This window comes from Bombina bombina, chromosome 7 (genome assembly GCF_027579735.1).
Source record: "Bombina bombina isolate aBomBom1 chromosome 7, aBomBom1.pri, whole genome shotgun sequence".
Classification (NCBI taxonomy): Eukaryota; Metazoa; Chordata; class Amphibia; order Anura; family Bombinatoridae; genus Bombina; species Bombina bombina.
In genome coordinates, this window is record NC_069505.1 from 480,535,168 (window position 1) to 480,607,256 (window position 72,089).

General features: G+C 38.6%; 1 long non-coding RNA gene across 1 annotated transcript; it reads right to left on the reverse strand.

The window, feature by feature from the left end:
- Positions 1 to 21,096: 21,096 nt before the first annotated feature.
- Positions 21,097 to 38,950, reverse strand: LOC128636013 (uncharacterized). Its single transcript, XR_008398647.1, has 3 exons — positions 38,907 to 38,950; positions 30,452 to 30,548; positions 21,097 to 21,313 (listed from the first exon to the last, which is right to left on the reverse strand). It is a non-coding gene; the product is annotated as an uncharacterized LOC128636013 (long non-coding RNA).
- Between the last annotated feature and the right edge of the window lie 33,139 nt (positions 38,951 to 72,089).

Consider the following 72,089-nt stretch of genomic DNA (forward strand, 5'->3'; position numbering starts at 1 on the left):
CCCCACTCCTTGAGTCTTCTGAATCCTTTGTCCAAGCCCCCTACCAGCTTGATATTGAGAACTATTGGGAACAATGGAGATCTAATAGATGAGATATGGGGGTATGAAGTCTTTATCTTGTCCCATTCCCTAAAAAAGTGTTTATGTATGTCTAAATGTCCACATTGCGATGGTCTCAGGTCTGTGGGGACCCAACATAGTGCTCTCACGAACGGGACTTGTAGAATATGAGAATCTATAGATACCCAGGCTTTGTGAGCTGTTGAACCGTGTCATTCTAAAATTCTCTGAAGAGTCACTGCACTATAATATTCCTCTATCTTTGGTAACCCTATGCCGCCTGTGACAGTAGACCTGTAAAGAGTGTTTCTATTTACTCTGGGCTTGCACCTACCCCACACGTAGGCATTCATATGTGCCTGTAACCGCGTTAGATACCAGGAAGGAAGGTGAATTGGTAGGGCCTGAAGGATATATAGAATTCTGGGTAATATCGTCATTTTGACGGAGTGTACCCTACCCAACCACGAAAGCGTTTTATTTCCGCAGGTATTGAGGTCTTTTAATATGGTGTGAAGCAGTGATTCATAGTTTTTCTTAAAGAGGGTGGGAGAGTATGGGGAGAGGTGAATACCCAGGTATTTGAGTCTGTCTGCAAGCGTAGTGGACATATCCGTGAAAGGTTGCGGAATTCCATAGCACTAAGTGATATGTTCAAAACTTCTGATTTAGTTTGGTTTACTGAGAAGTTCGAGAATGTGCCGAATCTCCGGATCTCACGTAAAATCTCTGGGATGGTACTTTTAGGGGAGGATACAGAGAAAAGGACATCGTCCGTGTACATAGCTATCTTAAATTCATTGGGGCCTATAATTATGCCTTTTATCTCCTCATTGGCGCGTATGTGTGAAGCTAATACCTCCATTGTCAAGATAAATAAGATAGGGGAGAGAGGACACCCCTGCCGCGTACCGTTTCGAATAGGGAAAGGATCTAAAAGCATGCCATTTACTCTAACTCTGGCGCTCGGGCGTGTGTAGAGGCTACCTACTCTATCTATCATTTTGGTTCCGAATCCGAAAGTCTCTAATGTTTTATTGAGAAAGTGCCAATTTGTTCTATCGAACGCTTTTTCTGCATCCGTCGTCATTATAACCGCTGGGATATTGTGATATTTTGCATATGCTGATAGTGTCAACGCTCTTATTGTATTGTCCCGTGCTTCACGACGTGGAGTAAAGCCTACCTGGTCTAAATGTATAATTTCATTTAATACTGTATTTATACGATTGGCTATAATTTTTCTAAATATCTTAATGTCCGAATTGAGCAGGGAGATAGGTCTGTAGCTGCCCGGTTGTTCTTGTGGTTTGTCCGCTTTTAATATAACCGAAATGTGTGCGGTCAACATGTCAGGTGAAAATTTTAAATTATTATCTATAGCCTGGAACAAAGTCAAGAGGTGGGGGGCCAACAAATGCTTGAAGGACTTGTAATATGCATTCGTAAACCCGTCCGGGCCCGGACTTTTGCCTATTGGAAGTTGGGAAAGTTGGGAAATTACAGTCAGAATTTCTTTTAAAGAGATTGGCAAGTCCAGGGCCTCTCTCTGGGCTGGTGTTAAGGGGTTTAAACTGGCTGCCTGGATGTAATGCTGCATCTCCTCGAGATGAGCCTGAGAGTCTACCTGTTCCAAGTTGTAGAGGTGGGCATAAAAGTCTCTAAAACTGTCCGCAATCTCCTTACTGTCATGCGTGTCTGCCCCACCCGGCTTTTGTAATTTAGCGAACAGAGCGTCCTTTGCAACATTATGTGTTTTTTTGAGGTATGCTGTGTGTTTGATGCATTCTCAACGTATGAACGCCTTATGTGCTTCCCATAAAGTGAGTGGTGATGTGTCTGCGTTCGGGTTAAGCTTAAAGTAGTCAGTTATTGATGTAGTCAAAGAATTATAGGTTGGTGGGTGGCGAAGGAGGTATTCATCTAATCTCCATATAAATGGATTGATTGGGGCTTCTGGCCATCTTAAGGAGATAGAGACTGCCGAATGGTCAGTCCATGTCGTTGGTTGGATGTCTGAGTCTACTATAAGGGATAAACTAGATTGGTCAATGTAGAGTGGTGCACAGCTTTTTGACAGCTTTTTTGATAACTTAGGCGAACGTATTCAGGTCCGCGGCGGCGATGGTAGGCGAGCTTAGGCGGGCGTATTGGACCGGCGAAGGCAGGTAAAGTAGACGGCTTGATAACTACCCCTCAATATATCCCAAAAGCTTTTAGTAGAAGTTGCGCTAGCTGTAAGAAATTGTCATCAAGCTGCAAGACTTCTTACTCTCATGCGGTTATCACTATATTAGGCATCTTCTTATGCACAAAAATGGTTAAGCATGAAACAGCTAACTCTCTTATGGTGCTTAAATTAAAAAAATAAGTGTGCAGTAGCCAAAAGAGTTTACCTATATGTAGGATGAAAAACCCAGCTTAGTTCTCTTTTATGGTTCTACTGTATTGGAGGCCACTGCTTCAGGCCTTAACGGTCCGGTTCTCAGTGCAGGGGTCATAAACGCAGCCAGACTGTATTAACTCAATATATTACTTGTAGAGTAGATAATCTTAAAGCTTGTAGTTCTAGATGCCACAAAACATTTCTAATAATAGGCAGATTATCAATATCTCTGGAGCAGCTTGAGAAACTGCGTCCTTCCATAATCACTGCCTGGACACGTCCCCACTTTCTTTTTAAATAAATATTTTTGTTTTCAGCAGTGTTCTTAATTTTAGTTGATCATTGTGACAAATCAAAAATGTAAAATAAAATGTGAAAATGTGAAAAATAATTATATACACACACTTATACAGTACATACATACAGGTACAAATCCCCAAATTTAGAATTCCAAATCCAGAATTATTCAGAAATCCAGATTTTTTCATTAATATTGTTTTTTTTAAAATAAAATTATGATTTGCCCCAAATAGTAAGTAACAAACTTTTCTGCCTGTGTCTTTGGTTTTTGTGTTCTAAATGCAAATAATAGTCTATTATATTTATTTAAAACCAAAAACTATTCCCTTTCTGATTACAGTACTGTACTATCTTTCTAATGGTACTATGTAAACAAAAGTATTAAAATAATACTAGAAGATACTATTTTATAAGATATTACCAGTGCCACGTGCTAACTCAGTAAGGCAGAAGGAGCTTAGGGCAGTTGATTCCGGGTTAAAAACATGGTGTACAAATGAGGGGTTTGACTATCTAGAGCACTGGGCTGACTTTTCACTTGGGTAGAATTTGTACAGTAAGGATGGATTGCACCTGAATGACATGGGTGCAGGTGTGTTGGAGAGAGGATGGTAGCACGCTCAGAGATAATCTTTTAAACTAGGCAAAGGGGGAGGGTCAGTCCAAACACAATAAATCAGTCAATAAGTCTGTGAATATAACACACCTAACATATCTCACGGAAGGGATGACAGAAGGGTATACATAGGAAATGTCACATTAGAAAGATTGGAGAAAAGCGCACCATAAAGCCACAAACAACAAAGCATGCAAAACAATTTCAATTTAAATTAGCCAAAATTGAAACACTGAACCCATTTTTTTTCTTTAATGATTCAGATAGAGCATGCAATTTTAAGCAACTTTCTACTTTACTCCTATTATCAAATTTTCTTTGTTCTCTAGCTATCTTTATTTGAAAAAGGAGGCATCTAAGCTAAGGAGCCAGTCCAGACACTGGACATGATTTATCCACTAATCAGCAAGCACAACCCAGGTTGTGAACCAAAAATGGGCCGTCTTCTAAACTTACATTCTTGCTTTTCAAATAAAGATAGCAAGAGAATGAAGAAAAGTTGATAATAGGAGTAATTTAGAAAGTTACTTAAAATTGCTGCTCTGTCTGAATTATGAAAGAAAAAATTGGGGTTCAGTGTCCCTTTAAATATTGATTACAAAGGGTTCTAAGTCAAACCCTAAAAGTTTTTTTTTAAGTATATAAATAGTAGATACATCAAAATGTGTGCAGGGTAGCATGATTAACAGTGACAAGTAGAAGGCTGAGGTACTAAACCAATTATTTTCTTCATTATACACAAGAGAGGAACCAATGGAAGATGCATTGAAACAAATTAGAACATACAAGTCCATACCAATTACATGGCTATCTCTAGAACACTAGTTTTACAAACCTGTCCTGAACTAGAGCACAGGTGAAATAACCAGCTAATTAGTAAACAGTTATTTTGGGGGAAAAAAGAAAAAACAAACAAAGTGAAAATAAACTGTGCACATAAAGTCCTTGTATAAATAAAGATAAAGGGGTCAATTTATCAAGCTCTGTACGGAGCTTGATGCCCCGTGTTTCGGGCTCGTCGGAAACAGAAGTTATGAAGCAGCGGTCTAAAGACTGCTGCTCCATAACCTGTCCGGTGCCTGCTCTGAGGCGGCGGACAGAAATCAACCCGATCAAATACGATCGGGTTAATTGACACCCCCTGATAGCGGCCAATTTGCAGGGGGCGGTATTGCACCAGCAATTCTTGCTGTCGGCATTTATCGATGTGCAGCGGACATGATACGCTACATTGTATCATGTCCGCTCGCACTATGATAAATCTACCCCAAATAAACCTTTAAATGCCTCTGATGTAAGTAGGAAACTTCCAAAAATTCTTAAAGGGATACTAAACCCACATTTTTTTCTTTCATGATTCAGATACAGCATGAGATTTTAAGCAACTTTCTAATTTACTCCTATTATCGATTTTTATTCGTTCTCTTGCTATCTTTATTTAAAAAACAGGAATTTAACGCTTAGCAGCCAGCCCATTTTAGGTTCAGCACCATGGATACTGACATTTAGCCACCAATAAGCAAGCATAATCCAGTTTATCAACCGAAAATGGGCCGGCAACTATACATTACTGCTATTTAAATAAAGATAGCAAGAGAACAAATAAAAATTAATAATAGGAGTAAATTAGAAAGTTGCTTAAAATTGCTGCTCTGTATGAATCATGAAAGAAAAATTTGGGTTTAGTGTCCTTTTAAGTAAGTGTATCCAATAGTTGCAACTTGCTTGTAGTTGACCTTCTGAGGATTAAACCCTGGTCTCCAAATTCCAAACCTATAGTCTTACTGATGTGCTACAACAGGACTCAATGTAAGCAGTAGCAGACCTACTCAACAGAGGGCCCTGGTGCAAGATTTTTCACGGGCCCCCCAAAGGTAACTTAGTAAAAAGCAAACGTAATAAAATACATTCTGCTCTCTATAATGATTTTGAGGATAGATAGATGGACCTGTTACTTACGCTAATAAAATACTTCCCTGAATTAGTATTGTACACATTCTGCATTAGTCTATGTATAGGCTGACTGTTATGGGCCCCCTCCAGCTCTTGGGCCAATTTTAGTTCCGCCCCTGAATGTAAGAGGAAATTTGTATCCAATAGTTGCAACTTGCTTATAGTTAACCTCATAGAGAGAAAGACGACCAATTGTGGAACATAGTTTCAAATATAGCCCGAATTATAAACTCTTCTTAAAACACACTCATGTGGCCTTGAGCTACACTAACTCAAAGAATTGCGCTTTCTATATTAATCACTCCGACAAAACAGGAATTGCTGATCAAATATAAATTTATTCCACAATTTAAAAGAATTAAAGTCAGTCAGGACCCTAATAGTTACACTAAAAGCAACATAATACCACAATACAAACAGGGTTCAACAGCTCAATAGCTCAGAGGAACCGGGTGTAAACTGTTGAGAGTTTCTCAGAATGTTGGAGTGGTCATATGATGTCCCTCTCTGGATGGCATATCCTGACCTAAGTTTCACCTTAATGGCTTTTTCAAAAGATGGAATATACAACCAAGGGTTTTACGAAAATTTAGCTCTGTTATAGCCAAACTTCTACTCTTAATTTTTCAACGCTCATTATCCTCAGGCATAGTAACCCAGGACTGGTGTAAAACTGATGTGGGGCCACTTTTTTAAAAAGGGGAGCAGTCAGTAGTGGGGAAGATACTTGAAAGGATTATAAAGGGATTATATTGATGAGTATATTTGTATACACAAGATTATGAGTTCAGCATGTTTTTTTGAGAAACAGATCATATCAATCTAATCTAATTATTTATATAACATTCTAACATTCTATTTTTTAATTTTCGTTTTTTAATTTTTCAATAACATTCAAAAATATTTGTTCGATTAATAGAATGTTTAGCTATGTATTTTATCACATTTAATTTCAAAATTTAATATTTCTAGTCTAGTGTTTTATAAATGTAATATTCGAATTTGAACTTTCATAATAAATCGAATATACACATTCAATTTTTTTTCGAATGTGTATATTCCATCTATTATGAACATTCGAATTTGAAAGTGACATTCGAAAACTATAAATAAGATTTGGTTAAAGAATTTTTAACAATATTCGTTCTTGTTAACATTCGATTATGTAAATCAAATTTCTACAGTAACATTCGTTCTAACATTCGAATATAAACACATTCGCCCATCCCTAGTCTATTCTATTTTTGGGGTTGGTAATAGAGTATAAAAACTTTAGTAAAACACATGGATGTGCACTGGTTTTACAGTAAAAAAAATAAAAAGATGATGGTCAGTCTCATGGCCTGGGTGGGCTATAGCTGGTTTGGACACAGCTATTGTATATTGCAGATGAGCCAAGGCTGCTCTCTGATACGTGACTAACAATATCTCAGCACACTGACTCCGCTTGTGTTATTTACGGTAGGAGGTCAGGCGTTTCTACGGAAGATTATTGCCAATCAGACTAGTGTGGTCACTTTACTTTTACTGAGCTCTCTGTATGATCATATTAAATGTTCACAAATCTGTAAAAAGTACATTAGTGAGGCAATGAAGGAGCTGCTCTAGTGTATTAAATCAGAGCTGGGCGCCTCGGTAACTGGACACTCCGTATCTAGTCTGATGAATGCCCTAATTGATTAGCAGTAACTTAACTTGTAAATCTAGCTCATAGCTGTAGGGAGATAATAACATTTCCAGCGCACCTTGTGTTATTTATGGCTAATGGTAGTGAAATATTCGCCCCTCCTGCAGCCAACCGTGGTGCATGACGCTAGCTGTGTCTCTGGCTTTAAATGGTTTTCAATCACTTCTTTCTCTAGGAACCTTAAATTGAACTGGTAATATTTATGTTTCTTTGATCACAAAGAGTTTTCACAATAAGTTAATTAGATAGGTATCGGTGATAGCCTGAGATCTTGTTTGACAGAGAATTGGACGTATTAAGATAAAGAAAGGTAAACAGATTGGGTATTAAAACTTATAGAGATATGAAATTCACTTTGTAATACCAGCACTCTAATGTTGAAGGACTTCGCATTCGCATTGCTAGGACCTTTGAACTCATGTGAGCGTGCTTGCATAGGCTCCTATGGGAGCTTCGTTCTGATGATGTCACAGATGGCATCCGAACCTCGTGCAGAGAAGGGGTAAGTAGCGCAGCGATGGAAGCAAATTTTTAAACATAAATGAATATATACATGTAAGTTTATGTGTTAATATTTGTATATACACACGTTAAAACATAAATATATATGTAAATAATCATATATTTTTACATTGCGCTCTATGAGAAAACACAATTCCCATAGACCATAATGTAAAGGAACTTTTCAGTGCCGTTTGTTTTTTGTAACACCCCACTCCCACCAGCTTTAAAACCCCAAAGCTGCATAGAGCAGTTTTCTATTAATGCTATTTTTTAAGTATATATTCTTTTATATATATATAAAATTATTATATACAGTATAAGTATAAATATATATATAGGAATATATATTTAAACATACATAGAACATATTCCCCTATGTGAATAACATGGAATGTGAAATATTTACAGTTAATACACAGTTAAACACTTTATTAAATATTTATAGTCAATCAAAATGCTTTTTCAGTTATTTGACTCCAAAGGAACCCAGTGTGTGTGCATGTTTGGTAAATACATATTTCTATTGATATGTGTACCTATACCTGTATATGTATTCCTATAGATATAAAATATATATGTATTTTGCATGAAACATGTCAGATATATATAAGTACATTATAATCTATGTGAAGGACATAGGAATGTAAAATATACATTTTTCACATCGTGTTTCGCGATTTAGATTTAATCCGGCTGTAATCATAGATCAGTACCCCAATATGCTGACCCTACCCACATGCTTTCCTGACCCAGTCAAGATAATGGTTTCCCAAACATTAAAGGAACACAATTTTTTTATTTCACGATTCATACAGCACATATGGTTTTCAAAATACTTTCTAATTTACTTAAATTTTAAAATTTGCTTTCATGGCATTCTTTGTTGAAGAAAATACCTAGGAAGGTATCGTTCGTGTGTCAGGAGAACGATATGGCAGCAGTTTCACAAGGGGGATTTTTGAGCACTAGATGACAGCAGTGTTTGCACAATGTAAAACATTGGTTAAATCATTCTTGTAAAACTGTTGTCATATAGTGCACTCTACTGAGCCTACCTTTTTACTTTTCAACATAGGATACCAGAAGAAAGTAAATTTGATAATAAAGGAAAAGTGAAAAGGGTTTTTTTGTTGTTTTTGTTTTGATACACTATTGGAATTATGAAAGAAAAATGTTTGAGTTTCATATCCCTTTCATTAGCTGCTGGGACCACCTCTGGTCAGGGACTCTTGGTATTGGTTGGAACTTTCTGTTTGTTCTAGCGTGGTCATGAGAATGCTGTCTGAACTTTTCAAAAGTTCAATAGTTCCTGTGGTAGGGAATTTAGTAAATTGATACATAATAGATACAAATATATTGATTCAAATGTTTCTAGCAATACAATTATAAATATATCAATTTGAATTTTTCTAATTCAAATATTGTATCATTTAAAGGGATACTAAACCCATTTTTTTCTTCTTTCATAATTCAGATAGAGCATGCAATTTCTTTCATGTAATTGGCAAGAGTCCATGAGCTAGTGACGTATGGGATATACAATCCTACCAGGAGGGGCAAAGTTTCCCAAACCTCAAAATGCCTATAAATACACCCCTCACCACACCCACAATTCAGTTTTACAAACTTTGCCTCCTATGGAGGTGGTGAAGTAAGTTTGTGCTAAGATTTCTACGTTGATATGCGCTTCTCAGCATTTTGAAGCCCGATTCCTCTCAGAGGACAGTGAATGTCAAAGGGATGTGAAGGGAGTATCACCTATTGAATGCATTGGTTTTCCTCGCGGGAGATCTATTTCATAGGTTCTCTGTTATCGGTCGTAGAGATTCATCTCCTACCTCTCTTTTCAGATCGACGATATACTCTCATATTCCATTTCCTCTACTGATAACCGTTTCAGTACTGGTTTGGCTATCTGCTATATATGGATGGGTGTCTTTTGGTAAGTATGATTTCATTACTTAAGACACTCTCAGCTATGGTTTGGCTCTTTATGCATTAATATAAAGTTCTAAATATATGTATTGTACTTATATTTGTCATGAGTCAGGTTTATGTATATTTCCTTTTGCAGACTATGAGTTTCATATTTGGGAAAAAACATATTTAGGAAAATATTTTTCTTACCTGGGGTATAGTCTTTTTTCAATTGACTGCTTTTTCATTAAATTTTGCTGGCAAAATTAGGCTCGCAAGGGCGTAAAATGCCAAAGTTTATTGCGTCATTCTTGGCGCGATAATTTTTTTGGCGCGAAGGTACGTCCGAAAACGCAAAAAAATGTTTCCGGCATCTTAGTTGACGCCAAATTCCTTGCACAAGGTTGCGTCTACAATGACGCGAGTGTGTCATTTTTGGTTGTTGTTAGCGCCAAAAAAAATTCAGTTTGTGCTGCGCTTCATACTTGTTGCCAAATAATTTCAATATTTAAAACTACATTCCTATATGCCTTTTGTCTTTTTCTATGTCAGAGGGCTATGCTGTTTGCATTTTTTCCCATTCTTGAAGCTGCCATATAAGGAAATTGTTTTTTTTTTGCTTTATATGTTGTTTTTTTCTCTTAAATTTGCAAGATGCCTCAATCTGATCCTGTCTCAGAAACAACTGTTGGAACCCTGCTGCCTGATAACAGTTTGACCAAAGCTAAGTGCATCTGTTGTAAATTTGTGGAGATTATATCTCCAGTTGTGGTATGTAATAGTTGTCATGATAAGCTTTTACATGCAGAGAATGTGTCCATCAGTAATAGTACAATGATTTGTCTGCCATTCCGCCTTCTAATAAACGTAAAAAGGTATTTTAAAACTTCTCATAAAGTTGATGAAATTTTAAATGACTGACAACATACTGAATTATCCTCCTCTGATGAGGATCTATCTGATTTAGAAGACCCTTCCTCAAATATTGACACTGACAAATTTACTTATTTATTTAAAATGGAGTATATTTGTTCCTTGTTAAAAGAGGTGTTGATTACATTGGATATTGAGGAAACTAGTCCTCTTGATATTAAAACTAGTAAACATTTAAATTCTGTTTATAAACCTCCTGTGGTTACTCCTGATGCTATTTCTGATATGATTTCTAAGGAATGGAATAGGCCTGGTACTGATTGCATTCCTTCTTCAAGGTTTAAAAAAGTGTATCCTTTGCCAGTAGTTAGATTGTGTCAGGGTGCCAGGAATCAGACTGAGATGAGAAGTGCAAAAATAATCACACCTTTATTAATAACAAAAAATAATAAAAAGTCCACAAGTCAAATAACAAGCCAGGAGTCAAAACCAGAGCTGGTAGTCAGACGAGCCGAGTCAGGAGCCAAAGTGAATAGTCAAACGAGCCGGAATCAGGAACAAGGAAAACAGCAGAGTCAGGAACAAGCCAGGGATCAGGAACCAGGAAGGACATCAGGCAGCCAGGTAAAACACAAGAACTCTCACAAACAGGTCTGAGACAACGCAAAGGCAAAGCATACTGAATAGAGGCCCTTTAAATAATAAGTGATTAAACCCTTAGATAAAGACACTAGTGAGGAGTTAAATGCTGGGGTCACGACCAGGGAGGTCCTTAATGCCATTAAAGAACTTAAGCTGGGAAAAGCTGCGGGTCCTGATGGGTTTCCGGGTGAATATTACCAACTTTATAAATCAATTTTAATCCCACATGTAGTGACATTTTGTAATGATATTTTACAAGGAAAATAAATCCCCAGAGAAATATTACAAGCCAAAATTGTGGTTATATCTAAACCAGGACGAAACCCAAAACTATGCCAGAGCTACAGGCCTATATCCCTAATCAATCAGGACATTGAGATTTTCACCAAAATTCTAGCGAATAGACTCAAAATACACTTACCAACACTGATCCACCCAGATCAGGTTGGGTTTATCTCAGATAGAGAGGCCCCAGATAACACGAGGTGCATGATCTCCCTGGTTGAATACCTTAGTAAAACAAAAATGCCTTCTCTGGTCCTATCGTTGGACGTGGAGAAGGCGTTCGACAGAATAGATTGGGATTTTATGTTGAAAGTCTTAGCTAGATTGGGCTTTCACGGCCCATTTGTTCAGGCCATTAAAAGCATTTATTCTCATCCTACAGCTAATATCAGGGCAGCAGGTTATCAGTTGAAACTCATAGATATTCTAAATGGAACGAGACAGGGCTGCCCACTCTCACCACTTTTATTTGCGCTCTGCATAGAGCCGTTAGACGCAACAATTCGCCTGACCCCAGACATACATGGAGTTTTGGTAGGAGGGTGTGAATTTAAAGTGTCCTTATTCGCAGACGATGTTCTCCTTACGCTAACCAAGCCATTGGTGTCTCTCCCAAACCTATATTGGGTACTACAGGATTACTCGGACATATCGGAATACAAGGTCAACCTAGAAAAATGTGAAGCTATCCCTATTGCCCTCCCCAGTCACACTAAAAAAATAATTGAAACTAACTTTGAATTTACATGGCCTAAAGAAGCGATCAAATATCTAGGGATCAAAATATCAAATAACATAATGGAACTTTACAAACTGAATTATATCCCTTTATATAAAGCAATTAGGAAAGATGTAAGAACATGGAAAACAGGGGGTTTCTCCTGGTATGGCCGATTGTCGGCCATAAAATTGAATATTCTCCCGAATTTGTTGTATCTCTTTTGAGACCTCCCAATTAAAGTCCCCTTGATGGATCTCAGTAAACTACAAACAGATCTGGTGGGTTTTCTGAGGGGTAATAAAAAAGCTAGAATTCCCTCCCGAATCCTACAGCAACATAGGCAATTGGGGGGGTGGGGGTACCAAGCTTGATAAACTATTATCAAGCAGCAAGATTGGCACAAACTACCCTAATGAACAAGAATCCAGAGGGCTTGGTGTGGGTGCGGGTAGAGACGCTGATGGCAGGCTATAAACACCCGGATGACATACTTTGGGAACAATCGGGACAACCCCTTAAGGGGGCTTCTGCCTCGGGACTCACTATATAGATGATGCAAGGTTGGACTTCAATGTCCTGATCTTTGAGTCTAATACCGGAGGGTTCGGTGGTGAGGCCAATTAGGACTCTCTTGAGTTCAGATTTTCATGCGCAGATTGGGAAGTGGGAAAATAAAGGTCTATATAGAGTAGCGGACTTTCTATTCAAAGGTAAAATAGCTACATTTCAACAAATACAAGAGAAAATAATGCCAGATAAACTGCAGTGGTTCTTTTATCTACAAGTAGCTTCAGCCATCACCAAATTTAGGCCCCGAAAATCTAGACAAAACTTGACAACACTCGAACATTTTTGTAATACAACTCAACATCACAAAAAACTAATTTCCAACATATATTTAACAATACAGAAAGCTAAAAACACCTCTAAACCCCCCTAATGGAGAGATGGGAAGTGGATCTAAACAAAGTATATTCAAAAGAAGAATGGGAGGTTATTTTACATACATCTAGTAAGGGATTAATTAGTGCAGACTTTAGGGAGAATTTTAGGTGGTATCTTAACCCTATAATCACTTCTCACTATACCCAGCATGGTAATAAATACTGTTATAGAGGATGTGCTGAAACAGGGACATACATCCACATGTGGTGGGACTGTCCTCAGGTCAAGCAAGTGTGGTCTAGACTGTCTGACCTACTGAGCGAGGTGCTTTCTGAGAATATTACCCTAACGGCATCTCAAGCATTACTAAATGAACACATAAAGCCATTTAACGCAGCTACTAACACATTCATACGCATCTTATGTACAGCCACAAGAATATGTGTGGCACGGTATTGGTTGACAGGGATACCCTCATGGGGGGAGGTGAGGGAAAAGATTCAAACCACATACAAAATGTCAGAGTCGGCAGCTTTTATGCAAAATAATCATGATCAATTCTTAAAGATATGGAACTACTGGATTCTGAAGGGGCATTAGAAAGACACAGAGGCAGAGGTAGGACATCTCGACTTTAGGGAGTATGGACTGTTAGCAAGATTTGTGTCCTGACAGGTGACATTCATTGCCTAAAGAGGCCTAAATTGTGTGTAAGATGGAGGGGGGCTCCTTTCCCGGATCTGCTGGAGGAGGATTATTGAGACAGGCAAGTTGGATACAGTTTAATTGTTTAATTGTTTATTTTCGTTATTAAAATGTTTAGTTGGAGGGGGGAGGGTCTAAACAAAATAAGATGTGTAAGTTAAGGGGAGAGGATAGAATGTTTTGCTGTCTTTTCCCTTTTGTTGCATCCTCATTTCTTCTATAATACTTTTTGCTGTATAATCAGACACACTGAACTGCAAGTCTTTTGGACTAATTATTGTAGCAATGTTTTTTCATTCTGAAAGTTATTTGGCTTTTAGGTATCACCTCAGCAGAAGAGCAATGGTTGTTGGACTGGAGATCTCTTACAGAGGTCAAGGGGGGTGTTATGGTTCTTAATGTGGAACAATATGATCTGTAACTTTTGTGTGTTCTGCAATAAAAATAATTTCAACTAAATAATAAGTGATGACATCACAATTCTGAGACTGCATCCTGTCTTACACAGATGATACACACCAGTCTGGCCATAAAAGGAAGTGCAGGAAATGAGCAGCATCCCCCACAATGCACCATAGTCAGGAAGAGAGGTGAGTAAAATGGCTGCCAGCAGCACATGGCAAACAAAATAGGGAAAAAACCCTGACAGATGGGAGTTTTGGGAAAAGATCCCCAAAGTTGATGAGGCTATTTCTACTCTTGCAAAACGTACTACTATTCCTATGGAAGATAGTACTTCTTTTAAAGACCCTTTAGATAGGAAACTTGAATCTTATCTAAGGAAAGCTTATTTATATTCTGACTATCTTCTCAGGCCTGCCATTTCTATGGCTGATGTTACAGCTGCATCAACTTTTTGGTTGGAAAGTTTAGCGCAACAGAAAATGGATCCTGATTTGTCTAGCATTGTTCACTTGCTTCAACATGCTAATCATTTTATATGTGATGCCATTTTTTATATCATCAAAATTGATGTTAAATCTATGTCTTTAGCTATTTTAGCTAGAAGAGCTTTATGGTTCAAATATTGGAATGCTGACATGATATCTAAGTCTAGATTACTATCTCTTTCTTTCCAAGGTAATAAGTTATTTGGTTCTCAGTTGGATTTAATTATTTCAACTGTCACTGGGGGGGAGGGAGTTTTTTTGCCTCAGGATAAAAGACCTAAGGGTAAATCTAAAGCTTCTAACCGTTTCGAAAAAATAAGGAACAGAAACCTAATCCTTCCCCCAAAGAATCTGGTTCCAATTGGAATCCTTCTTCAAGTTGGAGTAAATCTAAACCATTTAAGAAACCAAAGCCAGCCCCCAAGTCTGCATGAAGGTGCGGCCCTCATTCCAACTCAGCTGGTAGGGGGCAGATTAAGATTCTTCCAAAACATTTGGGCAGATTCTGTACAAAATCAATGGATTCAGAGTATTGTCTCTCAAGGGTACCAAATAGGATTCAGAGTAAGACCTCCTGTGAGAAGATTTTTTCTCTCTCACACATCCCAGCAAATTCAGTAAAGGCTCAGGCTTTTCTGAAGTGTGTTTCAGACCTGGAGCTTTCAGGGGTAATCATACCAGTTCCATTTCAGGAACAGGGTCTGGGGTTTTATTCAAATTTATTAATTGTCCCAAAGAAAGAAAATCCATTCAGGCCAGTTCTGGTTCTGAAAATGTTGAATTGTTATGTAAGAGTGCCAACTTTAAAAATGGTGACTATAAGGACTATTCTCCCTTTTGTTCAGCAAGGGCATTATATGTCCACAATAAACTTACAGGATGCATATCTTCATATTCCGATTCATCCAGATCACTATCAGTTTCTGAGATTCTCTTTTCTAGACAAGCATGACCAATTTGTCACTCTTCCATTTGGCCTAGTGACAGCTCCAAGAATCTATTCAAAGGTTCTCGGTGCCCTACTCTCTGTATTCAGGGAACAGGGTATTGCAGTGTTTCCTTATTTGGACGATATCTTGGTACTAGCTCAGTCTTTACATTCTGCAGAATCTCACACAAATCAACTAGTGTTGTTTCTTCAAAGACATGGTTGGAGGATCAATTTACCAAAAATGTATTTGATTCCTCAGACAAGGGTCACCTTTTTAGGTTTCCAGATAGATTCAGTGCCCATGACTCTGTCTCTAACAGACAAGAGACAAATAAAATTGGTTTCAGCTTGCCGGAACCTTCAGTCTCAATCATTCCCTTCAGTAGATATGTGCATGGAAGTTTTAGATCTCATGACTGCAGCATCGGACGCGATCCCCTTTGCTCATTTTCATATGAGACCTCTCCAGCTTTGTATGCGGAATCAATGGTGCAGGGATTATACAAAGATTCCACAATTAATATCCTTAAATCACAATGTTCGACTCTCTCTGACTTGGTGGTTAGATCACCATCGTATAGTTCAAGGGGCCTCTTTTGTTCGTCCAACCTGGACTGTGATTACAACAGATGCAAGTCTTTCAGGTTGGGGAGCTGTCTGGGGATCTCTGACAGCACAAGGGGTTTGGAAATCTCAAGAGGCGAGATTACTAATCAATTTTTTTATGAACTCCGTGCTATTTTCAGGGCTCTTCAGGTTTGGCCTCTGTTGAAGAGAGAACCGTTCATTTGTTTTAAGACAGACAATATCACAACTATGGCATATGTCACTCATCAGGGTGGGACTCACAGTCCCCGAGCTATGAAAGAAGTATCTCGGATACTTGCTTGGGCGGAATCCAGCTCTTGTCTAATTTCTGTGGTTCATATCCCAGGTATAGACAATTGGGAAGCGGATTATCTCAGCCGTCAGACTTTACATCCGGGGGAGTGGTCGCTTCATCCAGATGTATTTTCTCAGATTGTTCAGATGTGTGGTCTTCCAAAAATAGATCTGATGGCTTCCCATCTAAACAAGAAACTACCCAGGTACCTGTCCAGGTTCAGGGATCCTCAGGTGGAAGCGGTGGATGCGTTAACAGTTCATTGGTGTTACCAACCTGCTTATATTTTCCCGCCTCTAGTTCTTTTTCCAAGACTGATCTCCAAGATCATCATGGAACAATCGTTTGTGTTGCCGGTAGCTCCAGCATGGCCTCACAGGTTTTGGTATGCGGATCTTGTTCATATGTCCAGTTGCCAACCTTGGCCACTTCCATTAAGGCCATACCTTCTGTCTCAAGGTCTGTTTTTCCATCAGGATCTAAAATCATTAAATTTGAAGGTATGGAAATTGAACGCCTAGTGCTTAGTCATAGAGGTTTCTCTGACTCAGTGATTAATACTATGTTACAGGCTCGTAAATCTGTTTCTAGGAAGATTTATTATCGAGTTTGGAAGACTTATATTTCATGGTGTTCTTCTCATAAATTATCCTAGCATTCTTTTAGAATTCCTAGAATTTTACTGTTTCTTCAGGATGGTTTGGATAAGGGATTGTCTGCAAGTTCCTTGAAGGGACAAATCTCTGCTCTTTCTGTTTTATTTCACAGAAAGATTGCTAAGCTTCCTGATATTCACTGTTTTGTACAGGCTTTGGTCCGTATCAAGCCTGTCATTAAATCAATCTGTCCTCCTTGGAGTCTTAATTTGGTTTTGAAGGCTTTACAGGCTCCTCTGTTTGAACCTATGCATTATTTGGATATTAAAAACTACTTTCTTGGAAAGTGTTGTTCCTTTTGGCCATCTCTTCTGCTTGAAGAGTTTCCGAATTATCTACTCTTTCTTGTGAATCTCCTTTTCTGATTTTTCATCAGGATAAGGCAGTTTTGCGAACTACATTTAAATTTCTACCTAAAGTTGTGAATTCTAACAAAATTAATAGAGAAATTGTTGTCACTTCTTTGTGTCCTAATCCTAAGAATTTTTTGGAGAGATCCTTACATTCTTTGGATGTGGTAAGAGCTTTGAAATATTATGCTGAAGCTATTAAAGATTTCAGGAAGACTTCTAGTCTATTTGTTATCTGTTCTGGTTCTAGGAAAGGTCAGAAGGCTTCTGCCATTTCCTTGGCATCTTGGTTAAAGCTTTTGATTCATCAGGCTTATTTGGAGTTGGGTCAGGCCCCGCCTCAGATAATTACAGCTCATTCTACTAGATCAGTCTCCACTTTGTGGGCTTTTAAGAATGAAGCTTCAGTTGATTTGGAAAGCAGCAACTTGGTCTTCTTTGCATACATTTACTAAATTCTACCGTTTTGATGTATTTGCTTCTTCAAAAGCTGTTTTTGGTAGAAAAGTTTTTCAGGCAGCTGTTACAGTTTGATTCCTCTGCTTACGTTTAATTTTTTTCTTTTCATTATGAGAATAAACTTATATTTTGGGTTGCGGATTCATTTTTTTCAGCGGAAAATAGTTGTTATTATTTTATCCCTCCCTCTCTAGTGACTCTTCTGTGGAGTTCCACATCTTGGGTATTACTATCCTATAAGTCACTAGCTCATGGACTCTTGCCAAATACATGAAAGAAAACATAATTTATGTAAGAACTTACCTGATAAATTAATTTCTTTCATATTGGCAAGAGTCCATGAGACCCACCCTTTTATGGTGGTTATGATTTTGTGAATAAAGCACAATTATTTCCAAATTCCTTTGTTGATGCTTTTTACTCCTTTCTTTATCACTCTACTACTTGGCTATTCGTTAAACTGAATTGTGGTTGTGGTGAGGGGTGTATTTATAGGTGTATTTATAGGCATTTTGAGGTTTGGGAAACTTTGCCCCTCCTGGTAGGATTGTATATCCCATACGTCACTAGCTCATGGACTCTTGCCAATATGAAAGAAATTAATTTATCAGGTAAGTTCTTACATAAATTATGTTTTTAAGCATCTTTTTTATTTACTCCTATTATCAATTTTTCTTTGTTCTCTTGCTATCTTTATTTGAAAAAGAAGGCATCTAAGCTAAGGAGCCAGCCAATTTTTGGTTCAGTACCCTGGACAGCACTTGTTTATTGGTGGGTGAATTTATCCACCAATCAGCAAGCACAACCCAGGTTGTTCACCAAAAATAGGCCAGCTTGTAAACTTACATTCTTGATTTTCAAATACAGATAGTAAGAGAATGAAGAAAAATTGACAATAGGAGTAAATTAGAAAGTTGCTTGAAAATGTTATGCTCTATCTTGATAATGAAAGAAATAATTTGGGTTCAGTGTCCCTTAAAAGATAACATTAGAAATACTTTTAAATTAAACAAAATGTTAGAATGTTGTACAAACATTTGAAATTCAAAAAGAACTAACAATTGTGTTAAAATTCATTTCATTTTTCAAATGTTGCAAAACATTTGTCTGTCCCTAGTGGCAAGCTCTGTCATCTCCATGCTCAAGTCCAGATTGGCTCAATCAAATACAGATAGTCATGGGTGTAGTTTGACCATTGAAAAAACAGTTGCAGCAAACAAGGTGTTTATCAGTTCTAATAGTAAGACTCTGCTGATATGTTAATCTATTGGAAGAAAAAAATAGAATTGCATTTTAATGCTTCATCTGATTATTATAAAGCTAACTCACTTTGATACACATTCCCTGTAAGGACTCACAAAAAACACATATTTGTAAAAAAAAAATACCTTTATTGTTATTTAGAAATTGTTTGTCTTCACCTTCAGATACCAAAATAAATATTAAATATCTGCAAGGAAGACATAATATATATATCACTTGTTATTCCTGCTTGTTGCGTTAGTGCATTTGATTCCCTGTTTTGCTGACCTCTCCTGCACTGAAATATACTAAATTGAGCACTGACACAGAGAGTTTAGCCCAGTTTGTCTGATTAGACAGTTTTTATTTGTTTTTCTATGAAAAATTTATTCACAGTTTGTGCTTGGATACACAGAGGAGACAAAAGTGTCTGCAATGTAATTTTACTCTGCTGATACTGATATTACACAAGCCCAGATAGCAAGGATAACTTGCCACAAACTTGTAGCTAACTTTTGCTGTAAGTCGGTATAACTTGCTGCAAGTTTTCACTGGCAAGTGTGTTTACTTGCATCATAATTGCAGCAAAAGTTCTAGTTGACACTTTTTCAACTTGCAGCAAGTTTACCTGGCAAGTCTCTAGCAAGAGCATTTCTGGCAAGTCAACTGCAAGAGCTCTGCAAGTTTGTTGCCAATTTTTGGCAAGTCAACTGCAAGAGCTCTGCAAGAGCTCTGCAAGTCTATTGTCAATTTCTGGCAAGTCAACTGCAAGAGCTCTGCAAGTTTGTTGTCAATTTCTGGCAAGTCAACTGCAAGAGCTCTGCAAGTGTCTAGTCAATTTCTGGCAAGTTAACAGCAAGAGCTCTGCAAGATAATTGCAAATTTCTGACAAGTCAATAGCAAGAGCTCTGCAAGTCTGCTGCAAATTTCTGACAAGTCAACAGCAATAGCCCTTCAAATCTGCAGCAAATTTCTCACAATTTAACAGCAAGAGCCCTTCAAGTCTACTGCAAAAGCTCTGCAAGTCTGTTACAAATCTCTAACAAGTCAACTGCAAATCTTTAGCATATCTCTGGCAAATATATCACAATTAAGAGCAGTGTCTGCCACAAGAGCACTACAAATTAACTATTATTTACGTCAATCATATTTACAAATTAATAATAAAAAAATTTTCCTGCAAAAGTTTATCTATGTAAGTTGTTTGTATGAATTTAATTGATCTTAAAGTTGTATCCATGCATTATCTGAGGTAATATATATTCATATATAAAACTAATATTATGACAGGTAATATATTAAAAGGACACTAAACCCACATTTTTTCTTTCATGATTCAGGCAAAGCATGCAATTTTAAGCAATTTTCTAGCTTACTCCTATTATCAATTTTTTTCTGTTTTCTTCCTATTTTTATTCGAAAAAGCAGGAAAGTAAGTTCAAGAGACCATTTTTTGTTCAGCACAAGGGTATCGCTTGCTGATTGGTGGCTAAATGTAGCTACCAATATGTAAGCACTACCCAGGTGCTAAAACAAAAATGGGCCAGCTCCTAATCTTACATTTCTGCTTTTTCAAATAAAGATAGCAAGAGAACGAAGAAAAAATGATAATAGGAGTACATTAGAAAATAGCATGCTCTATCTGAATCATAAAAGCAAAACAATGGGTTTAGTATCCCTTTAAGTTGAATACTTGATGTATTCTTATATTAGAGTTATATTATAACACTAATATCATTATCTCAGGTACAGTATGGCCCCTTTTTACAGCACACCCCTTTGAGGCATTCCACTTATAAATCAGTCTTCAGTTCTGCCCATTGTTATTATGTTTCATGTTCTTACCTCCCTTTCAGTCTTTTTTGGCCGTCATTTTAATTGATTCTTTTCTTTATGAATATTTGTTTTACATATATCTCCATATCTGTGCAGATATAAAAAATAATTATTGTATATAACTAACTGCAATTGTTACCAGAAGTTAAACTAGGAAAATCATATTTAATTTTTATTGATTTCATACTTTTACTGATTTTAATAAAATTAGCCTTTGCCTGTCTGGTAAATATGATCTGTTAACCTCAATACTGTATGAAGATAAAAATATTCACCAAAAAATCCTTTAGAAATGACTCCATAAAAACAACAACATTGACTCTTACAAAAGTAATTTAAACTTTTATTAGGCTTCAAATTTTCCAGGTATTAAAACATTTTAAATATGACATTGTAATAAACCAGAGAATAACTTATAGTATAGGCCTAGGGTACAAGTATAATGCAGATGCACAATAATGTTGACAGAACAACAAAAATATAATATGATGTCCATCTGTATCTGTTCTATGATCTTGAATTTGGCACCGGCCTGTAAAAATAAAAACAAATATTACATAAACATGGGCATTCTGTGCTAATTGCTTAGTCTACAGCAGAACTTTAATTTGTAGAACTAAACAAGTAAATCTGACAAAAAAAATAACACGCCTTTATTTCAACTTCAAGGTTGTGATGAATACTAAAAAAGAATTGTATTTTTAACTTCCATAAATTCTCATGTCAATGCAATTTCCATCTAGATATTAACATATTTGGCCACGTTCCTTCCTAATCAAACAGATCACTACCTGCCAATGGGATGCTTAGAACCTATACTTTAACCCCTTAAAGACTAGCAACGTACCCTGTACATCACTCGTCTTTGAATAGGGAAGTGCTATTAAATGCGTGGTCTCGCCGCCAGTGTTGAGGCCACGCTATTTATGATGACAAGAAGGGAACCTATAATAGCCCAGTACCGCCACTTGTGGCGGGACACGTGCTATTTAAAAAAATATAACCCTTAATGAGCGGCAACATACATGGTACATCTCAGTCGTTAAAGGGTTACTATATTGAGAATTTTTTTTCCTTAAGATATTTATATTTTACTTCTCTAGAAATCAATGTGCACTATTTGATACCCTATGTTGTAATTTTAATTTTTGGTTGTGTTCCTAGACTTTTGGAGATAAAAGTGGGAAAGTCACAATGTGCAGTTTATTTCCTTTTCAATTGTGTTTTTTTCCTTTTACAAAATATAAAGTAATATGCTATCTAGATTTGTCATATTCTAAATCTTCATATCCCCACTTCCCTTCCCAAAGGAAAATGATATAGCAGAGTAGCATTTAGTAAGACAGTATTCTATTTACTTCTGTGATACTCCCATGCTGTGTGAGGTGCTTGCTTATTTAAAGGGACATTAAACACTAAGAGCCAGATTACAAGTGAAGTGCTAAATATTGCTTGCGTGCAAGCAATATTAGTGCTCCATTGAGTAATACCAGCGCCCGCTAATATTAGCTGGTATTACAACTCAAGTGTAAAATTACGCAAGCTCAGAATCTAAGTGCAGCGAAGGGGGTAAGTAGCTCAGTGATGCAGCAAATATAACACCCGACTCCGACCAACTTTACCCCCAAAATACTACCTAGTGCAATTATTTTATTAAAACATAAAAATAATACAATTTGTATTTTTTTTTTTTTTATAAAATACACTACACTGTATTTTGGGGGCATTTGGGGCATATTTATAAAATTGACCAGAGATCTGATCTCTGGTTAATTTTATAAGCGATAGTTGCTACCACAAGCATATAGTAGCAATAACCAGACACTTCTAATGGCTGGTTATTTATTGCGTGCCTGCAAAAGGGCACATTTGCCCACTTGCGGGCGCGCAATAAATTAGCGCTCCACTTGTAATCTAGCCCTAAATAAATGCTAGATAGAATGAAGCATTGAAAGAAAAGGTTAGTCTGTGAATAACATGTAGATGTATTTTTTAAAGTTTTATTTGGTGTTTAACCCCTTAATGACCGGACCATTTTTCAATTTTCTTACCCTTAATGACAATGGCTATTTTTACATTTCTGCGGTGTTTGTGTTTAGCTGTAATTTTCCTCTTACTCATTTACTGTACCCACACATATTATATACCGTTTTTCTCGCCATAAAATGGACTTTCTAAAGATACCATTATTTTCATCATATCTTATAATTTACTAAAAAAAAAAAGATAAAATATGAGGAAAAAATGGAAAAACACACACTTTTTCTAACTTTGACCCCCAAAATCTGTTACACATCTACAATCACCAAAAAACACCCATGCTAAATAGTTTCTAAATTTTGTCCTGAGCTTAGAAATACCCAATGTTTACACATTCTTTGCTTTTTTTGCAATTTATGGAGCAATAAATACAAGTAGCACTTTGCTATTTCCAAACCACTTTTTTTCAAAATTAGCGCTAGTTACATTGGAACACTGATATCTGTCAGGAATACCTGAATATCCCTTGACGTGTATATATTTTTTTTTAGAAGACAACCCAAAGTATTGATCTAGGCCCATTTTGGTATATTTCATGCCACCATTTCACCGCCAAATGTGATCAAAAAAAAAAAAAAAAAAGTTAACTATTTCACAAATTTTGTCACAAACTTTAGGTTTCCCACTAAAATTATTTACAAACAGCTTCTGCAATTATGGCACAAATGGTTGTAAATGCTTCTCTGGGATCCCCTTTTTTCAGAAATAACAGACTTATATGGCTTTGGGGTTGCTTTTTGGTAATTAGAAGGCAGCTAAATGCCGCTGCGCACCACACGTGTTTTATGCCCAGGAGTGAAGGGGTTAATTAGGGAGCTTGTAGGGAGCTTGTAGGGTTAATTTTAGCTTTAGTGTAGTGTAGTAGACAACCCCAAGTATTGATCTAGGCCCATTTTGGTATATTTTATGCCACCATTTCACCACCAAATGCGAGCAAATAAAAAAAAAAAAAACTTTACATTTTTCACAAACTTTAGGTTTCCCACTGAAATTATTTACAAACAGCTTGTGCTATTATGGCAGAAATTGTTGTAAAAGCTTCTCTGGGATACCCTTTGTTCAGAAATAGCAGACTTATATGGCTTTGGCGTTGCTTTTTGGTAATTAGAAGGCCGCTAAATGCTGCTGCGCACCACACGTGAATTATGCCCAGCAGTGAAGGGGTTAAATTAGGTAGCTTTTAGGGAGCTTGCAGGGTTAATTTTAGAGATCAGCCTCCCACCTTACACATCCCACCCCCTGATCCCTCCCAAACAGCTCTCTTCCCTCCCCCACACCACAATTGTTACCGCCATCTTAAGTACTGGCAGAAAGTCTGCCAGTTCTAAATAAGAGGTTTTTGATTTTTTTTTAAATAAAAATAATAAAATCTTTTACCTGGGATGGACCCCTGCCTTAGCCCCAACCTCCCTGATCCCCCCTCCAGCTCTCTAACCCTCTCCCCTACCTAATTACCGCCATCTTGGGTACTGGCAGCTGTCTGCCAGTACCCACTTTGGCCCTAAAAAACAAAGTATTTTTATTTTATTTTTCAATTAACTCTTTCTGTAGTGTAGCAGCCCCTCCACAATACCCCCACAATAACCCCACCCCCCTCCCCGATCCATTTATATTTGAAAATTTTTTTTTACCTTTCCCTGGCTTTTTGCCCTCATTGGTGTCAGTGTGGCTAATGCACGCGCGCACCGTGCACGCACAGTATGTTCACGTGCACGCGTGCGCGTCTCGTGCACGCGCGCGCACGCTCCCTCCCACCCGGACAACGGCACCATCACTACCGGTGCAGAGAGGGCCACAGAGTGTCTCTCTCTGCATCAGAGGCTTGTAAAGGGGTATTGCAGGATGCCTCCATATTGAGGCATCACTGCAATACCCTCAGAGCTGCTGGAAGCGATTGTGATCACTTCCAGCACTCTGTTAGACAACTGACGTACCAGGTACGTCCATTGTCATTAACTGCTTGTTAATGCATGACGTACCTGGTACGTCAGTTGTCATTAAGGGGTTAAACATTAAGGCCTAGATTTGGAGTTTGGCGGTAGAAGGGCTGTTAACGCTCCGCGGGCTTTTTTCTGGCCGCACCATAAATTTAACTCTGGTATCGAGAGTTCAAACAAATGCTGCGTTAGGCTCCAAAAAAGGAGCGTAGAGCTTTTTTACCGCAAATGCAACTCTCGATACCAGAGTTGCTTACGGACGCGGCCAGCCTCAAAAACGTGCTCGTGCACGATTCTCCCATAGGAAACAATGGGGCTGTTTGAGCTGAAAAAAAACCTAACACCTGCAAAAAAAGCAGCGTTCAGCTCCTAACGCAGCCCCATTGTTTTCTATGGGGAAACACTTCCTACGTCTGCACCTAACACTCTAACATGAACCCCGAGTCTAAACACCCCTAACCTTACACTTATTAACCTCTAATCTGTCGCCCCCGCTATCGCTGACCCCTGCATATTTTTTTTAACCCCTAATCTGCCGCTCCGTAAACCGCCGCAACCTACGTTATCCCTATGTACCCCTAATCTGCTGCCCTAACATCGCCGACCCCTATATTATATTTATTAACCCCTAATCTGCCCCCCACAACGTCGCCTCCACCTGCCTACACTTATTAACCCCTAATCCGCCTCACTAACCCTATCATAAATAGTATTAACCCCTAATCTGCCCTCCCTAACATCGCCGACACCTACCTTCAATTATTAACCCTTAATCTGCCGACCGGAGCTCACCGCTATTCTAATAAATGTATTAACCCCTAAAGCTAAGTCTAACCCTAACACTAACACCCCCCTAACTTAAATATAATTTACATCTAACGAAATAAATTAACTCTTATTAAATAAATGATTCCTATTTAAAGCTAAATACTTACCTGTAAAATACATCCTAATATAGCTACAATATAAATTATAATTATATTATAGCTATTTTAGGATTAATATTTATTTTACAGGCAACTTTGTAATTATTTTAACCAGGTACAATAGCTATTAAATAGTTAAGAACTATTTAATAGTTACCTAGTTAAAATAATAACAAATTTACCTGTAAAATAAATCCTAACCTAAGATATAATTAAACCTAACACTACCCTATCAATAAATTAATTAAATAAACTACCTACAATTACCTACAATTAACCTAACACTACACTATCAATAAATTAATTAAACACAATTCCTACAAATAAATACAATTAAATAAACTAGCTAAAGTACAAAAAATAAAAAAGAACTAAGTTACAAAAAATAAAAAAATATTTACAAACATAAGAAAAATATTACAACAATTTTAAACTAATTACACCTACTCTAAACCCCCTAATAAAATAACAAAGCCCCCCAAAATAAAAAATTCCCTACCCTATTCTAAATTAAAAAAGTTACAAGCTCTTTTACCTTACCAGCCCTGAACAGGGCCCTTTGCGGGGCATGCCCCAAGAATTTCAGCTCTTTTGCCTGTAAAAAAAACATACAATACCCCCCCCCCCAACATTACAACCCACCACCCACATACCCCTAATCTAACCCAAACCCCCCTTAAATAAACCTAACACTAAGCCCCTGAAGATCTTCCTACCTTGTCTTCACCATCCAGGTTCACCGATCCGTCCTGAAGAGCTCCTCCGATGTCCTGATCCAAGCCCAAGCGGGGGGCTGAAGAGGTCCATGATCCGGTCAAAGTCTTCATCCAAGCGGGGCAGAAGAGGATCTTCCATCCGATTGAAGTCATCATCCAGGCGGCATCTTCTATGGTCTTCCATCCGGAGCGAAGCGGCAGGATCCTGAAGACCTCCAGCGCGGAACATCCATCCGGCCAGACGACTGAATGACGAATGACTGTTCCTTTAAGGGACGTCATCCAAGATGGCGTCCCTCGAATTCTGATTGGCTGATAGGATTCTATCAGCCAATCGGAATTAAGGTAGGAATTTTCTGATTGGCTGATGGAATCAGCCAATCAGAATCAAGTTCAATCCGATTGGCTGATCCAATCAGCCAATCAGATTGAGCTCGCATTCTATTGGCTGATCGGAACAGCCAATAGAATGCGAGCTCAATCTGATTGGCTGATTGGATCAGCCAATCGGATTGAACTTGATTCTGATTGGCTGATTCCATCAGCCAATCAGAAAATTCCTACCTTAATTCCGATTGGCTGATAGAATCCTATCAGCCAATCGGAATTCGAGGGACGCCATCTTGGATGACGTCCCTTAAAGGAACAGTCATTCGTCGTTCAGTCGTCGGGCCGGATGGATGTTCCGCGCTGGAGGTCTTCAGGATCCTGCCGCTTCGCTCCGGATGGAAGACCATAGAAGATGCCGCCTGGATGATGACTTCAATCGGATGGAAGATCCTCTTCTGCCCCGCTTGGATGAAGACTTTGACCGGATCATGGACCTCTTCAGCCCCCCGCTTGGGCTTGGATCAGGACATCGGAGGAGCTCTTCAGGACGGATCGGTGAACCTGGATGGTGAAGACAAGGTAGGAAGATCTTCAGGGGCTTAGTGTTAGGTTTATTTAAGGGGGGTTTGGGTTAGATTAGGGGTATGTGGGTGGTGGGTTGTAATGTTGGGGGGGGGTATTGTATGTTTTTTTTACAGGCAAAAGAGCTGAAATTCTTGGGGCATGCCCCGCAAAGGGCCCTGTTCAGGGCGGTAAGGTAAAAGAGCTTGTAACTTTTTTAATTTAGAATAGGGTAGGGAATTTTTTATTTTGGGGGGCTTTGTTATTTTATTAGGGGGCTTAGAGTAGGTGTAATTAGTTTAAAATTGTTGTAATATTTTTCTTATGTTTGTAAATATTTTTTTATTTTTTGTAACTTAGTTCTTTTTTATTTTTTGTACTTTAGCTAGTTTATTTAATTGTATTTATTTGTAGGAATTGTGTTTAATTAATTTATTGATAGTGTAGTGTTAGGTTAATTGTAGGTAATTGTAGGTAGTTTATTTAATTATTTTATTGATAGGGTAGTGTTAGGTTTAATTATATCTTAGGTTAGGATTTATTTTACAGGTAAATTTGTTATTATTTTAACTAGGTAACTATTAAATAGTTCTTAACTATTTAATAGCTATTGTACCTGGTTAAAATAATTACAAAGTTGCCTGTAAAATAAATATTAATCCTAAAATAGCTATAATATAATTATAATTTATATTGTAGCTATATTAGGATTTATTTTACAGGTAAGTATTTAGCTTTAAATAGGAATCATTTATTTAATAAGAGTTAATTTATTTCGTTAGATGTAAATTATATTTAAGTTAGGGGGGTGTTAGTGTTAGGGTTAGACTTAGCTTTAGGGGTTAATCCATTTATTATAGTAGCGATGAGCTCCGGTCGTCAGATTAGGGGTTAATAATTGAAGGTAGGTGTCGGCGATGTTAGGGAGGGCAGATTAGGGGTTAATACTATTTATGATAGGGTTAGTGAGGCGGGTTAGGGGTTAATCCATTTATTATAGTAGCGGTGCGGTCCGCTCGGCAGATTAGGGGTTAATAAGTGTAGGCAGGTGTCGGCGAAGTTGAGGGGGGCAGATTAGGGGTTAATAAATATAATATAGGGGTCGGCGGTGTTAGGGGCAGCAGATTAGGGGTACATAGGGATAACGTAGGTGGCGGCGCTTTGCGGTCGGAAGATTAGGGGTTAATTATTGTAAGTAGCTGGCGGCGACGTTGTGGGGGGCAGGTTAGGGGTTAATAAATATAATATAGGGGTCGGCGGTGTTAGGGGCAGCAGATTAGGGGTACATAAGTATAACGTAGGTGGCGGTCGGCAGATTAGGGGTTAAAATATTTTAATCGAGTGGCGGCGATGTGGGGGGAGCTCGGTTTAGGGGTACATAGGTAGTTTATGGGTGTTAGTGTACTTTAGGGTACAGTAGTTAAGAGCTTTATGAACCGGCGTTAGCCCAGAAAGCTCTTAACTCCTGCTATTTTCAGGCGGCTGGAGTTTTGTCGTTAGAGCGCTAACGCTCACTTCAGAAACGACTCTAAATACCGGCGTTAGGAAGATCCCATTGAAAAGATAGGATACGCAAATGGCGTAGGGGGATCTGCGGTATGGAAAAGTCGCGGCTGTAAAGTGAGCGTTAGACCCTTTAATCACTGACTCCAAATACCAGCGGGCGGCCAAAACCAGAGTTAGGAGCCTCTAACGCTGGTTTTCACGGCTACCGCAGAACTCTAAATCTAGGCCTATCAAAATAAGTGTAAAGTTTTAGTTTCTATAAAACAATGGCTGTGGCCAAATAGAGACAGTTATAAATTTGTCACTAGAGTGTGCAGCCACAATTTCAGAATATAATTACAGGAAAAGGGGACAAAATAAATAATGAATATATATATATATATATATATATATATATATATATATATACATACACACACACACACACAGTTTATCATTTTATATTACCATCTCAAGGTGTTTATTGTCCCTTTAAAAGGGCCTTAATAGTAAAAAAAAATTACATCCTTTAATGTAAATTTAAGACTATTGACCCTGCACTACTGTGAGATTAACCCACACAAAGGCTTTAAACACACAATGGAAGTACTGATTGGTACCTGCAGAGCACTGCTGGTCCAGAGCAAAAACTGCCAACTGCTGCTTATCTAATCAGAAATACTAGTTAAATGACTAGCGCTCATGATTGGATCAGCAGGACTTCCGCTCAGGATCAGCAGTGCTCTGTGGTTCCAAGCGGTACTTCTACTGTGTGTTTAACCCCTTTGTGGGTTAGTGCAGGGTTGATGGTCTTAAAATGAATTAAAACAAATTAAAGCATGTATTTTTTTACTAATATGCTCTTTTAAAGAAATATATATTGTTTTATCTTAAGTTGCATGTTGCTGAAGCACTGAAAATTGTAAAGGGAGTTTCATTTATTGTCCCTGTGACAGGAGCATTCCTTTGTTTGAAGAATGTTTCTTTTTAGACAAGATTTATAATTCATTAACATTTTAATTGATATTAGTTGATTGTGACATGATTTTTCTTGCACTAAGAAGCACCATTATCAAAATGGAACATTCCTTTCAAAGGGTCAGCTCAATCCAAGCACAGAGAAAACTCCAACATGGCTGCTCTATTTATGATCATGGGAGGATCAGGGAAGGGAGTAAAACACTCCCCTGCTGTATCACATCCATATAAGCATGTTGTATAAACAGAAACAAACACTCCCCTGCTGTATCACATCCATATAAGCATGTTGTATAAACATAAACAAACACTCCCCTGCTGTATTACATCCATATAAGCATGTTGTATAAACAGAAACCAACACTCCCCTGCTGTATCACATCCATATAACCATGTTGTATAAACATAAACAAACACTCCCCTGCTGTATTACATCCATATAAGCATGTTGTATAAACAGAAACAAACACTCCCCTGCTGTATCACATCCATATAAGCATGTTGTATAAACATAAACAAACACTCCCCTGCTGTATTACATCCATATAAGCATGTTGTATAAACAGAAACAAACACTCCCCTGCTGTATCACATCCATATAAGCATGTTGTATAAACAAAAAAAACAAAAAAAAAAACAGTTTAAAAAGAAATGACTCAGTGGGGTGATTTAAACAAGAAAAAACATAACTGCTTACCTGTGACCACAAACAATTATTGTGTGGGATTGGCAATCCCCTATGCATCTTCTCATTTCATGGTCAGTAATGTCTTTATAGACCCTTTGACATGTTTCTGTAATAGAAAACAACATCAAATAAATGAGTATAAAGTTAGATATGCAAAATAATTAGATAAAGCCTGTTCAGCAATAGTCTGTCCCCTATTACATGGGCATGATACACTTTGTGATTATAACATTAATTATTTAATTATAAATAATAAAACAACTTTGCATTATACTTTCATTATTTTGCCCGCTTTGCCTGTAATGTAATGGTCTATGCAAAAGTTTTCCAGTGGCCAAATTTCACTACCATTTTCCTTATTTGGAGGAGCTAATCCTGATGTACTTCATGTGACAGTCACTCTAGTCACATCATACTGTCAGTAGGCTTTTCCTCGTTTTATGTATGTTATCACAAAGTCACATCATACTGTCAGTATGCCTTTCCTTGTTTTATGTTAGCACAAAGTCCATGCTAATGTCAATTAGAAAGATATACAGACTATTGTTAATCATTTGAGGTCTGAAGCCTGCATTACCAATTTTCAGCATAGTAAAAACCCATATTATTCAGAGTTAAAGGGACATGAAACCCAATTTTTTTTCTTTCATTATTTAGAAAGAGCATGTCATTTTAAACCACTTTCGAATTTACTTCTTTTACCTAATTTGCTTCATTTTCTTGATATCACTTGCTGAAAAGTATATCTAGATATGCTCAGTAGCTGCTGATTGGTTGCTGCACATAGAGGCCTTGTGTGATTAGCTCAAACATGTGCATTGCTATTTCTTCAACAAAGGATATCTAAAGAATTGAGCAAATTAGATAATAGAAGTAAATTGGAAAGTTGTTTAAAATTGCATGCCCTATCTGAATCATGAAAGTTTAATTTCAAATAGATTGTCCCTTTAAAGGGACATGAAACCCATCATTTTTCTTTCATAATTAAAATAGAGCAGGATTTTCAAACCATGGGTCGGGACCCATTACTGGGTCACAACACCATGTGTACTGGGTCCCGACTTGTGTGTGTGTTGTAGGAGTGTGTGTGGTGTATTGTATGAGATTGTGTATGTGCTGTGCATGTGTTGTGTATGAGAGTGTGTGTTATATGAGAGAGTGTGTGGTATGTGTGTTGTATGAGTGTGTGTGTGTGTGTGTGGTATGCGTGTGTGTATGTGTGTTGTAAGAGTGTATGGGGTGAGTGTGTATTATATGAAAGTGTGTGTGTTGTATGATAGTGTATGTGGTATGTGTGTTATATGAAAGTGTGTGTTGTATGAGAGTGTGTGTGGTATGTGTGTTACATGAAAATGTGTGTTGTATGAGAGTGTGTGGTGTGTGTGTTGTATGAGAGTGTGTGTGTGGTATGCGTGTGTTATGAAAGTGTGTGTGTATGTGTGTGTTGTAAGAGTGTATGGGGTGAGTGTGTGTTATATGAAAGTGTGTGTTGTATGAGAGTGTGTGTGGTATGTGTGTTATATGAAAGTGTATGTGTTGTATGAGAGTGTGTGGTATGTGTGTTACATGAAAATGTGTGTGTGTGTGTGTGTGGTGTGTGTGTTGTATGAGAGTGTGTGTGTTATTACGTTTTACAACGCTTTCATATTTGACTATAATCAGGAATAAAGCATGCACATATTTTAGTTTCTTTGCCAAAAATTGCAGCTATCATGTTATTTATTTCTTACAAAATTATTTCAAGACCAAGTATAAAAATTGGGTCCTAAAGGTATGTGGTATCATGGCACTGGGTCTTGGGGGGGAAAGTTTGAAGAACCCTGAAACAGAGCATACAATTTTAAACAACTTTCCACTTTACATCTATTATTTAATTTGCTTAATTCTCTTGATATCCTTTTTTGAAGAAGCAGCAATGCACTACTGGGAGCTATTAAATTCATTGGGTGAGCCAATAACGTGAAGTATACATGTGCAGCCACCAATCAGCAGCTACTGAACATACTTAGGTATCCTTTTCTATAAAGAATACCAAGAGAACAAAAAAAATTAGATAATAGAAGTAAATTGGAAAGAAAATGTATGCTTATCTGATAAATGTATTTCTTTTTTGACACAATGAGTCCACGGATCATCTTAATTACTAATGGGATATTCACCTCCTGGTCAGCAGGAGGCGGCAAAGAGCACCACAGCAGAGCAGTTAAATAGCTCCTCCCTTCCCTCCCACTCCAGTTATTCGACAGAAGTTAAGGATAGAAAGGAAAAAACAACCATGAGTAGCCCTTGGATTCACACAAATAGAGATATTTACGCCAAATCTTATGGTAAATCTTTCTAGTTACAGGCTTACGAGTCTGAATCATGGTCTCTATGACCGAGTCAGAAAACCCCCGCTTGGATAAAATTTAGCGTTCAATCTCCAAGCAGTCAGCTTCAGAGAAACTAGATTTGGGTGAAGAAAGGGCTCCTGAATTAGAAGGTCCTTCCTCAACAGAAGTCTCCAAGGTGGCAGAGATGCCTACTCCACCAGATCTGCATACCAAATCCTCCAAGGCCAAGCTGGAGCTATGAGGATCACTGATGCCCTCTCCTGTTTGATTAGAGCAATGACCCGAGGAAGAAGAGCAAACAGAGGAAATAGGTATGCTAGACTGAAGGTCCAAGGGACCACCAGAGCATCTATCAGCTCCGTCTGGGGGTCCCTGGACCTCGACCCGTATCTCGGGAGCTTGGCATTTAAGAGCCTTTATTCTATCCTGGATCTCATCCAAAGAAGTTTCTGTCCTGAGAGCCTCAGACAGTGCATCAAACCAATACACCGCCGCACTAGTGACAGTAGCGATACACACAGCTGGTTGTCATTGCAGGCCCTGGTGTACAGTGTGAGTAAACCCTCTAACTTTTTGTCCATAGGATCTTTGAAGGTACAACTATCCTCTATGGGAATAGTAGTTCTCTTAGCTAAGGTAGAAATGGCCCCTTCCACCTTAGGCACTGTTTGCCAAGCCTCTTTGTTAGTCGGCTATGGGAAACATCTTCTTAAAAATAGGAGAGGGAGAAAAAGGTATGCCCGGTCTCTCCCATTCCTTAGCAATTATTTCATAAGCTCGGTCAGGGACCGGAAACACGTCTGTCGAGGAAGCAACCTCGAAATATTTGTTCAGCTTACTAGACTTCTTAGGAACAACCACTACCGTGGAGTCACTGTCGTCCAAAGTAACTAAAACCTCCCTAAGTAACAGACGGAGGTGTTCTAGCTTAAACCTAAAAGACACAACCTCAGAATCAGCCAGAGGAATTACACTTTCTGAATCTGAAATTTCTCCTTCAGATGCTACAGCGGTATCCTCCTCTTCGGTATTCTGGGAGGGTACCTCCAAAATTGCAACAATTGTATCAGAAACCTCGCTTACTAAATGTCTGATTTTCCTTTTTACGCTTTCCCTGCAACATTGGAAAAGCAGACAACGCATCATGAGAGAAGCTATGTCTTTTAAGGTAACTCCAGCGGGAGCTAGAGCAGAAGTGCAGGGCACTGCTTGTGAGGGAGGTAAAATTTGGGACGCTTGGGGAGAAAGCTGCGGCATATTTTTAACCTCGTCATAAGACTCTTGGACAGTATCCGCTTTAGAAAAAATTTGCTCAGAAAAAATATTTTCCCTATAATTTAAAGTCCTCTCAATACATGAGGGACAGAAAGGGATAGGTGGTTCCACATTTGCATCAAAACACAAGGAGCAAGTGACATCTTGCAAGTCTCCTTGGTCCATACTGTTCACAATGAGTAAATTAATAAATAAAAAAACATCAAAAATGAATTAAAATTTTTGTAATGAAAAAACGTTACCGTGTCTTTAAATTTAAACAGGTAACTTTTTTACCCAACTATGTCAATTATGAAAATATCACAATTTGAACACTACAGACACCTTTACACCTCAGTAACCCTGCCTACCTGCCTGCTAAACAGGAGTCAATGTCCCTTTCCTTGTGGTGCAGGAACGATCCGGACCTCAGCAATAAGAATAGTGCCAACGGATAATGCTAGAAACGCCTGCTTTACTGGAAACCATGCGTTTCTAGTGACACGCTACTGAACTGAAGCCCATCGTGGGCGTTACTATATGCACCTCATCTCCCGATCGGCCTGTTTGCTAAGTAAAGCCGTCGGGAGACACAAACCACCAGAGCAAATGAAAAAGCTTTACTCCCAGCCCCAGTGCCTGCAGATATGGCTGTCTAAAATCCTCTCCAGTCTAGGAGAGTCTGTAGTCCCCAAACATAAAGCGCCCCTTCCTGTATGAGCCTTATATGTTCATTTTTCCAATAAATGTTCACACCTTTATCTCTGAGATGCTTTGTTTCCTTGGCCCCAGAATAAAAAAGCAGCACTTACCTCGTATCTGCCTGACAGCAAGGCAGCTCACAGGCTTGAGAGGTCCTATCCCTCACATCGACCTGTGGAGAAATAAAAGTCTGAGTAAATTACATGGGAGGCGCAGTGAGAATTATGTCCCACAAGTTCCCATTGCTCTAAAGCCACCACTGCTCTACTGAAGAGACTGATATGGACTACGGCTACACTCTAGGACAAAGCAGCACAATCTTGCACTACCTTAAAAATAATAAACTCTTGATTGAAGAATTTTATCTAACAACTCACTTTACCACTTCCTAGCACTAACGTAGGCAAAGAGAATGACTGGAGTGGGAGGGAAGGGAGGAGCTATTTAACAGCTTTGCTGTGATGCTCTTTGCCGCCTCCTGCTGACCAGGAGGTGAATATCCCATTAGTAATTAAGATGATCCGTGGACTCATCGTGTCATGAAAAAGAGAAATTGTTTAACCCCTTGAGTGCTAACAACGGCTCTGAGCTGTCACAGGTTTTCCCACTCTGGTGCTAACGACGGCTCAGAGCCATCGCTAGCACTCACTCACCTTGAGGGAGATCTGGGGGCTCCCACCCGCTCCTACCCTGGCGATTGGGCCTGCATAGTGACAGGCATCACCGGGGCTTCACATTATGCACGGTGATGTCACACGCAATGACTTGATGACGTCACCGTGCAACTTTATTTAACATTAACAATGTTAAATATCGAAGCAGGGGGCATGCTGCTTAGAAGCCTGTATCTCAGGCATCTAAGCAGCTACAGACCCCCAAGGCCCACTGTTGAAAAGGTAATCGTCTAACCTTTCCAACAGTGTAAGTCTTGGGGATCTGAAAAAAAAAAGGTAAAAAAATAAATATATATTTTAAAAAATATAAAACAAAAAAAACAAAAAAAAACTAAAAAAGCTTAGCACCAAGGTGGGTTAAAATCTCATGCTCTATACTGAATCATGAAAGACAGAAAAACCTTGGGTTTCATGCCCCTTTAAATTACAGTAAATGGTGCAAAATAAAAAGTATATTGCAAAGTTGCATAACTAAACATTTTATATTGTGATCTCAATGTGTGTTATGCCCCTTTAAAGCATATATGTCTATATGTGTGTACATATATATTAAAGTGATGGTTTGTGAAACGCTAGGATTTACCATTGGAACAAATAAAGGGGACTTTCATTCATGACGTATAAAATACTTCATGCTGAAAGCTCCTTTTTTTGTTTGCAGCGTTTGCCGCACTGAGCTGCTAAGGCAACCTACGGCAGAACAGTATTTGACTGAGGTGACGTTTCCACCTCTTAGGCCTCGAATTTCCTGCAAGGCTATTGGCTGTCACTTTAATGTTTTTATATGTGTATATATGACTTTAAATACATATATACACATATAAATACAATAATATATATGTATATATATATATATATATATATATATATATATATATATATATATATATATATATATATATATATATATATATATATATATATATATATATATATATATATATATATATATATATATATATATATACACAAAAACATCTTTTGCAATGTGTGTGTCTCAATGTCAAAGCCATTTGCCTGCCTTTTTTTTCTAGCACCCGAGATCTCATATCTTTTGAACCCTTAAAAGGTTTTTTGTGCAATATTTTTTTTAAATAATTTTTTATTAGACTTTCGGCTAGATTACGAGTTTTGCGTTATGAGTATAACGCTGCTTTTTCACTATCGCTGCTATTACGAGTCTTGTAAGTACAGTTGTACCGCACACTTTTTTGGCCGTCACGCAACGTAACTAAAACACCTTTCAAAAAGTCATTTTTCAATGGGACTTCCATAGAAGTTGTTTGTATTTTATTTTTTTATTACAGGCAAAAAAGATCAGATTAATTTGGGGCCATGTCCTGCAAAAGTCCCTTTTAAGGGCTATTTAGGCTATGGGTTTTTTATTTGGGAGGGGGGCTTTTTTATTTTAATAGGGCTATTAGATTAGGTGTAATTAGTTTAAATATTTGATCTTTTATTTTTTTATTTTGTGTAATTTAGTGTTTATTTTTTTGTAATTTAGTTAATTGTATTTAATTAATGTAATTTATTTAATTTTAGTGTAATGTTAGGTGTTAGTGTGAGGCAGGTTAAGTTTTATTTTACAGGTAAATTAATTTTTTTTATTTATTTTAACTAGATAGTTAGTAAATAGTTAATAACTATTTACTAACTAGTCTACCTAGTTAAAATAAATACAAACTTAGCTGTTAAATAAAAATAAAACCTAAGCTAGCTACAATGTAACTATTAGTTATATTGTAGCAAGCTTAGGGTTTATTTTATAGGTAAGTATTTAGTTTTAAATAGGTATTATTTAGTTAATGATAGTAATTTTTATTTAGATTTATTTTAATTATATTAAAGTTAGGGGTGTTAGGGTTAGACTTAGGTTTAGGGGTTAATATATTTATTTAGTATTAGTGATGTGAGAGGCCAGAGGTTTAGGGGTTAATAACTTTAGTATAGTGGCGGTGACGTTGGGGGTGGCAGATTAGGGGTTAATACATTTATGTAGGTGGCGGCGACGTTGGGGGCGGCAGATTAGGGTTTATTAAATTTATGTAGATGGAGGTGACATTGGGGGCAGCAGATTAGGGGTTAATAAGTGTAGGTAGGTGGCAGCAACATTGGGGGCGGCAGATTAGGGGTTAAAAATAGTAATGTAGGTGTCGGCGATGTCGGGGGCAAAAGATTAGGGGTGTTTAGACTCGGGGTTTATGTTAGGGTGTTAGGTGTAAACATAAATTTTCTTTCCCCATAGGAATCAATGGGGCTGCGTTACGGACCTTTACGCTCCTTTATTGCAGGTGTTAGGCTTTTTTTTAAGCCGGCTCTCCCCATTGATGTCTCTGGGGAAATCGTGCACGAGCGCATAAAACCAGCTCAAAGCAGCGCTGGTATTTGTGTGCGGTATGGAGCTCAACGCTGCCATATTGCCTGTTAACGGCCGGGTTTTTGCAAACCTGTAATAGCAGCGCTATTAAAGGTGAGCGGTGGAAATAACTTGCAAGTTAGTAGCGAGCCGCTCATAACGCAAAACTCGTAATCTGGCTGATGGTTATTTACCTGCTCTCATCCAAGGTAATCCAGAAAATCTGGCCTGTTGGGGACGCCTGGGGACAGGTTTGAAAACCACTGCTCTAGATCAAAATAATTGGCAACTGATATTAAAGGGACTGTTAACAAGGATTATTTTTTAGGGAATAGGGATTTAATCTCAGTTTCTTGCTGCAAGTCTTTTAATTTACGTTAAAGATTTTGATCACAGTACAATCATTTAAAAAAGTAAATTAAAACATTTGCAGCAAGAAAATTAGATTAAAATCACTAATTACCTTAAAATATTTACTGTATTTTTTAATGCATGTTAAATAAAACACCCTAACAGCTCACTTGCATATGAATACTTTTTCAATGTAGGGCCAAATTAAACAAGCAAGGGTTATATTATTAACCCTTCAGCATCTACATAGCAGGACATAGTTATTTTAAACTGCACAAAAACTGTAACCTACACCAAAAACAACACAAAATATTAACCCCTGCCAGGCTTCTGAACAGCATCAAAGCAATTAAAATACAGCTCCCACCATTATATCAGAAAGTCACAAGCAGATGCAGTTTGTTTGCTAATGTCTGTATATTTCATACACTTAACAGTAACATCTCTCATATAAAACATAGATTTTCTAAAAGAGTTTTCTAATGTCTGTATATTACAAAAATGCTTGTTTTCAAACAGAAAAATAAAGATGCCCATTTCAATTGTATTTGGATTATCCCTTTAACATTTAAATCTAGTTGTGTTTGTATGTTCTGTGTAATGCAGTAGCAGGTGGCTTACTAATGCTGCTAAACAAATCATTAGTGTATAATTATTATATGTTACATGTGTGTGTAGCTAGTGAGGTTTATATATATATATATATATATATATATATATATATATATATATATATATATATATATATATATATATATATATATATATATATATAATCTAATGGCTGATCTTACCTGATTGCAATGCACATGGCTTGTTCTGCAGCACACACAGAAAGTTCATGGTAGTGAGACAGTGAGTGCAGTCAAATGCCGCAGCGCCCTCTGTGGTGGTAAGACCACACTGCACACAATATTATATGCTAAACACAGTCTAATGTAAACTGTAGCTAAAAGCTAGTAGTGAACTTTAATTTAATTTATTCCAGAACACAACAAATATACAATGCCTCACTATAAAACTATGTATTATTTAGCTTTAGAGTCAGAATTTAAAATACAAGTTAGCCATCTTAAAGGGACATTCCAGCAAAATGTGCATCATTGCATTTCTATTTTGAATAGAATCATTTTTCCAATACACATGCATTAGCAAAAATGCTCTAGAAAAAATATATCACTGTTTAAATTTACCTTTCCTAATAGGAGCATATAAACACTAATTTTAAAAAGTGTATCTGCGAAGAGAGCCAGAGATTGTGTACATGACACATGCTGAGTCATTTCCCATGCAATACCAGCTCTGAGCACATGCAGTGTACTTAAGTATGCTTCACATGTACACTGTTTTTTGTGTACTTAAAGGGACAAACTACTCCAGAATTTATATTGTTTTAAAAGATAAAGTAATCCCTTTATTACCCATTCCTCAGTTTTGCACAACCAACACAGTTATATTAAAGGGACATTAACCCCAAATTTTTTCTTTCATGATTCAGATAGAGAATACCATTTTAAAGAACTTTCTAATTTACTTATATAATATAATTTGCTTCATTCTCTTGATATTCTTTCCTGAAAAGCATATCTAGATATGCTCAGTAGCTTCTGATTGGTGGCTGCACGTATTTGCCTCATGTTATTGGCTCACCAATGTGCATTGCTATTTCTTTAACAAAAGATATCTAAAGAATGAAGCAAATTAGATAATAGAAGTAAATTGGGATGCTGTTTAAAATTGTATTCTCTGTCTGACTCATGAAAGAAAAATGTTGGGTTTAATGTCCCTTTAATATACTTTTTACCTCTGTGATTACCTTGTATCTAAGCCTCTGCAGACTGCCCCTTATCTCAGTTATATTAATATACTTTTTACCTCTGTGATTACCTTGTATCTAAGCCTCTGTAGACTGCCCCCTTATTTCAGTTCTTTTGACAGACTTGTATTTTAGCCAATCAGCACTGACTCATAAATAACTACACAGGAGTTAGCACAATGCTATCTATATGACACACATGAACTAGCAGTGTCTAACTGTAAAAAACTGTCAAAATGCACTGAGATAAGAGGCGGTTCAATGGTTTAGAAATTAGCATATGAGCCTACCTAGGTTTAGCTTTCAACAGAGAATACCAATTGAACAAAACAAATTTGATGATAAAAATAAATGGGAAAGTTGTTTAAAAGTGCATTTTTTATTATCTAGTTTTGACTAGACTGTACCTTTAAGTATGCTTTGCATGCATGCTCACAATAAAAGTTCTCACAAAAGGCACAGTGAATGATAATTTTAGTAATAGGTTTACCTACCTTTGTTTAGTAGATGTCATTGTTTATTAATCTCATTTTCTTGCTGCATGTGTTTTCATTCCTTTTTTTCACTTCTTGAAAGCTTCTCCTGTAATGCCGAATAAAATCTTTAACCCTCCCATTTCAGCTGTCTCTTCAGATGTGTGCACATAGAAACTTTTGGCTGAAAATAGAAGCCTTAGTCCAAATTATATGGGGTGGTGAGGAGAAGCATTGAACATTAGGTAGAAGCGACTTGCAGATACTAAAGTTGATTACCAGTGTAGTATTTTATTTGGACTTTGCAGCATTGATTTTTTCCCCACAAAAAAAAGTGTTTTTTTATTTAATTTTTTAAATATACTAATTGGCTTTTACCCACTTTAACTCAGTATTTATTATAATGTATTACTGTGTAAACGCAGACAAGGTCTCCTGCCTTTTCTACAAACACTTATATTGTGTGTCCCATTGTTTTTTCTTTTTCTCTTGTGTCGATATGTACAAAAATGTGCCTAGCAGTGCTGATTGTGGCTCATCATCCCATCTTAAAAGCACATGGGGAACTTAAAAATACAAAATACATTTGAAGTGCACAATTTTAACTCTCAGAATAATAATAATAATAATAATAGTTTGTGAAATGGGTACACAGGGTTACAGCCCAGGTCACTCCATCAACACCACTAGGGGAACAGCAAATTTTATGATGTCCATTTGTTTTATATAATGTTTATTAAAGATCAATGATTCCTGGTTGTCTAATGTCTAATGGGTGGGGATGGATGACCTGATGTGTCTCCAGTTTAAACGGACATGAAACCCAATTTTTTTCTTTCATGATTCAGATATAGCATGCAATTTAAAAATAACTTTTCGATTTAATTATTTTATCTAATTTGTTTTGTTCTTTTGGTATCCCTTGTTGAAAAGCACACCTAGGCAGGCTCAGAAGCTGCTGATTGGTGGGTGCACAAATATGCCTCATGTAATTGGCTCAACCAATGTGTTAACTAGCTCCCAGTAATGATTGATTTTCTTCAACAAAGGATACCAAGATAATAAAGCAAAATTGATCATAGAAGAAAATTTGGAAAAAAAATTAAAATTGTATTCTCTTTCTCAATCATGAAAACATTTTTTAGGTTTCATGTTTTATTGCTTTAATGCTTTTGTAAGATATAGGCAAACAGAATAAATGGGTGTAGGTGAAATGATAAAAGTATATATTGTACAACTGATGGATGGTGGGCTAAGACAGCAAGATTACTACTTTTTCTATTTATTATTGTAAGGATGGTGATTACAGACACTTTACCTTGCTACCACATATTGGGCCAGATTACAAGTGGTGCGTTAAATATTTATTTTGTTCGCTCGTAAACACAGCTGAAAGTAAACTTTTAACATGGGCAGGTTAGCGCTTGTATTACATGTTGAAAGTAAATCATTTGAACACGAGTAAAACCTGATGCATGCTAACTTCAGGACTTTGAATATTATGATCCCGTTAACTTCTTCTCCATATAGTTTTCAATAGAGCGCGCTTTTAAAAAAATACTTATTGTTTGCGCACTAACCCAACACTGTGTAAGACCTACAGCGTTATAGCTGAAGTAAGCACCTTTTCATATACCATATACCTTTTAACCCTTATAAAAAAAATTGTAGTAATATTTCAATTAATTATTTTATCAGGTAGTGTATATATGGGTGTAACACTTTATTTTAATGTACTTATGTTGTATTTGGTGCACATTTTTTTAAAAACCCTAACAGTTTGCGCTAGGGGGGGGGGGGCGATTGACTAATGTGCGGGCGGACATGATCCGCTGTAGCAGATCATGTCCGCCGCACGTCAATAAATGCTGACAGCATACGCTGTCAGCATTTATCATTGCACAAGCATTTATAGTGAAATGCTTGTGCAATGCCACCCCCTGCACATTCGTGGCCGCTAGCAGGGGGTGTCAATCATCCCGATCGTATCCGATTGGGCTGATTGCTGTCCGCCACCTCAGAGGTGGCAGATGAGTTAAGGAGCAGCGGTCATAAGACCACTGCTTCTTAACTCCTGTTTCCAGCGAGCCCAAAGGCTCGCGCGGAAACAGATGCATAAGGGTGTCGATAAATCGACCCCTAGAGCTTCACTCGCACAAACTTGACAAATTCAGTGCATTTGCATGCATAGGTGTCTGCTCCCCACCCTGATCCCTGACTATAATAGTCCAGACTGGACTGGAGTCCAGATGAGTCAAAAAGAGAAGTGACCTTTTATTATGATGTGTTTTATTAAAGTGAAAGCAATATTGTTAAACAGAGTTGTCTTATCGGATGATAAAAAAAACCTGCCAGCATAGAGAGAGAAGAAATTCAGAAAAAAATATTGACAATGATTCCCTTGAATATATTTTAGTTTCTAATTCAGAATGAGGAGGATTATGGCCCTTTGTTACATAATAAATATTTAGTTTGCAGCTTTTCAAAAGGTAAATAGTAAAATTCAGTTTCATTATATATTATCTTATATAATATATTTTAATATATGTTGAAATAATTCCTAAAGGTGCTAAAAGTGACATAGCTAGTATAAAAAGATGAGTCAAAGAAATTATTACTTCCACGGTATGACTTCAATGTAAGTATAATCAATGCAAAGTATCTTCAAATCAATAAATATGTAAAATCAAGGAATAGGGAATTTTTAGATACCCAAATTAAAATTATGTAGGGGAAACATAAAGGGCAAGATTAAGGGACATATTTATCAATGTGCGAGCGGACATAATATGAAGTAGTGTATCATGTCCGCCACACATCAATAAATGCCGACAGCATACGCTGTCGGCATTTATCATTGCTTAAGCAGTTCTTGTGAACTGCTGGTGCAATGCTGCCCCCTGCAAATTGGCCGCTAGCAGGGGGTGTCAATCAACCCGATCATATACGATCGGGTTGATTTCTGTCCGCCGCCTCAGACCAGGCGGACAGTTTATGGAGCAGACGGACAAGTTATGGAGCAACGGAGCTTGATATATATGCCCCTAAGAGTGGAGCACAATTTTGCACTCCTGCGAGCGTGTTATCTGCACTCAATTTTTTACTATTGTGCACCCAGTTGTTCACTTATTACAGGTTGGAAGTAACAATTTTGCTCTCTCGTTGTTGCATCCTTCTGCAGAAAAAAAAGGCTATGCGAATTTGAGAGCATAGGATCGTATTCCCCCTAGACTTTAATGGAGCCTTATTTTGAACAAGAACAAAAAATAACAGCTGTCATGTGTGTTTTCATATTTTTGCACTCTTTTAACTTTGCAGTGCAATATTTTTATGCAATAATTTCTATCAGACAGTGTCAATATGAATGTAACTGTACTGTTACATATGTTTTTGATGTGTATCGGGCAACTATTTAGTCGAGTGTAACAGTTAACCATAGCTCTGAAGTCACATTAACCCTAAATCGTGATTGCACTCTTGCGTTCGCATTTACTTTCAACTTGCAAAATGAATGGTCTTATCTGTGTGCCCAAAAGGGCTGTGCCACTTGTAATCTGGCAGAAGATTTGCATCTAATTTGTAAAGCAAATCTATTCTAAAGACTTTTTATGCAGACTTGCAACAAATGTGCTGCAAAATTTGAAGCTTGGCAAGTCTAGCAAGAGTTTAGCAATTCCTTTGCAATTTTAACAGAAAAAAAAACACAAGCTATACACAATTGTGGCAAACTTGCAGCAAATTTACAAAGCAAGTCTATTCTGAAGACTTTCTACGCAGACTTGCAACAAATGTGCTGCTAACTTTTGAAGCTTGGCAAGTCTAGCAAGAGTTTAACAATTCATTTTCAAACTTGCAACAAAAATACATGCTATCTGGGAGGTGACAGAGACTAGACTGAATGAGTAGATCTGCTACACTAGACTGTATGAGTAGATCTGCCGATACTGATATCACACAAGGTGATAGAGCTGGTTCTTCAGAGGGAGACTAGACATTATGAGTAGATCTGCTGAAACTGATATCACACAAGGTTACAGAGCTGGCTCTTCAGAGGGAGACTAGACTGTATGAGTAGATCTGCTGATACTGATATCACACAAGGTGACAGAGCTGGTTCTTCAGAGGGAGACTAGACTGTATGACTAGATCGGCTGATACCGATATCACACAAGGTGACACAGCCGGTTCTTCAGAGGGAGACTAGAAACTGAGTAGATCTGCTGATACTATTACACAAGGTGACAGAGACTAGACTGAATGAGTAGATCTGCTACACTAGACTGTATGAGTAGATCTGCTGATACTGATATCACACAAGGTGACAGAGCCGGTTCTTAAGAGGGAGACTAGAAACTGAGTAGATCTGCTGATACTGATATTACACAAGGTGACAGAGACTAGACTGAATGAGTAGATCTGCTACACTAGACTGTATGAGTAGATCTGCTGATACTTATATCACACAAGGTTACAGAGCTGGTTCTTCAGAGGGAGACTAGACTGTATGAGTAGATCTGCTGATACTGATATCACACAAGGTTACAGAGCTGGTTCTTCAGAGGGAGACTAGACTGTATGAGTAGATCTGTTGATATTGATATCACACAAGGTTACAGAGCTGGTTCTTCAGAGGGAGACTAGACTGTATGAGTAGATCTGCTGATATTGATATCACACAAGGTTACAGAGCTGGTTCTTCAGAGGGAGACTAGACTGTATGAGTAGATCTGCTGATACTGATATCACACAAGGTGACAGAGCCGGTTCTTCAGAGGGAGACTAGACTGTATGAGTAGATCTGCTGACACTGATATCACACAAGGTGACAGAGCCAGTTCTTCAGAGGGAGACTAGACTGTATGAGTAGATCTGCTGATATTGATATCACACAAGGTTACAGAGCTGGTTCTTCAGAGGGAGACTAGACTGTATGAGTAGATCTGCTGACACTGATATCACACAAGGTGACAGAGCCAGTTCTTCAGAGGGAGACTAGACTGTATGAGTAGATCTGCTGATACTGATATCACACAAGATGACATAACCATTTCTTCAGAGGGAGACTAGACTGTATGAGTACCTTTTTAATTAATAACCACAAGTAGATCTGCTGATACTGATATCACACAAGGAGACAGAGACAGTTCTTCAGAGGGAGACTAGACTGTATGAGTAGATCTGCTGATATTGATATCACACAAGGTGACAGAGCCGGTTCTCCAGAGGGAGACTAGAAACTATGAGTAGATCTGCTGACACTGATATAACACAAGGTGACAGAGACTAGACTCTATGAGTAGATCTGCTGATACTGATATCACACAAGGTGACAGAGCGGGTTCTTCAGAGAGAGACTAGACTGTATGAGTAGATCTACTGACACTGATATAACAGAAGGTGACAGAGCCAGTTCTTCAGAGAGAGACTAGACTGTATGAGTAGATCTGCTGGCACTGATATAACAGAAGGTGACAGAGCCAGTTCTTCAGAGAGAGACTACACTGTATGAGTAGATCTGGTACACTAGACTGTATGAGTAGATCTGCTGATATCACACAAGGTGACAGAACCATTTCTTCAGAGGGAGACTGTATGAGTACCTTTTTAATTAACCACAAGTAGATCTGCTGATACTGATATCACACAAGGTTACAGAGCTGGTTCTTCTGAGGGAGACTAGACTGTATGAGTAGATCTGCTGATACTGATATCACACAAGGTTACAGAGCTGGTTCTTCAGAGAGAGACTAGACTGTATGAGTAGATCTGCTGATACTGATATCACACAAGGTGACAGAGCTGGTTCTTCAGAGAGAGACTAGACTGTATGAGTAAATCTGCAGATACTGATATCACACAAGGAGACAGAGCCTGTTCTTCAGAGAGAGACTAGACTATATGAGTAGATCTGCTGATATTGATATCAAACAAGGTTACAGAGCCGGTTCTTCAGAGAGAGACTAGACTGTATGAGTAAATCTGCTGATACTGATATCACACAAGGAGACAGAGCCGGTTCTTCAGAGAGAGACTAGACTGTATGAGTAGATCTGCTGATATTGATATCACACAAGTAGAAAGAGCTGGCTCTTCAGCGAGAGACTAGACTGTATGAGTAGATCTGCTGATACTGATATCACACAAGGAGAAAGAGCCGGTTCTTCAGCGAGAGACTAGACTGTATGAGTAGATCTGCTGATACTGATATCACACAAGGTTACAGAGCTGGTTCTTCAGAGGAAGACTAGACTGTATGAGTAAATCTCTGAAGAAGCACTTTTTAAAGAGACACTAAAGTCAGAATTAAACTTTCATTATTCAGATACAGCATACAATTCAAAAACTTTCCATATTACTTCTATTTGCAAAATGTGCACAATCTTTTTATATGCACATCTACTAAAGAACCAGCTCCTACTGCGCATGTGCAAGAGTTCACAGGATATACATGTATGTGTTTTGTGATTGGCTGATGGCAATCACATGATACAAGCTGCATTGAAAATGGGTATAGCTTTAAAAAAATTGTCTGAAAAAAATCTATTACTCATTTGAAATTCAGAGTAAGGGCGAGATATATTACGTTGCATGCAGACAAGTTTCTCATAGATAAAACATGTCCATACGCCTTTGGAACCTCCAGAACAGCATTGGCAATCGCTTGTGCAACCCAGCAAAAACAGGAATTGTTAGTCATTCCAGACTAACAAGTACAGATTGTCTGAAATCTGCAACCTCTAAGGTTGAGAACATGATATGAATCGGTTGTACAATTGGTGCTTTCTAAACTGTTGGTTGCAGGCTCACATGAAACGACCTTGAAGCTGCTTACACAACTTTATAAATGGGGCCCTAAGTATTATTCCATAATCTTTTTATTATGTATTTGTTGATTATTCAATTCTGCTGTATTTAATGGATCTTTAATATAGCAAGTTATGTAGATACAGTTTTGTCACCGTTGATAATCTGCTTTTGCAATAAAGCTTGGGTGTTGCATTGAATAAATCCCATAGATGATTTCCTTTGGTCTTGCGAAAAGTTTTATTTGCAGAACGTTACCTACTTGATGTGGTTGCCAACCTTATTATTAAATCACATTTTGTATTGGGAGAACTGATAGTTCACTGTGGAGAGAGTGAACTAAGGCTCAGATCCGTAGGTCCATATGAGTGAAAGGAGTGCAGTGAGAAAACATTCCGCTAGATTTAGAGTTTTGTCGTTAAAAAGCCGCGTAGCTAACGCTGCTTTTTTGCCAACACAGTTGTCTGAGGGGCTGCGTTAGGCTAAAAAAAGGGTGTGTTGAGCCTAACTTAGCTCCACTTCAACCCTCAATACCAGAGTTGCTTACGGTAGCGGTAAGCAGCTAAAACGTGCTCGTGCATGATATCACCATAGGAAACAATGGGGCAGTTTGGGCTGAAAAAAAAAATAACACCTGCAAAAAAGCAGCGTTCAGCTCCTAACACAGCCCCATTGTTTCCTATGGGGAAACAGTTTCTAAGTCTGCACCTAACACCCTAACATGAACCCCGAGTCTAAACACCCATAACCTTACACTTATTAACCCCTAATCTGCCACTCCGGACACCACCGCAACCTACATTATACTTATGAACCCCTAATCTACTGCCCCTAACACCGCCGACCCCTATATTATATTTATTAACCCCTAATCTGCCCCCTCCAACGTCGCCGCTACCTAACTACACTTATTAACCCCTAATCTGCCGACCGGACCTCGCCGCCACTATAATAAATGTATTAACCCCTAAACCGCCGCATTCCCGCCTCGCAAACACTAGAATAAATTTTATTAACCCCTAATCTGCCCTCCCTAACATCACCGCCACCTACCTACAATTATTAACCCCTAATCTCCCGCCCGCACCGGCGCCGCTACTATAATAAATTTATTAACCCCTAAACCTAACTCTAACCCTAACACCCCCTTAAGTTAAATATAATTTAAATGAAACAAAATAATATTCCTAAAATTAACTAAATTATTCCTATTTAAAACTAAATACTTACCTATAAAATAAACCCTAATATAGCTACAATATAACTAATAATTACATTGTAGCTATTTTAGGATTTATATTTATTTTACAGGCAACTTTGTATTTATTTTAACTAGGTACAATAGCTATTAAATAGTTAATAACTATTTAATAGCTACCTAGTTAAAATAAATACAAAATTACATGTAAAATAAATCCTAACCTAAGTTACAATTAAACCTAATACTACACTATCATTAAATTAATTAAATAAATTACCTTCAATTACCTAAAATAAAATACAATAAAAACAAAATTTATGCTTACCTGATAAATGTATTTCTCTTGTGGTGTATCCAGTCCACGGATTCATCCATTACTTGTAGGATATTCTCCTTCCCAACAGGAAGCTGCAAGAGGACACCCACAGCAGAGCTGTCTATATAGCTCCTCCCCTAACTGCCACTCCCAGTCATTCGACCGAAGACAAGCAAGAGAAAGGAGAAACTATAGGGTGCAGTGGTGACTGTAGTTTAAAAATAAAAAACACCTGCCTTAAAATGACAGGGCAGGCCGTGGACTGGATACACCACAAGAGAAATAAATGTATCAGGTAAGCATAAATTTTGTTTTCTCTTGTAAGGTGTATCCAGTCCACGGATTCATCCATTACTTGTGGGATACCAATACCAAAGCTATAGGACACGGATGAAGGGAGGGACAAGGCAGACGCTTAAATGGAAGGCACCACTGCCTGTAAGACCTTTCTCCCAAAAATAGCCTCTTAAGAAGCAAAAGTATCAAATTTGTAGAATTTAGAAAAAGTATGAAGCGAAGACCAAGTCGCCGCCTTACAAATCTGTTCAACAGAAGCCTCATTCTTAAAAGCCCATGTGGAAGCTACTGCTCTAGTGGAATGAGCTGTAATTCTTTCAGGAGGCTGCTGGCCAGCAGTCTCATAAGCTAAGCGGATTATACTTCTTAGCCAAAAAGAAAGAGAAGTTGCCGAAGCCTTTTGGCCTCTCCTCTGTCCAGAGTAGACCACAAACAAAGCAGATGTTTGACGAAAATCCTTCGTAGCTTGTAAATAAAATTTTAAAGCACGAACCACATCTAGATTTTGTAAAAGACGTTCCTTCTTTGAAGAAGGATTAGGACATAGTGAAGGAACAACAATTTCCTGATTGATATTTTTATTAGATACCACCTTAGGAAGAAAACCAGGTTTGGTACGTAACACTACCTTATCCGCATGGAAAATGAGATAAGGGGAATCACAATGTAAAGCAGATAACTCCGAAACTCTTCGAGCCGAGGAGATAGCTACTAAAAACAGAACTTTCCAAGATAAAAGTTTAATATCTATGGAATTCAAAGGTTCAAACGGAACCCCTTGCAGAACCTTAAGAACCAAATTTAAACTCCATGGCGGAGCAACAGGTTTAAACACAGGCTTGATTCTAACTAAAGCCTGACAAAACGCATGAACATCTGGAGTACCAGCCAGACGCTTGTGCAAAAGAATAGACAGAGCAGAAATCTGTCCCTTTAAGGAACTAGCAGACAATCCCTTCTCCAATCCTTCTTGGAGAAAAGATTATATCCTAGGAGACCTGACCTTACTCCATGAGTAACCTTTGGATTCACACCAATGAAGATATCTACACCATATCTTATGATAGATTTTCCTGGTGACCGGCTTTCGAGCCTGAATTAAGGTATCAATGACCGACTCAGAGAAACCACGCTTTGATAAAATCAAGCATTCAATCTCCAAGCAGTCAGACGCAGAGAAATTAGATTTGGATGGTTGAAAGGACCCTGAAGTAGAAGGTCCTGCCTCAGCGGCAGAGTCCATGGTGGAAGGGATGACATGTCCACCAGATCTGCATACCAAGTCCTGCGTGGCCACGCAGGTGCTATCAAAATCACAGAAGCTCTCTCCTGCTTGATCTTGGCAATCAGATGAGGGAGCAGAGAAAACGGTGGAAACACATAAGCCAGGTTGAAGGACCAAGGCGCTGCTAGAGCATCTATCAGCGCTGCCTTGGGATCCCTGGACCTGGATCCATAACAAGGAAGCTTGGCATTCTGACGAGACGCCATGAGAACCAGTTCTGGTTTGCCCCAAAGTTGAATCAACTGTGCAAATACCTCTGGATGGAGTTCCCACTCCCCCGGATGAAAAGTCTGCCGACTTAGAAAATCCACCTCCCAGTTCTCTACTCCTGGGATATGGATAGCTGATAGATGGCAAGAGTGAACCTCTGCCCATAGAATTATTTTTGAAACCTCTAACATTGCTAGGGAACTCCTTGTTCCCCCTTGATGGTTGATGTAGGCTACAGTCGTGATATTGTCCGACTGAAATCTGATGAACCTGACCGCAGCAAGCTGAGGCCAAGCCTTAAGAGCATTGAATATCGCTCTTAGTTCCAGAATGTTTATCGGAAGGAGTGCCTCCTCCTGAGTCCATGAGCCCTGAGCCTTCAGGGAGTTCCAGACTGCACCCCAGCCCAGAAGGCTGGCATCTGTCGTTACTATTGTCCAATCTGGCCTGCGGAAGGTCATACCCTTGGACAGATGGACCCGAGATAGCCACCAGAGAAGAGAATCCCTGGTCTCTTGATCCAGATTTAGTAGAGGGGACAAATTTGTGTAATCCCCATTCCACTGACTGAGCATGCAAAGTTGCAGCGGTCTGAGATGTAGGCGGGCAAATGGCACTATGTCCATTGCCGCTACTATTAAGCTGATTACTTCCATACACTGAGCCACTGAAGGGCGAGAAGTAGAATAAAGAACACGGCAGGAATTTAGAAGTTTTGACAACCTGGCCTCTGTCAGGTAAATCTTCATTTCTACAGAATCTATCAGAGTTCCTAGGAAGGAAACTCTTGTGAGAGGGGATAGAGAACTCTTTTCTTCATTCACCTTCCACCCATGAGACCTCAGGAATGCCAGAACAATGTCCGTATGGGACCTGGCGATTTGAAAATTCAACGCCTGTATCAGAATGTCATCTAGGTAAGGGGCTACTGCTATTCCCTGCGGCCTTAGGACTGCTAGGAGTGACCCTAGAACCTTCGTAAAGATTCTTGGTGCCGTAGCTAACCCAAAGGGAAGAGCCACAAACTGGTAATGCCTGTCTAGGAAGGCGAACCTGAGAAACCGATGATGATCTCTGTGTATCGGAATGTGAAGATAAGCATCCTTTAAGTCCACGGTAGTCATATATTGACCCTCCTGGATCATAGGTAGGATGGTTTGAATAGTCTCCATCTTGAAGGATGGGACCCTGAGAAATTTGTTTAGGATCTTGAGATCTAAGATTGGTCTGAAGGTTCCCTCTTTCTTGGGAACTACAAACAGATTTGAATAGAAGTCTTGCTCCTGTTCCTCCTTTGGAACTGGGTGGATCACTCCCATAACTAGGAGATCTTGAACACAATGTAAGAATGCCTCTCTCTTTATCTGGTTTGCAGATAATTGTGAGAGATGAAATCTCCCTTTTGGGGAAGAAGCTTTGAAGTCCAGAAGATATCCCTGGGACACAATTTTCAATGCCCAGGGATCCTGGACATCTCTTGCCCAAGCCTGGGCAAAGAGAGAAAGTCTGCCCCCTACTAGATCCGTTTCCAGATCGGGGGCTGACCCTTCATGCTGTTTTAGAGGCAACAGCAGGTTTTTTGGCCTGCTTTCCTTTGTTCCAAGCCTGGTTAGGTCTCCAGACCGGCTTGGACTGGGCAAAATTTCCCTCTTGTTTTGTATTAGAGGAAGTTGAAGCTGCGCCACTCTTGAAGTTTCAAAAGGAACGAAAATTAGTCTGTTTGGTCCTTAATTTGTTGGACCTATCCTGAGGAAGAGCGTGACCTTTTCCTCCAGTAATATCAGAAATGATCTCCTTCAGTCCAGGCCTGAATAGGGTCTGCCCCTTGAAGGGTATGTTGAGAATCTTAGACTTTGAAGTAACGTCAGCTGACCAGGATTTAAGTCATAGCGCCCTACGCACCTGAATAGCGAAACCTGAGTTTTTAGCCGTTAGCTTGGTTAAATGAACAACGGCGTCAGAAACAAATGAATTGGCTAGCTTAAGAGCTTTAAGCTTGTCAAGGATATCATCCAACGGGGTTTCTACCTGTAGAGCCTCTTCTAGAGACTCAAACCAGAAAGCCGCAGCAGCAGTGACTGGGGCAATGCATGCAAGAGGCTGGAGAATAAAACCTTGTTGAATAAAAATTTTCTTAAGGTAACCCTCTAATTTTTTGTCCATTGGATCTAGAAAAGCACAACTGTCCTCGACCGGGATAGTTGTACGCTTCGCTAGGGTAGAGACTGCTCCCTCCACCTTAGGGACCGTCTGCCACAAGTCCCGTGTAGCGGCATCTATAGGAAACATCTTTTTAAAAACAGGAGGGGGAGAGAATGGTACACCTGGTCTATCCCATTCCTTAGTAATAATTTCTGAAAACCTCTTAGGGATTGGAAAAACATCAGTGTAAACAGGCACTGCATAGTATATATCCAACTTACACAATTTCTCTGGGACTACAATGGCGTCACAGTCATCCAGAGTTGCTAAAACCTCCCTGAGCAACACGCGGAGGTGTTCAAGTTTAAATTTAAATGTAGACATATCAGAATCAGGTTGAAGTGTCTTCCCTGAATCAGAAAAATTTTCACCCACAGATAGAAGCTCTCCTGCTTCGGCTTCTGCACATTGCACAAGCCAGAATATGGTCTTTAAAATTTATAGTAAGATCAGTGCATTTGGTACACATTCTAAGAGGGGGTTCCACAATGGCTTCTAAACATAATGAACAAGGAGTTTCCTCTATGTCAGACATGTTTAACAGACTAGTAATGAGACCAGCAAACACTTTAATAAATGTGAAAAAGCACTTTAATAAATGTGAAAAAGCAGAATATAAAAAACGGTACTGTGCCTTTAAGGGAAAAAAACAATCACATAAACTGCAAAACAGTGAAAAAAAGCAGTAAACTCTACGAAATTTTTACAGTGTGTATAATAGACTAAAATAGCATTGCACCCACTTGCAAATGGATGATTAACCCCTCAGGCTCAAAAACAAATAAAAAAAACGGTAAAACCGTTATAAACAGTCACAAGCAAACTGCCACAGCTCTACTGTGGCTCGTACCTGCCCATAAAAGGAGTCCCCTTTACAGTCAGGGGACTCCTTCAGCGAAGCTGGATGTCTCAGACTGTAAAAACTACTGCGCAATTTGAGCGCGAAAATAGGCCCCTCTCACCATGCACTCAAAGGGAAAGGGCCATAAATAACTACTCCTAGTCAGCCATGTGGAAAACTAGGCCCCAAATAAAGATTTATCACCCTCAGTAAAAAACATTTTTTATACATCATGCAAACGTTTTATATACTAAGTAATAAGAGCAAGTAACATGAATATTACCCTATACTGCAAGCATGATCCCAGTCGTTTATTAAATCACTGTAATCAGGCTTACCTTAAATATATCAGGCACTGTCAGCATTTTCTAGACCTTATCATCTCTCTAGAAAAAAATATACTGAACATACCTCAGAGCAGTTAATTCTGCAGGCCATTCCCCCAGCTGAAGTTTTCCCATACTCTTCAGTTATGTGTGAGAACAGCAGTGGACCTTAGTTACAACCTGCTAAGATCATCAAAAACCTCAGGCAGAACTCTTCTTCTAATTTCTGCCTGAGGTAAAAACAGTACAATCGCCGGTACCATTTAAAAATAACAAACTTTTGATTGAAGATAAACTACACTAAATCACCACATATCTCTTGATACTTCCTTTCTTGTCGAGAGCTGTGGGTGTCCTCTTGCAGCTTCCTGTTGGGAAGGAGAATATCCCACAAGTAATGGATGAATCCGTGGACTGGATACACCTTACAAGAGAAATAAACTATTCTATAATACAAAAAACAAACAAACACTAAATTAAAAAAAATAAAAAAGAATTACAAGCAGTTTAAACTAATTACACCTAATCTAAGCCCCCTAATAAAATAAAAAAGCCCCCCAAAATAAAAAATTCCCTACAATATTCTAAAATACAAAAGTAATCAGCTCTTTTACCAGCCCTTAAAAGGGCTTTTTACGGGGCCTTGCCCCAAAGTAATCAGCTCTTTTACCTGAAAATAAAATACAATACCCCCCCAACATTACAACCCACCACCAACATACCCCTACTCTAACCCACCCAAACCCCCCTTAAAAAACCTATCGCTAACCCCCTGAAGATCATCCTACCTTGAGTCGTCTTCACTCAGCCGAGCTGAATTCTTCATCCAAGGTGCGCAGAGGAGGTCCTTCATCCGGTAGAAGTCTTCATCCAAGCGGGGCAAGAAGAGGTCCTCCATCCGGTAGAAGTGTTCATCCAGATGGTGTCTTCAATCTTCATCCATCCGGAGCGGAGCAATCTTCAAAGAAGCCGACGCAGAGCCATCCTCTTCTACCGACGGACTAACAACGAATGAAGGTTCCTTTAAGGGACGTCATCCAAGATGGCGTCCCTTCAATTCCGATTGGCTGATAGAATTCTATCAGCCAATCGGAATTAAGGTAGAAAAAAATCTGATTGGCTGATGCAATCAGCCAATCAGATTGAAGTTCAATCCGATTTGCTGATCCAATCAGCCAATCGTATTGAACTTGCATTCTATTGGCTGTTCTTTGTTCTTTTGCTATTTTTATTTAAAACGCAGGGATGTAAAGCCTAGGAGCCGGCTCATTTTTGGTTCAGAACCTGGGTTATGCTTGCTTATCCGTGGCTAAATGTAGCCACCAAACAGCAAGCGCTATCCAGGGTGCTGAACCTAAAATGGGGCGGCTCATAAGCTTCACATTCCAGCTATTTAAATAAAAATAGCAAAAGAACAAAGAAAAAATGATAATAGGAGTAAATAACAGAGTTACTTAAAATTGCATGCTCTATCGGAATCATGAAAGAAACATTTTGGGTTTAGTATCTCTTTAATACTGCCTGTCTGCTTCCCTACCTGCATTATAGGGATAATCAGGTAGAGTGGTCCAGGTAACAAGCTGGGGTCAAGCTATGATTAGAGGAACTTCAAAGAACAATAAGCAACCACAGACTGCTCACAAGCCTTTTAAAGTTCATGTGCAAACTTTATGACCAGACCTGCTGCAAAGTCCCTTCTGACTTGAGCAATACAAATAGTGCTTAGCACACATCACACAGACAGGGCTAATGTTAGTGTTAATATGGGCTCCCATCGAGCTAACCATAGAGCACTCCTCTTTAGCAGCCAGCGCTTAACTCTAACGCTAAGCTATTGACCAACATTAAAAGACTCACAGGGGCCGAATTATCCAAACGGAAAACAGGCTCGCTGGAAACAGCATTTATGAAGCAGCGGTCTTGTCCTCCTGTTCTGAGGCTGCGGACATCAATCTCCCCGATCCTATACGATCGGGCTGATTAACACCCCCTGCTAGTGGCCGATTGGCTGCAAATCTGCAGGGATGGCATAGCACAAGCAGTTCACAAGAACTGCTTGTGCAATGATAAATGCCGACAGCGTATGCTGTTAGCATTTATCGATGTGCGGCGGACATGATACGCTACATCATATCATGTCTGCTCGCACTTTCATAAATTGGCCCCACAGTGTTAATGAAGAGACATAAGAGCACCAAAATAAAATGTTCTAATGTGATAGAGCATTTTGTTATTGCACTATTGCTTGTATACATTTAACTATGGGCCAGATTCAGAGTGGAGAGCAAACATTTGCACGCAAGCGATAAGGGGTGTATCACGGTTGTTTATGCTCGTCAGGCTTACTAATGGTACTACTAGTTGAAAGTAAACATGATAGCTGGAGCGCAATCGTGATTTATGCTAGAATGATTACCGCGACTTCAGAGCTCGGGTTAAATGTTTTGCAAAACAAAAAAGTTGCATAAAAAACATAAAAAAAAAATTGCAAAGTACAATTACACTCATAACACTATGTAATAAATATTATTAAAAAATATATATATTGCACAAATGTTATAAGGGCTCAAAGATATGAGATCTTAGGATGTTAGAGAAAAAAATGGCAGGCAAAAGGCATGTCTAAAGATGGACGATGTATGTACAGTATATATATATATATATATATATATATATAGATGTATCTATATGTGTATATTTGCATTAACAGACATATAAACAGATATAAACACATAAATACATATGTACACATATATAGATATACAGTATATATTTATAAGTACATTAGAGCCCTTTGCAGTTAAGTAGATGAAAACATTAAAAAACTAAATTTATGCTTACCTGATAAATTACTTTCTTTTACGATATGACGAGTCCACGGATTTCATCCTTACTTGTGGGATATTAACCTGCTGCTAACAGGAAGTGGCAAAGAGCACCACAGCAGAGCTGTATATATAGCCCCTCCCCTTCCCCTCCACCCTCAGTCATTCGGCCGAAGGTATAGGAAGAGAAAAAGGAAAGGCTAAAAGGTGCAGAGGTGACTGAAGTTTACAAAAAATACAAAGAAAAACTGTCTTAAAAAGAACAGGGTGGGCCGTGGACTTGTCATATCGTAAAAGAAAGTAATTTATCAGGTAAGCATAAATTTTGTTTTCTTTTACAAAGATATGACGAGTCCATGGATTTCATCCTTACTTGTGGGAAACCAATACCAAAGCAATAGGACACGGATTAAAGGGAGGGACAAGACAGGAACCTAAACAGAAGGCACCACTGCTTGAAGAACCTTTCTCCCAAAGATAGCATCAGAAGAAGCAAAAGTATCAAATTTGGAAAATTTGGAAAAAGTGTGAAGGGACGACCAAGTCGCAGCCTTACAAATCTGTTCAACAGATGCATCGTTTTTAAAAGCCCATGTGGAAGCCAAAGCCCTAGTAGAATGAGCCAAAATTCTTTCAGGAGGCTGCTGTCCAGCAGTCTCATATGCCAGGCGGATGATACTTCTCAGCCAAAAAGAAAGAGAGGTAGCCGTAGCTTTCTGACCCCTATGCTTTCCAGAATAAACAATGAATAATGAAGATGATTGACTGAAATCCTTAGTTGCCTGTAAGTAAAACTTTAAGGCACGGACCACGTCCAAGTTATGTAACATACACTCCTTCTTAGAAGAAGGATTAGGACACAAGGAAGGAACAACAATTTTCTGATTAATATTCTTATTCGAAACAACCTTAGGAAGTAAGAATGAAATATGAGATAAGGCGAATCACACTGTAACGCTGAAAGCTCAGAAACTCTTCGAGCAGAAGAAATAGCAACCAAAAACAAAATTTTCCAAGATAACAGTTTAATATCTATGGAATGCATAGGTTCAAACGGAACCCCTTGAAGAACTCGAAGAACTAAATTCAAACTCCAGGGAGGAGTAATAGGTCTAAATACAGGCTTAATCCTAGATAGAGCCTGACAAAAAGACTGAACATCTGGTACATTTGCCAAACGTTTGTGAAACAGAATTGACAAAGCTGAAATTTGTCCCTTTAAGGAACTCGCTGATAACCCTTTCTCCAATCCTTCTTGGAGAAAAGACAGAATCCTAGGAATCCTAACTTTACTCCATGAGTAACTCTTGGATTCACACCAATAAAGTTATTTACGCCATATCTTATGATAGATTTTTCTAGTGACAGGCTTTCTAGCCTGAATCAAAGTATTGATAACCGAATCAGAGAATTCTCGCTTCGATAAAATCAAGCATTCAATCTCCACGCAGTCAGCTGCAGAGACACGTGGAAGGAGAGGAAACGGCGGAAACACATAAGCTAGGCTGAACAACCAAGGCACTGCCATGGCATCTATCAGTTCGGTCTGAGGATCCTTTGACCGGGATCCGTATCTTTGAAGCTTGGCATTCTGTCGGGATGCCATCAAATCCAATTCCGGTCTGCCCCATCTTGAGAATCAATGAGGCAAATACCTCCGGGTGAAGTTCCCACTCCCCCGGATGAAAAGTCTGTCGACTTAGAAAATCTGCTTCCCAGTTCTCTACTCCTGGGATGTAGATCGCTGACAGATGACAAGAGTGGGCCTCCGCCCAACTGATTATCTTGGATACCTCTATCATCGCTAAGGAACTCCTTGCTCCCCCTTGATGAATGACATATGCCACAGTCGTGATGTTGTCCGACTTGAATCTGATGAATTTGGCCGAAGCCAACTGAGGCCACGCTTGATCGCATTGAATATTGCTCTCAGTTCCAGAATATTGATTGGAAGTAGAGACTCCACTTGAGTCCAAACACCCTGAGCCTTCAGGGAGTTCCAAACTGCACCCCAGCCCAGAAGGCTGGCATCTGTTGTCACTATCACCCACGAGAGTCTGCGGAAACAAGTCCCTTGGGACAGATGATCCAGCGACAACCATCAAAGAAGAGAGTTTCTGGTCTCTTGATCCAGATTTATCTGAGGAGATAAATCTGCATAATCCCCATTCCACTGTCCGAGCATGCACAGTTGCAGTGATCTGAGATAAAAGCGAGCAAACGGAACAATGTCCATTGCCGCTACCATAAATCCAATTACCTCCATACACTGAGCCACTGATGGACGAGGAATGGACTGAAGTGCTCTGCAAGTATTTAGAATCTTTGATTTTCTGACCTCCGTCAGAAAAATTTTCATGGCTACCGAGTCTATCAGAGTTCCCAAGAAAGGAACCCTTGTCTGTGGGACAAGTGAACTCTTCTCTATGTTCACCTTCCAGCCGTGGGTTCTCAGAAAAGACAACACTGTGTCCGTGTGAGAGTTTGTCAGATGATATGTTGACGCCTGAATCAGAATATCGTCCAGATAAGGTGCCACCGCTATTCCTTGCGGTCTGAGAACCGCCAAAAGAGACCCTAGAACCTTTGTGAAGATTATGGGTGCTGTGACCAACAAAAAAGGAAGAGCCACGAACTGATAATGTTTGTCCAAGAAGGCAAACCTTAGAAACCGATGATGATCCTTGTGGATTGGAATATGAAAGTAAGCATCCTTTAAATCCATGGTAGTCATATATTGACCCTCCTGGATCATTGGTAAGATTGTTCGTATAGTCTCCATCTTGAACGATGGGACTCTGAGAAACTTGTTTAGACACTTGAGATCTAAAATGGGTCTGAAAGTTCCCTCTTTTTTGGGAACCACAAATAGGTTTGAGTAAAACCCCTGTCCCTGTTCCAATTTTGGAACTGGACCAATTACTCCCATTGTAGAAAGGTCTTTTACACAGCGTAAGAATGCCTCTCTTTTTATCTAGTTTGCAGATAACTTTGAAAGATGAAATCTCCCTCTTGGGAGAAAGTCCTTGAATTTCAATTGATAACCGTGGGTCACTATTTCTAGTGCCCAGGGATCTTGAACATCTCTTGCCCAAGCCTGAGCAAAGAAAGAGAGTCTGCCCAATACTAGATCCAGTCCCAGATCGGGGGATTGCCCCTTCATGCTGTCTTAGGAGCAGCAGCGGGCTTTTTGGATTGTTTACCCTTATTCCAGTTCTGATTAGGTCTCCAGACTGACTTAGATTGGGTAAAATCCCCTTCCTGCTTTGAGGAAGAAGAAGCGGGGGGTCCTCCTTAAAAGTTCCGAAAGGAAGGAAAATTATTCTGTTTACCCCTCATTTTAACCGATTTATCCTGAGGTAGGGCATGGCCCTTACCTCCTGTAATATCAGAAATGATTTCCTTCAATTCTGGCCCGAAAAGGGTCTTACCTTTAAAGGGAATAGCTAAAAGCTTATGTTTTGATGACACATCAGCAGACCAAGATTTGAACCACAATGCCCTACGTGCTAAAATAGCAAATCCTGCATTTTTTGCCGCTTATTTAGCAATTTGAAAAGCGGCATCAGTAATAAAAGAATTAGCTAGCTTGAGAGCCTTAATTCTATCTAAGATGTCATCTAATGGAGTCTCAACCATAAGAGACTCTTCTAGAACCTCAAACCAAAAAGCTACTGCAGTAGTTACTGGAACAATGCAAGCCGTAGGTTGTAAAAGAAACCCCTGATTAACAAATAATCTCTTTAGAAGACCCTCTAATTTCTTATCCATAGGGTCTTTGAAAGCACAACTATCCTCAATGGGTATAGTAGTATGCTTAGCTAGGGTATATATAGCTCCCTTTACCTTAGGGACCATTTGCCATGAGTCCCGAATGGTATCTGATATGGGAAACATTTTCTTAAAATTAGGAAGGGGAGAAAACGGTATACCTGGTCTATCCCATTCCTTTCTAATAATTTCTGAAATTCTCTTAGGAACCGGAAAAACATCAGTGTAAGTAGGTACTTCCAAATATTTATCCATTTTACACAATTTCTCTGGAGGAATCACAATAGGGTCACAATCATCCAGAATCGCTAAAACCTCCCTAAGTAACAGGCGGAGGTGTTCAAGCTTAAATTTAAATGACATAGCATCCAAATCTGTCTGAGGCAAAACATTCCCTGAATCAGAAATGTCACCCTCAGACAGTAATTCCCTGATCCCCAACTCAGAGCACTGTGAGGGAACATCGGAAATAGCTAATAAAGCATCAGAGGATTCAGTATTTACATTAATACTTGACCTACTGCGTTTACCCTGCAACCCTGGTAATTTAGACAATACCTCTGTAAGGGTAGTTGACATAACTGCAGCCATCTCCTGCAGAGTAAAGGAATTAGACGCACTAGAAGTACTTGGCTTCGCTTGTGTGGGCATAAAAGGTTGTGACACTTGGGGAGAATTGGATGGTATATCCTGATTCTCTTCAGACTGAGAATCATCCTTAGGCACACTTACTTTATTTAAAATATGCTTTTTACATTGTAAAGCCCTTTCAGTACAAAAGTTACACAATGTTAGAGGGGGTTGCACAATAGCTTCTAAACACATAGAACAATGGGAAACCTCAATGTCAGACATGTTGAACAGACTAGTAATAACACAAAAGTCATTTAAACACTTATTTATAGCAAAAAATAAACATTAGAAAAAAACGTGTACTGTGCCTTTAAGAAAAGAAAAAGTGAGCAATTTTTCCAAAATGCACAAAAAACGTTAAATTATTCCCAAATTTAACTTAAATATCGTTGATTAATCCAAAAATTACTGCAACCAGAAGCAAGGGCAGAATAAGGCTTTAGAAGTACTTATAGCAACATCTAGTCAAAAGATAGATAAAAATACCCTCTACACCTTGCCACAGCTCTGCTGTGGCGCCTACTTGCCCCCAGAGTACTTTGAATCAAGTTTCCAACCCTTCAGACCGGCTACACAGGCCAGGAGTCACTGTTTGCTGCTGCTAAGCCTGAAGGAAATGCGCCAAAATAGGCTCCGCCCCTTAAGGTCAAAAGTCGGAGTAGGCCCAAACAACACCGCATGGGAATGCGGTTTTGCACTAAAGAAGAAATACACACACAATACAACCCTCAAGCATAAAACCAATAAGTTTTAAGTGCCAAAAAAAAACAAAAAAAACATTGTTTTTTACATTATCTCCCATGTCACATAGTGCCCAAATATCAACTAAAGATAAATATAATATAGGGACTCCAGTAACACCCCTCTTATTAAAATAGGTTTTACTGCTTACCCAATCCCCATACAGGGAAATAATGCCAGCCAGTTCTGATACACCAAGTCTCCTCAGAAAAAAAGGCTGCACATACCTTAATGCTACTTGTAGCATGAAACCGGTCTCCACACTGAAGATGTCTCATGGTTACCTTCAGAAGTCTTGTGGGAACCAGCGTGGATCTTAGTTACAAATGCTAAGATCATCAAACCTCAGGGCAGAAATCATCTTCCATATCCCCCTGAGGAAAATAGTACGCACCGGTACCATTTAAAATAAAAAACTTCTTTATTGAAGAAACTAAAACTAACACCTCACTTTACCATGTCTTCCTAGTATAACACAGGCAAAGAGAATGACTGGGGGTGGAGGGGAATGGGAGGGGCTATATATACAGCTCTGCTGTGGTGCTCTTTGCCACTTCCTGTTAGCAGCAGGTTAATATCCCACAAGTAAGGATGAAATCCGTGGACTCGTCATATCTTTGTAAAAGAAATCTTATTTATGTAATATTGAAATTTAATAAAGTGTTATAGTGTTTATTTAATGTAAATATTACACATTCCAATATCCTGCATAGCAGAATATTTTCTATGTATTTCTAAATAGATATTCATATATATATATATATACTGTATATATATATATATATATATATATATATATATATACATATATATATATATATATATATATATATATATATAATCATCTATCTATCCATAAATAATCTATCTCAGAATGCTTCAACAAAGGATATCAGGTGAACAAAGTAAATCTGGTAGTTTAAGTACATTTATAAGTCTCTTAAAATTGAATGCTTTATCTTAATCATGAAAATTTAATTTTCACTATTATTTCCCTTTTAAATAAATAATACAAGTTGGATCTAGTCTCCAATATACTTTCTCTGGGAAGAATGTCTTAATCTAGACAAACCACCAAAACAAGCCTGCCAAATTACCCCTACCTAACCTTTTGTCCACTACCTTAAAGGGACAGTATACACTCATTTTTATATAACTGCATGTAATAGACACTACTATAAAGAATAAGATGCACAGATACTGATATAAAAATCCAGTATAAAACTGTTTAAAAACTTACTTAGAAGCTCTCGGTTTAGCTTTGTTGAAAAGGTAGCTGGAAATCCCACTGCAAGTGGGAAATAAGACACTCCCCCTCCCCCTTCTTTTGCATATGAAAATACCCTTTACACAAACAGGAGCAAGCTGGAGAAGGTAGCTGACGGTATTCACATAAAACTTTGAGGCTTGGTTAGGAGTCTGAAAATCAGAGCAATGTTATTTAAAAATAAACAAAACTATACATTTTAAAAAAAAACTTTATGGGCTATATAAATAGATCATCTACAAAAAATTTATGCAAAGAAAAAATGAGTGTATAATGTCCCTTTAAAAACCCCACCCCACCTGCAAACCATTACCCTATATTGACACCCCCAAAACACGACGTAGCAAGCCACACATTACTAAGGAAACACTCGAATGACCAACCAACTCCAAATCAGTCAACTACCCACAAGCAAACCTAAGCGATTGAAACTCATATTTCCTCCTGCAAGAACCATACCATTCACTTTATATCTTGTGCAGATTAATTTTATTTTTATTATAACATCACTTATTTATTAACCAAAACGTATGTAAGCAACCTGACCTATGTAACTAATGAAAGAAGAAATCTGTTAATCTTTATGTCAATAAAATAATTGAAACTCGTTGCATATGTAATCACCTTTTATTGTATACAATCATTTTCGATAAAGCATTTGGAAAAATAAAAAAATAAAATATAAAAAAAGTCTCCAATAATCGCCCATAAACCACTGGAAGCAATCAGTTTCATGTTTTACATCTATTTGTGGTGGGAAAAGGAATGTCCAGGGATAAAGATAAGCGATGATTATCATATTAAACCAATTACAGTCGACCGGTCCATTGAGATCCTAATGATGTCCCCCACTTAGTAATGAGCATCAGATAAATAACTAATTATGCTCCTTTAATTGTATTTATTGCTCTCTCAAAGGAAAATCTGATTCACTATCTAAAGAAGAGTGTCTAACATTATTTTAATTGTAATCTTTTAAAGTAAAGGAAATTGGAATTGTTCAAACCTGCAATATGCTGAAAAGCTTAGACCAGTTTCAAGGACTGATTCATTTGCTTTAAAATAAAATCTAATTACAGACTAGCAAAAAATCCAATGGATATTTGATGCTTGATTAAAGGGACATTAAACCACAACATTTTTATTTCATGATTCAGACAAATTGTGTTTTTTTTTCTTGTTATCCTTTGTTGGAAAACAACAAGGTGCGTTCAGGTGTTTGCACGTGTCTGCACCCTTATAAGGCAGCAATGTTTCTACATTAGTATACATCAGCAAGTGCACTAGATAGCAGCCCTATTCCCTGTCATGTAGTGCACGTTACCTATCTAGGAATCTGTGACGGACCGCCTGGTACCCCAGATGAGTACCTCCGTCAGAACACTTCCCTTGTCCTGGACATTCCTTTATCCAGAGAAATAGCTTCTGGTATCTCCCTTTGACCACAGTCTAAAGTTATAGAGGTGAACAGAACTGAGACAACATTCAGTGGTCTGAACATAAAATGAACCCTTTATTTAAAAGCAGCACACAGATTTATACACCCTGGCATTAAAGAGTCACAGAGCTTCAGGTTACAGAGGGAATTGGTTAAACAGTAAAGCAAACATATGAACAATACATCAAAACTCTAACAATTGTCTATTCACAGGTAAAACAGATTAACATATCAAGTTAATTAACTGGGGAAGAAAGTTTACTCAGATAATCTGATTTTGGGCAGTCCAGTTAACATAATCACACAGGAACACAATCAGTTTACCCAGACAGACTCCTGAGACACAATCAGATCAGAAACGTAAATAAAATACATCTTAATACAGAATATAATAACAGCTCTTATTAACTATAAAGTCCTTTATGCCCACTTGGTTTATAGAGTCACAACTGCTCCCACAAGGGGCACTCACACCCTGTACCCATGACAGGGTGACATGGACATAAGACAGAGTTATGAAAGTACATGGGGTGTCCAGCATATAAAATTCCACATTTCCATGCAGTCTCTGGGTATCCTTAAGCCCATGTACTTCCTGCCAAAAAATGTTCCATAACAGGCCCTCAGATCTTGGTGACTCACGTCACAGTATCTATTCAACAAAGAATACCATGAGAATGAAGCAAATTTGATAATAGAAGTAAATTGGAAACTTTTTTAAATTTCTGTTCTCTATCTGAATCATGAAAGAAACATTTGGGTTTCATGACCCTTTAAATCAGCCTTGAGTTTATTGTACACATATAAATATTACCATAGTATAATAACTATCAGCTTACCTCTTACCAGCATTTAATGCACTGGAAACAGCCATGCAGGAATTACTGATTCACTTGCGCGCTTGCAAACCCACATGCGCGCCAACTCTGCATTTAGATCCTAATATGGTGGAACTTTCAATGGCTGACACACCTATCATTCCTCAAACTTCTCTTGAAGACAGGGAGGGGAGTCTTTTGGGACCTCTGGATGAGCCCTTAATAAACAGCCATGGAATCGGTAAAAGTGAAAGGCCTACTTTGTTAAAAGCTGAAGTTATGAAGCCTCAATCCCTAATGAAAGAGAAGGCACAAAGCATGCTCACTGTCTGCAACACAGATTTTATTTCGAAATCTGGCTACGTTAAATAGCCCAGTGGTGAATAAGATCGAGCACAGTGATCACCACTTTATTTTTATCTAACCACTACTGGGGTTTTTTTGAAGAGGGGAGAATCGGTATGAAAACGGAGGATGTGTCTTTACAGTGGAATGAGGTGCGTTTACCTACCGGTGTAAGCTGAACTATAACTCACTTATGTCATAGGTTGCTACCCACCTTTTTGCTCCAAAGGACATTTCTTCAGTCTTTTATGGACTTTAATATTGGATACTGACATTGTGGGTACCCCGGATTAGTAATCTCTATGACACTTAGGGGCCTATTTATCAAAGTGTCAACTGAAAATACGCTGGAATTCCGCATCATAATTGTCGCAAGATTGATCCACCGTAGTTATCAAAGAGTCAACATCGGCAAATGTTGAAATTTGTGACGTAACATACAATCCCGTGATCTCAATATGATGCAAGTTGAAAACCTGTGGTATTCGAGCGGAATCGTGTTCATTCACCCTCCTAATCAACATTATTTGAAGCTCTCACAAAGTTATCAAAAATTCTACAGTTCCGCTCGAGTCTTTTCCAACTCAGCGTACCTAGTTTTCAATTTGCCACCCTTTAGGTCGCGGATGCCATAGAACTCAATGGGAGTCGGAAAACACAGAAAGTTTATGTTCTATGCTGCAAGAGAATGAAGTATATTACATAATAAAAGTGAATTAGAAACTTTATTAAAATTGTATACCCTTTCTAAATCAAACAATATTATTGCTCCACATTTGGTGCACTAGTAGATATAGGGATACAAATGAAAAATACATTACTACTTATGGATTATGTTACAACTTTGTCTCTCATTACAAGGCAAGGGGACAATATTTTTTCTACATATATGGTGCAAAATTTTGTCTCAAACTTGTTGCACTAATAGATATAGAAATAAAAATGAAATACACAACGTCCTTTTTATTTTTTCGAAAAATCTATGTGCGCCATGTTTAAGCCATGTAATACAAGTCCCACTCTCCACTTCGCTTCATATTTGACTCAACACTTTTCGCACCAATTATGACGCAAACTCTAAATAACCCACACACTAGTGAATTTTTCCACCAGTTTGATTGGATTATGCATAATCACATGATTTATGACATCAGTCAATCTGATTCAAATACACATTATAAACTATCACTAATGAATCAAATTGCCCCATACTTGTGTCATTGTTCACTGATCAGTGATCATTTGTTACATTGTGTATTATACTTTGAAAGTATGTATATGTGAAATTAGTATTATAGGTAAACATTGATGCTGCCATTAGGACACCCAGTGTGATATTTTAGACAAGGATTTTAAAATTCAAATTGATGTTGATTCAATAGAGTCTTAAGGGATAGCTCAAAGGGATAGCCCACCTAACATTAAACTGCCATGAATCAGATACAGCAGAAAATAAAATCACCTCTTTACTGTCATGCTATTTTCAGTGTATTTCTTCCTTCTCTTGAATTTCTTTTTCAGTAAGAAATGTCATCTTATATGCCAGCCCATTTTATAATACCTGTGTAGGGGTGGTTTTTAAAAATAGATTGCAATCAGGAGGGGTGACACAGGTGCAGAGAGAAACCTGGCCCAGCTCTTAAAGGGACATAAAACCCCAAAATATTCTTTCATGATTTGGATAGAAAATGCAATTTTAAATAACTTTCAAATTTACTTCTATTGTCGGATTTGCTTCATTCTCTTGTTATCATTTGCTGAAGGAACATCATTGCAGCTAGATGAACACATCTATTTAGCCAATCACAAGAGACAAATGTGTGTAGGCACCAATTAGCAGCTAGCTCCCACTAGTGTAGGATATGTGCGTATTATTTTCCAACAAGGGATACCAAGAGAACAAAGCACATTTGAAAATAGAAGTGAATTTTGAAGTGTTTTAAAATGTCATGCTCTATCCAAATCATGAAACTTAAATTTTTACTTTCCTATCCCTTTAAAATATCCATTGATTGAGGGGGGCGGAGCCAACTGACAAGGAGAGCAGACGTGTGTCCATAGAGCTCCCATACTATAATTAAAATTAAAGATGTGCATGAATATAATTCTTAAGTGACTTAAACCTATACACGCTTGAGAAGTCAAGGGTAATTATACCTGCTTACTGACCTGCACACAAATCTTTAATCGGAGGCATACTACATTATTTCAGCCGCATCAAGGTCTTGGGGCCTGGTATATCTGCCGGATCAGTTAGAGTACAAACCCTGCTAAAGATTCTGACGAACTCTCACTTTGATACAAACAAAATGGACCCGGAGACTGCACTACACAAGTGTGAGGACCGCTGCTGTGAAATCTTGGAGGATCACTTCTCAGACATGAGAGATCTACTTATGCAGCTCCGTGAACTGTTTGTTGTCCCACATGAGAGGCAAGATGGCGGCGATAAACTCCGACCTTCTAACACGGTCTGCTTCCAGTCCTTCAACAATCTGGAACTAACTGTTCTCCCTAAAACCACAGCTATTCTGGCCGATATATGCAAGCAGAAATGCAATACAAGCTGCAGGATCACCTAAGAGAGCTGAGGCCTGAGTCTAATGTTCCGGCACTTACGTCGGTTAAGGATCCGGTACTAAGCACTAACCTGGAAGACCGATAGAGAACGACATCACATAGGCTGATTTGTGAAGTGGGGTCAGGTCAATCGTCCCCAAGATGGACAAATGTCTACGCTCATCAAACCTTAAGCCGCGGTGAGATTATGCCGGCCCCTCAGATAAATACCACACCAGCAGTAGACAGACTTGGGATCGGATAAACTCTGACTGGTGGTACACTTATTTTCTCTCCCGGCTTGACACAGGACAACGCGATGAACACCCATTAGCAGCTCACAATGGCACAGAACTCTTATTCAGCTAATTAAGGCTTATGCTTACGTAATGTACTTTTACCAATGTCACATTCAAATAGACATTCCTATCACTGCTATTTTACAGCCACACCAATCTATGTTATGTGTAGGAGCGGTTCACATACAGTGGGACCTAGTTATCAAGCCGTCAACCTCAAATACGCTGGAATTCCGCAGCGTATTTGTGGCGAGGCTGATACGCCTTAGTTATCAAAGGCTCGAGACCGGCAAAAGTAGAATTTTGTGACGTAAGCTTCGATCCGCCGGACTCAGTCCGACACAGATCGATTCTTACGTCACTCCAGATGGTCCGCACACAAGTGCGGCACATTCTCACTACTTTTGCTAGTTATCAAAAAACTAGCAGGTACGCTTGGCACCTTTACGGCCCAGCGTACCTGGTTTTCAAACCGCCACCCCTGGAGGTGGCGGATCCCATAGGAATCAATGGGAGTCTGACCATAGCGAAAGTACAAGTTCGCTGCTGACAGACATCCCATTGATTCCTATGGGAGCTGTCTACACCTAACACCCTAACATGTACCCCGAGTCTAAACACCACTAATCTGTCCCCCCCTACACCGCCGCAACTAAATAAAGTTATTACCCCCTAAACCGCCGCTCCCGGAGCCCACCGCAAGCTACTCTATACATATTAACCCCTAAACCGCCGCTCCCGGAGCCCACCGCAACTATAATAAATGTATTAACCCCTAAACCGCCACTCCCTGAACCCGCCGCAACCTATATTAAATGTATTAACCCCTATCCTGCCCCCCCTACACCGTCGCCACCTATAGAATGCAAGCTCAATCTGATTGGCTGATTGGATCAGCCAATCGGATTGAACTTGATTCTGATTGGCTGATTCCATCAGCCAATCAGAATATTCCTACCTTAATTCCGATTGGCTGATAGAATCCTATCAGCCAATCGGAATTCGAGGGACGCCATCTTGGATGACGTCCCTTAAAGGAACCGTCATTCGGCTAGTAGGCGTCGGGAGAAGAGGATGGTTCCGCGTCTGATGGAAGATGATGGCTCCCGAAGAAAGAAGATTGAAGATGCCGTTGATAGAAGACTTCATCCGGATCATGGACCTCTTCAGCTCCTGCTTGGATGAAGACTTCATCCGGATCATGGACCTCTTCAGCTCCCGCTTGGATGAAGACTTCAGCCGGATCATGGACCTCTTCAGCCCCCCGCTTGGGCTTGGATCAGGACATCGGAGGAGCTCTTCAGGACGGATCAGTGAACCTGGTATGGTGAAGATAAGGTAGGAAGATCTTCAGGGGCTTAGTGTTAGGTTTATTTAAGGGGGGTTTGGGTTACATTAGGGGTATGTGGGTGGTGGGTTGTAATGTTGGGGGGGGGGTATTGTATGTTTTTTTTTTTACAGGCAAAAGAGCTGAACTTCTTGGGGCATGCCCCGCAAAGGGCCCTGTTCAGGGCTGGTAAGGTAAAAGAGCTTTGAACTTTAGTAATTTAGAATAGGGTAGGGCATTTTTTATTTTGGGGGTCTTTGTTATTTTATTAGGGGGCTTAGAGTAGGTGTAATTAGTTTAAAATTGTTGTAATATTTTTCTTATGTTTGTAGATATTTTTTTATTTTTTGTAACTTAGTTCTTTTTTATTTTTTGTACTTTAGCTAGTTTATTTAATTGTATTTATTTGTAGGAATTGTATTTAATTAATTTATTGATAGTGTAGTGTTAGGTTAATTGTAGGTAATTGTAGGTAGTTTATTTAATTAATTTATTGATAGTGTAGTGTTAGGTTTAATTGTAACTTAGGTTAGGATTTATTTTACAGGTTATTTTGTAATTATTTTAACTAGGTAACTATTAAATAGTTCTTAACTATTTAATAGCTATTGTACCTGGTTAAAATAAATACAAAGTTACCTGTAAAATAAATATTAATCCTAAAATAGCTATAATATAATTATAATTTATATTGTAGCTATATTAGAATTTATTTTACAGGTAAGTATTTAGCTTTAAATAGGAATAATTTATTTAATAAGAGATAATTAATTTCGTTAGATGTAAATTATATTTAACTTAGGGGGGTGTTAGTGTTAGGGTTAGACTTAGCTTTAGTGGTTAATACATTTATTAGAATAGCGGTGAGCTCCAGTCGGCAGATTAGGGGTTAATAATTGAAGTTAGGTGTCGGCGATGTTAGGGAGGGCAGATTAGGGGTTAATACTATTTATTATAGGGTTAGTGAGGCGGATTAGGGGTTAATAACTTTATTATAGTAGCGCTCAGGTCCGCTCGGCAGATTAGGGGTTAATAAGTGTAGGCAGGTGGAGGCGACGTTGTGGGGGCAGATTAGGGGTTAATAAATATAATATAGGGGTCGGCGATGTTAGGGCAGCAGATTAGGGGTACATAGGGATAATGTAAGTAGCGGCGGTTTACGGAGCGGCAGATTAGGGGTTAATAATAATATGCAGGGGTCAGCGATAGCGGGGGCGGAAGATTAGGGGTTAATAAGTGTAAGGTTAGGGGTGTTTAGACTCGGGGTACATGTTAGAGTGTTAGGTGCAGACGTAGGAAGTGTTTCCGCATAGCAAACAATGGGGCTGCGTTAGGAGCTGAACGCGGCTTTTTTGCAGGTGTTAGGTTTTTTTTCAGCTCAAACAGCCCCATTGTTTCCTATGGGAGAATCGTGCACGAGCACGTTTTTGAGGCTGGCCGCTTGCGTAAGCAACTCTGGTATCGAGAGTTGAAGCTGCGTTAAAAATGCTCTACACTCCTTTTTTGGAGCCTAACGCAGCCTTTATGTGGACTCTCAATACCAGAGTTATTTTTATGGTGCGGCCAGAAAAAAGCCGGCGTTTTTCGGGTCGTTACCGACAAAACTCCAAATCTAGCTGTCTGTAATCTAGCTTTAAATAAGGGGACTTATTTTGATGAAGGCGTCTCAGCCTGATGTTCAGCTGCCCTGTATCTACTTATCCCAAACTGATAGTGCAGCACTGTTAATTCAAATATGATATGATTATATCTGATCCACCGCTATAATAGAGTATTACTAAAGGCCATAGGCCTTACCTCATAGAACTCCTTTCCAACCACTACTCTACATAAGCGGGGGCTATCTCACAACATGTAAACAGCAGTCTTATATGCTATGTTGTCTCACTATGGCTATGTGCTATTTAGTCTCTTTATGAAAACATTAGTTGTGTTCTTGTCGCAAACTTTACTCACAGTGCCCCTTTTATAGATCCACACTCACTAGACCCAATCCTACACATTAGGTATATGGTTGATCCCCAACACTTAAGCATGTGTTGAGCTAGCCCCTCTGGTAAATTCTCACTATATTCTTTCAGGGATCCATGTATCTACCCTCTATTTGATATGACCCTGTTTTCCTGTTTGGGTGGATAGGGCCCTACAATTGACCCCTCAATTATGTATACTAATTATTGTAC